The 55,610-nt window shown below is 37.5% G+C and overlaps 1 protein-coding gene and 1 long non-coding RNA gene across 2 annotated transcripts; one reads left to right on the top strand and one right to left on the bottom strand.

Annotated features, from left to right (window-relative positions):
- Nucleotides 1–6,270: 6,270 nt before the first annotated feature.
- On the bottom strand, nucleotides 6,271–8,004 carry LOC136269347 (uncharacterized). The gene is made up of 3 exons (XR_010707294.1): nucleotides 7,626–8,004; nucleotides 6,544–6,612; nucleotides 6,271–6,499 (listed from the first exon to the last, which is right to left on the bottom strand). It is a non-coding gene; the product is annotated as an uncharacterized lncRNA (long non-coding RNA).
- A 26,175-nt stretch (nucleotides 8,005–34,179) lies between these two features.
- Nucleotides 34,180–48,912, top strand: LOC136269339 (uncharacterized). The gene is made up of 4 exons (XM_066064894.1): nucleotides 34,180–34,636; nucleotides 44,114–44,340; nucleotides 44,895–45,020; nucleotides 48,688–48,912. Exons 1-4 carry the CDS (start codon nucleotides 34,609–34,611, stop codon nucleotides 48,799–48,801), a joined length of 495 nt encoding a protein of 164 aa, XP_065920966.1. The 5' UTR covers nucleotides 34,180–34,608; the 3' UTR covers nucleotides 48,802–48,912.
- Nucleotides 48,913–55,610: the final 6,698 nt, after the last annotated feature.

The following is a 55,610-nucleotide window of genomic DNA, read 5'->3' on the forward strand; positions in this document are numbered from 1 at the left end:
GTTGAGATGCCTCAGTTTTACATTTGCTCTAATTACTTGCGCCTGCATTTACAATTGTATTCCCACTGACCTTTAGATGACAGTATTTGATTCAATATTGACATACTGTAGTATGCTTATCTGATAAACCCATTCAAAATTTGAAGAAATCCAGACTCTGATAAGTAGCAATATGATAAATCAATGTATTATAACTTTAAGTGATCAACAAATGATGCTATGATACCTTCTGTAGAAGGTGTGATGATGTTTGAGCTCAAATTCAGGAATTTCAATGCAGAATTTTGTCTAGCAGCTGAAAGTATAATTGAACTTGTATCTGGTCTTAAGCAGTTGTGAAGGTGCAACTGCCTTATTGCATGATTACTATAAATAACATCTCCAATCTTTGTGGTTACCTGTTGTGTGATGCTGTTATTGCCGATTACACTAAAGAATTGATTTTTACCAATGCATCAGCTATTGCTACAACCGCATGATCTTGTAAACTGCAATCATTTAAATTTAAATGTTCCAACATGTTATTGCTGATTACTGAAGCTATTTCACCAGCAGATATAGTGTCTATTGTATTAAAACTCATATCCAAATACTATACAACATTGGAATACCTTGACATATCAAATTGTAGTTTAGAAGAAACTAGACTGTTATCTTTACTTGCTTCAGTTCAAAATACTATTTTCTTGCAACATTTATGTTTAAATTCAACTAAGGTTACTACACAATTGGCAGAGGCAGTAGCAGAAATTCTTTGCAATAGTTATAAATATATGAATTATCTCAGTTTGCAAAAATGTGAATTGTCAGCATCTCAAATAAAAATTATTGCTAAAGCGCTTAAAAAAGTGTCAAGTCTTGCTGAACTCACTACATGGTGATTTGTTTGTAGCTGATCTCTCTACAGGGTGATTTGTTTGTAGCTGAACTCTCTGCTGGATAATTTTCTTGCAACTGAATTCCCTATATTGTGTCTAGGTGATCTCTCTACATGGTGATTTGTTTCTAGCTGATATCTCTACAGGATGGTTTCTTTGTCACTGAACTCTCAACAAGGTGAGTTGTTTCTAGCTGATCTCTCTACAGGGTGATTTGTTTCTAGCTGATCTCTGGTTTCTTTGTCACTGAACTCTCTACAAGGTGACTTGTTTCTAGCTGATCTCTCTACAAGGTGACTTCCTCTAGCTGATCTTTCTACAGGTTGATTTGTTTGTAGCTGAACTCTGTACAGGGTAATTTGTTTGCACTCTACAGGGTGATATAGCTGATCTCTCTACAGGATGGTTTCTTTGTCACTGAACTCTCTACAAGGTGGTTTGTTTCTAGCTGATCTCTCTACAAGGTGACTTCCTCTAGCTGATCTTTCTACAGGTTGATTTGTTTGTAGCTGAACTCTCTACAGGATGATTTGTTTGCAGCTGAACTCTCTACAGGGTGCTAGCTGATCTCTCTACAGGATGGTTTTCTTTGTCACTGAACTCTCTACAAGGTGACTTGTTTCTAGCTGATCTCTCTACAAGGTGACTTCCTCTAGCTGATCTCTCGACAGTGAGGGTGACTTGTATCTAGCTGAACTATCTACAGGATGATCTATTTGTAGCTGAAATCTCTATAGGGTGACTTGTTTCTAGCTGAACTCTCTGCAGAGTGGGTTCTTTGTAGCTGAACTCTCTACAAGGCAGGGGCGGATCTAGTGGGGTTTCTGAGGTTTCCAGAAACTGGTCAAGTGTATTCAGGTAATCAAAATTATAATTTACAGTGGTTTGCAATGGTACAAAAGTTCAGATCGAAATACTCTAATAGAGCAGTCAACCACTCTAATAGAACAGCCACATTTTGTATTTCTGCTAGGTACTTTACTTACCTGTGCCAACACAGTAAAAAAATTGTCCGAAATCTTATAACAGAGTGTTAAAATCTGAAAATCTTTCTAGGGGCATGCCCCAAGAACAACATCCATGTCTGTTGTACTGTTTAACTCTTTAGCCTGCACCTGATACTGCACCAGAAGCAAGCAGCCTACACTGTACCTAACATAATTCTAGTTTAAACTGTTAATATTGCTACCAGATTCAATTTCAAATTACACAATTTTCTGGAAAATCTTGCCCCCATACCCTCTAGATTTAAATTTGTGTAAAGCAAAAGTTTGGAAACTAGTCACCAAAATTCCTGGGGCCGCCCTTGCAAGGTGCATGACTTCTTCTAGCTGATCTCTCTTTAGGGTGACCTGATCTCTCTGTAGGGTGACTTTTATCTAGTTGAACTCTCTACAGAGTGATTTGTTTGTAGCTGAACTCTCTACAGGGTAATTTATTTGCAGCTGTACTCTATGCAGGGTGATTTGTTTGTAGCTGAACTCTCTATAGAATGGTTTCTTTGTAGCTGAACTCTCTACAAGGTGACTTGCTTCTAGCTGATCTCTCTAGACTGTGACTTCTTCTAGCTGATCTCTCTACAGGGTGATTTGTTTGTAGCTGTAATCTCTTGTTTCAAACTGAAGGGTAACTTGTTTGTAGCTGAACTCTCTACAGGATAGTTTCTTTGTAGCTGAACTCTCTACAGAGTGATTTTTTTGTAGCTGAACTCTATATAGGGTGATTTGTTTGTACCTGAACTTTCTACAGGGTGATTTGTATATAGCTGAACATTCTGCAGGGTGATTTGTTTGTAGTTGATCTCTCTACAGGGTTTCTTTGCAGCTGAGATCTCTACAGGGTGACTTCTTCTAACTGAGCTCTCTCTTGTATCTAGCTGATCTCTCTACAGAGTAATTTGTTTGTATAGTTGAACTCTTTACAGGGTGGCTTTGTGGTTGCTGAACTCTCTACACGGTGACTTGTTTGTAGCAAACTTCTCTACAGAGTGACTTGTTTGTAGCTGAATTCTCTTCAGAGTGATTTACTTGTAGCTGAACATTGTATAAACTATAAAGTGACTCGTCTGTAGCCGAACTCTCTACAGGGTTACTTGTTTGCAGCTGATCTCTATAGGGCCACTTGTTTGTATAGATGAACTCTCTACAGGGTAGTTTCTTTGTAGCTGAACTCTCTACACAGTGACTTTTTTATAGCTGAACTCTCTTCAGTGTGACTTGTAATGTTCTGAATCACTACAGCAATATATTTGTAGCTGAGCTCTCTATAAGGTGACTTGCTTCTTGCTGAACTGTCTATAAGATTAACTGTTTGCAGCTGAACTCCCTACAGAATAACTTGCAATGTAATAGAATTCTATAATGGAGTAAATAAATTAGCTGAATGCTCTATTAGGGTGACTGTTCTATTAGAGTATCTCGATCACTTAATAGCTATAAAATCAAAAGTAAAGTTAAACCGTCTAGATTCGCCACTGCATGAAACTGTCAGGACTTGAAAAGCCGCTAGTTAGCTAGCCTAGGCTAGCTAGTTGGTCAACCGGAAGGTTTTAAAATGAATTTTTATCATCTCCAGGCCCATAACCAGGATTTGTCAAAGGGGGGTTCAACTTTGACACGGAAGGCGTTTACAGTAGTGGGGGTCTGGGGGCACAGCCCCCAGCTGCTGACAACACTTTAATATTTGACTTCTCCTAAATGGTCTAAAATTGATAGTACACACTAATGACTCCAAAGAGCAGTTGTAAGTGTATAATTCTGACTAAGATCCCTTCAAATCTGACATATACTGAAGTTAATCTCAACTTTAGTATGTGCAGCAACTGCACATGCTTGGGTTAATTTTAGTAGCTTAACTAGATACATTTCTTCTATACATTGAAATAATCAACACATGAAGTTATCCATTTACTATCTACTTATCAGTGTTTTGCTCAGTATTCCGCTACTCAATCGATAGCTATTATTCCTTTGTGTCAATGATGACACCTCGTGTTGTAGCATACACCATCACTGTGTCATGGATTCCGGCTGTTGGCCTTGCCACTCCCTAAGCTTTTCAATCCTGGTGATTACACAAAAGTATAGCATGCAGAGTACAATATCTGCCAATCATATGGAAGGAAAGACTGCTTGTTTTTACACTACATGTCATCGCTTCTAGCAATGACAATTAAATGTTTATTTGGCCATATATGGCATGCATACAAGTGCATACAAGTGCACGAGCAAAATCATTGAAAAGAAAACCAGCTATAGCTATCAGGAGTCAACACTGATCTTAAACAAGTTACAATCAAGAGACATGACGATAACATAAGTGATAGTTAGTTGTTCTTGGTAGCACACTTACTAGTGTCACTACTGCATTTTCCAGCAAGAGCAACAGAATTAACGGCTACATTCTATAAACAATTCATGGAGCTAGTTTTTTCACAAATAATGGCTACATCGCATGTCTTCCTTATTGATTAATGGATTGCAAACATGTGAACCAGTGATTAAGTTGCTGAAGAATGTTGTTCCCAATTGCAAACTTAATCCAGTAGCTGTGTATTACTGCTGCAAATTAAATTACTATTCAATCTATGCACACACAGAGAACCATCATTATTAACATTGTTGCAGGGGCTGATCCAGAAATAAATGAAAGGGGGTGGCTGGCTTAGTTTCATGCTTTTGCTAGTTTTTTATACAACAAGCACTGCCATATAGCTAATAAGTGGGGATTTATCAAAGTGTTAGTGTTAATAGGTTCAGTGTGCATTGCATGCTCTTGCTAGGGGGGTCTGGGGGCATGCCCTCCCCCCTGGAAAATATTGAAATTTCCCTCCTGAGATTGAATCTGGAAGTGATTTTGACTGAAAATTATAAATGTAAATTAATAAATTAATTTTGTGTTGGCCACTAGTACTGAACCTAAAGAAACACTGGTGACATGCTAGTACCTATTATAACTAAAACTCACTACAATTTTTGAATTGTATCCTTACCTGGCCATGCATGGTTAAGACTTGGGAACAGATTTGTTTACCTGCTGATAATGACAGTGAAATTTATCCTAATAGAAATAACTAGAATTGGGATTCTGAATCTCGAAGTACTGCCAATGGATTAAAGCATATTTTACAAGCTTTGAGCATGTGGTTACATTTTTGCTGTCAAAAGAATTATTAGAGCCAATTAAGCCAATTGCAGCATGCTTACAAGGATGACTATATACAAGAAGTATAGCTATTTTGGTTTTAACATAATTGATGAGGTCAAGGAGCATTACAAGCAACTTCGTGAAAATACAAATGCTGAGCATAATCAAATTTATCATAAAGCTTTAAAGCTGTGCAGAGATATTGGCAGCAATGAAAGAATGCCCCGTGTTATAAGAGGTCGTCAAACTAGACCAAACCCTACAGTAAGTTCACTAACTGATTACTAGAGAGTCACAATTACTATTCCATTGTTAGACTCAATCATCACCTTTTCTTGTATCATTCATGGCTGCTCACCACTATGAATCAATGATGAAAGACTGGGTAACCTCGGAGTGTTGGTAATGCAGGATTTAGTTTCCCACTGAATGTTGAACAAATAATGTAAGGATTTTGTGACTGAACATAACAGAAAAATGTGTACTAGTGTTTTATATGATTAGTATTAGTATGAGTACTTTAGCTATTAATGCTTTGATTTGCATGTGTAAGTAAAATAGTTCAATTCATGGTGGGTGGCTAGCCACCTCATCCACCCCCCTGTATCAGTCCCTATGTTGGGAGTAACGCGTTACGTAATATTGTTAGGCGCAATCTGTGAATTTGTGCAGTTTATAAATTGCGCTGCGCATTTTGTGAATTCATAAAATGCGCAACAATTTATAAATTGTTGCGCAGTTTGTGAACTACCGTAAGAGCTGCGCATTTTATGAACTGGGTACCGCCGTTACGTTCTTGGCCGATTCAAGTACGTATCACAGGGAGGAATGACAGGCTTCTTTTACCCCCTTTTACCCGACTATCTCTCCTCCAAGGTTCCTTTGCGTACTCTGCAGCTGGCCTGGATAGGTGCACTGTCTTTCTCTCTCAGTGTTGCGCTGCGTATACTACAGCATTTGTAGTAGGCTAATCCATTCGTTTTGATCAGCTGATATTGATGGGCACAGTCCAGCCTGCATGTTTTACTTTTCCTAGCAGTTGTCCAGCACATGCAAGCACTGCACATGCTGCACCAGTAATGAAATGAATGTCAGCACATAAGGTTTGGTACATTGTAACTCAAGTCCAACATCATATCTTTAACGTCCAGCCTTAAATGGTAATGTAGTTAGTTTCACTGACTCTCACATTATCCCATGCACCCAGATGTAACACAACACGTGGTTAGCTACATAATGTCACCTCTCCCGGTGTAATACAGTTATTAGTGCAAACATATAGTGTTTGGAATCAGGTATGCTGTGTTACACATATAGCTAAGTATGCTCCAATACATGAGTTACAAAGGTACAGCTCCATTTGATGAGCAGCAAGACCCAGAAAAGTTGTATCCATTTTCATCTTGCCTGGCTATAACCACATGTCTTCCTAAACACCGTTCATGGTACCCACATGAACAACTATTGCACCTGACCTATGGAATCCATACATTAATTTGTATGCATAACTAGACCTCACCATGTCAGTTGTATCATCATCCAAACTAATCATCCCACAAGATTGACAATAGTCATCCATGCAATGATTCTAAATAAACAAACATTATAATGCATGTGACACATCATAACTCATCGGTATATACAACAGATGATGAAAAGAAATTTGCTGGTTCACCAAAAAATCCAACTATTCATCAAGAAGGTTATTTAAGCTAATATAGATACATTTTACCACAACATGAACAAACACGTACATGTTTACTTAATGATACAAATGACACAATGTGATGATGTATATCGAACTGATTGCTGAAGCAATTAATAGGTGCATAATTATAATAATTTTTGAGGGAAGCCATTACATGGTGCTAGCTACCACAAATCTACACCTTCCGCTGTCAGCAAAGATACAAAAAGGAGGACTCAAGTAGGTCCATGGTGTTCTCATTATACGTACTGCAGTATGCCAAATTAAGGTACCAAGCAATGTTGAACAGTGAAGAACTCAAGCCCGTAGCAGGGGGTCTGTTCCAGGTAGTTGTAAAGCTGAGTACCGTGTGCAAATTACACACATGGTCTTACTAGGGGGTCTGGAGGCATGCCCCTACAGATTCCTTTTGAGATCACGTACTGACTGCTCTATTAGAACAAATGACTGTTCTATTAGAGTGTCGTAATCCTTTTGCAAACTAATATATCAGAAAATTGATAGGTGGGCTCCATAAATTGATAGGTCGATGGGGACTTGGTCTCTTGCAAAAATATCAGCTAAAATCCAGCCAGCCTTCACAACTTGGCATTATTACAAACTTGGGAACTGGACTACTTGTTCAGTACAGAATATTGGTATCACCCATCTCCACAACGTATGACTAGTGGCTATAAATTTTTGTGATGCTTGAGAATATGATAGCATACATAATTCACTATACTTCCATATCTCTGCAAGTATTTTCTTGTAGTCTACATGTCCATTTTCAGTTGAATGCACACGCTCTACTATATATGTCATAAAATTTCCGCAACTGTTGCAACTAAATGATGGTCATTCTCATTCTGTAATTACAAAATTTTGTGAAGGGCAGGCACAAAGTTTCTTACCCTTTGTTTGTTCCAACTTCAGCTCTGGGTAGTTTAACAAAACAAACTTCTTGGTTGTAGTAATGAAAGTCAGGGCTAATTAGAGCATCACTTCTTTCCACTCCATTCAAAACGGTCTGATATCAAACATGATCTTCTGCACCTTCTCCTCCGTTACTGTTTTGTTTTGCTTTTTGGAGGTGTGATTGGGACCAAGATATTTTCCTCTACAGAACCTTTCGAATAGCCGGCTCTCTGTGACCCTCTTTTGACGTACCTCACAAACTCATAGTGAAATTCACACCTCGCATACACTGCCACGAGGAAATCTCGTGATCCAACACTTGGAACGACAGTAGGTCAGCAACCGATACAACAGGCTGTATGTGTCCAGGGGCGGATCCAGGCTTTTAAAAAGGGGGGTTCCACTTTGAAATTGCAACTCTGGCCTAGCTGTATAAGTTGAAGACCAAAAAAAAAAAGTCATCACCTGCTGACAATAGCTGCCACCTCACCAACTATATTTCCTTCCTTATTTATAACTAGATATATAGCTTGCTACACTGCTCCTCAAAAGACCACTGTGACTGCTCTATTAGAGTATCTCGATTTGACTGCTCTATTAGAGTATCTCGAGTGAGAAGGCTTTTCAAAAGGGGGGTTCCATGGAACCTTTGGAAATCCCCCCCCCCCTGGATCCGCCCCTGGTGTCGCATCTCGCCTTGCCATATGGCAGCACGGCACCTGCGCAATTTATAAATTGTTGCGCATTTTATGAATAGAGCAGTTTCAAAACCATGGTAACCAAAAATTGCGCAATGGACCACACCCAAATCGCCATGTTTTTGTACCGGACTGCTTGATGTTGCAAGTTAAATTCCTCGCTAAATTCATGTCAAGACTTATTAATACGTAGGTAAAATAGATGCCAGTGATAGAATAAAGTATGTAGGTGAGTTATTAGGTATTAAAAGATACGTACCGCCTCCCAACAGGGCAGTTTCGTAGGAAAGAGAAATGCGTAAAAATCGATTTGGCTAAATTGCGACCTATTCACCGCCCCAAGGTGGTTAAAACTAGGGGAAAATTGAAGTATAGGTCTTTATCAAGCACCACAGCATCGTACAGCCACATCCAGCTACCCCCAAGTTAGCCAGAATCGTTCATGTGCTGGGATTCCCACTTCGTGTGAAAAAGCAGACACCAAAACAAGACCGCTAAACTTTAACTGATGGTTGACTTCGACAATAAAACTTAACTCTAGCAAAATTCACCACTAAGAGTCTTCTTTTGCTGGCGTTTTATCACAGTTTGGCAGTACGCCATCACAGGTCTCGTGCATTTCAGGAGCTCTGGCTAATCCTGGGATAGCTGGATGTGGCTGTACGCTGCTGTGGTGCTGGATAAAGACCTATACTTCAAGTTAGTTTTAACCACCTTGGGGCGGTGAATAGGTCGCAATTTGGCCAAATCCATTTGTACGCATTTCTCTTTCATACGAAACTGCCCTGTTGGGAGGCAGTACGTATCTTTTAATGCCTAACAACCCTCCTACATACTTTATTCTATCACTGGCATCTATTTTACTTACGTATTAATAAGTCTTGACATGAATTTAGCGAGGAATTCAACTTGCAACATCAAGCAGTCTGGTACAAAAACATGGCGACTTGGGTGTGGTCCATTGCGTAATTTTTGGTTACCATGGTTTTGAAACTGCTCTATTCACAAACTGCGCAGCGCAATTTATAAACTGCGCAAATTCACAAATTGCGCCTAACAATATTATTACTTTTGTGGTAACAAAGTAATATAACGAAATACACCATGAAAACAGGTAATATAACGCAAGTTACTTTACTTACAAATGTAACGCGTTACCTAAGTAATATAGTTACTGTAACGAGTCTAATATTACGTAATATTATTACTACAAGTAACGAAGTTACTAATCTCGTTAGTGATCCTCTAAGTAACGCCTAACCACTTTGAGTAATACGGATACCACCAGAGGCCACCACCGTAAACTCTTTAAATTTCGATCTCGGCTGCTAGTGAGGCATAATTTTTTCACCAACAGAGTAGTTAATTTGTGGAATTCTCTTCCAGCAGATGTTATTTCTGCACCAACTGTGGCATTGTTTAAGAAGAATCTTGATGATTTATGGAGAACAACAAGATATGGGCACTCTCAAAGGCCTGCGGCCTAGCTTGACAGTCTTGTACTGCCAAGCAATTTTTGTCCATTAATAATAATAATAATAATAATAATAACCACAACGAAGTAACGAGGCCTACTGAATGAAGCTTATTCACACTTATAACCAAGATTTGCACATTGTCCAACAACGCAATCATGTCACGTGATAAGATGGTAGTTTCACACGTGACAGCTTAAGGCTGTGGACACAAAGTAATATCTATATATTAATTCTCTTCGCCCACGCACGTGTTTTTCGAGCACTGATCCGTCATTCTTGGTCGGATTTCAATCGGATCGGTACCATTAAATTCTAGAATTTGAGACAAATCTTATGATCCAGGAATGGTGGCGATTCGTTGAACTAAATAAAATACCCTTTAAACCACCGTAACTACCCGAGTAAGATACGAATTCGTCCATAACTTTCTTGAGACCCTTATCGTGTTACCAGCCTTCCCCATCCCCCAGCCTACACTAGACTTTTCTCTCCCCTGTGGCCGACAGAACGAGAAACGTTAAAATCGAGGCCATAAAATTTTCAAACACAAACTCCTCCCAGGTTTTTCCCCCGATTAGCTTCAAACTCGCTAAATCAACTACCCGTCCAAAACAATGTGTCATAAGGTGGTTTTCGTGTCTATCATTACGTGCTAACCTTGGTTGCGAGATACTTATCACTTTCAATGGCCATTATAAGTTTACGATACGCGTATGCGGCATCCCGGTATACACGCGTGTATACACGCGTTGCCAATAGAAATCAGATGACGTCACGGTTAAAATTTAATATCAAAAAGCTTACATTGAGATAGGATCAATCACTTTTTCATGATTAACCAATCAAATCAGCGAATTTTATCATGTGATCTGGTGTGTACACTATCATCCGGCAAACACACTCGCCAGTATAAAAGGAGAGTTTTGTAGTGGGTGTGGCCAGTCTACGACTACTTGACAGAGACTACACACGAAAGATTCATAGGGAATACACAATCTGCACCCTGCTGCGCTCAATACAAGGATAGACGTCCTGAGGCCTACACCGCTGTGCGCTAGACGAAGTATAACTACAGCGACATGAAGACAGGCAGGAGTCAGGGAAGCCTAAAATTGAGGATTACCAGCACACCACTGCAATGGAGAAGGAAACAGTCAATAAAGGAGAGTTTCGTAGTGGGTGTGGCAAGTCTAAGAGGGATGATTATTTCTATCGGGCTACTGGACAGAGACTACACAAGGAAGACTCGCCGGAAATACACACTCTGCACCCTGCTGTGCTGTCCACTACAAGATAGACGTCCTGAGGCCTATCCCGCTGTGTGCTAGACGAAGTATAGCTACTGCGACAAGTAGACAAGCAGGTCAGGGACTATAGACAGACCTAAAACGGAGGATTACTAGCAACAACAGTGCAAGGGAAAATGAAACAGTCAATAAAGGATAGTTTCATAGTGTGTGTGGCAAGTTAAAATGGGATGATCACTCCGACCAGGCTGCCTACAATGACACTCTGCACCCTACAGGATGACACCTTTGTGAAAAAGGAAAATTACGTTCAACTACTCTAATAGAACATACATCTACCTTACTAGGCGATGAATCGTGGGGACTATATCATTTAGTTGCTATTGCATTCTTCAATGTGTAGGGAGACACGGACACATTTTCACTCCTTGGTAACTCAACAGGGACAGCTGAAACTTCCAGAAGCTCTACTGAGCAACCACTCTTCGTATGAAGGATTCACCTGGGCTATGCTGATATACAACTCTTCACATATACTGGTGTTGACCTTGCTCAGTGCAGCCAATTAACTTGAATACCGTACTCAATACTGTACTGCATACACACTGTCATGTAATAAGTAAACAACACAACAATACCATGACTAGGATGTAGAAATGAAACTCCAATTCAGTTACTCATATTGACAAAACAATCTATCTGAATAATACCACTATATGTGACAAATGCAACTTGAATTAGAATATAGCTCATAGTGGTAATGCACCAACTATTGGTAAACTGATCCTCATGCCACACTCAAACACTTTATGTTAGTTCATGCAACATCATCCAAATGAAGTATAGAGTACATCCCAATTGTGGTATTTGTCTGCCGCTCAAAACTAATTTTATGTATGTGCATGGTTGTAATGGGACCTGCATGAGTACTACACAGATGCGCAGAAATTCCAGTGCACAAGGCCAACTTGCATTATAAAAACTATAACATCAGTCACTCATTGTTCATGAAGCCACCAACATTATAGCTAGATTTTAGTGCCACACACAATTGAAGAGATTATGCATGCACATAAGTAGCTATGTGTAATGACTTTGTTGGTATGTAATGATGTGATTACTTCTTGATCATTAGTAATGTTCAAACTTTAAGTGTATTCACACAATAGCACACAATTGTCTTAGTATCACGCGCATTTTGCGCGGGTACACCTAGTAATATGTAATATTATTACAGTTACTTTATTTTATGGGTAATATATGTAACTGTAACTAAATAGTTCAGTTGCAAGTAATATATAATATGTAACTAGTTACTTTTACAAAGTAACTTGCCCAACACTGACAGTGTTGGGAGTAACGCGTTACTTATGTAACGAGTTACGTAATATTATCACTTTTGTGGTACCTAAGTAATATAACGAAATACGCTATAAAAACAGGTAATATAACTCAAGTTATTTTTACTTACAAATGTAACGCGTTACCTAAGTAATATAGTTACTGTAATGAGTCTAATATTACGTAATATTATTACCGCAAGTAACGAAGTTATTAATCTCGTTAGTTATCCTCTGAGTAACGCCTAGCCACAACGAAGTAACGAAGCCTACTGAATGAAGCTTATTCACCAGCTTCTTACTAATACCCAAGATTTACACATTGTCCAACAGCGCAATCATGTCACGTGATAAGGGGGTAGTTTCACATGTGACAGCTTGGTAGTTTCACATGTGACAGCTTAGGGCTGCAGACACAAAGTAATATAATATGTAATATTATTATAGTTACTTTATTTTATGGGTAATATGTAACTGTAACTAAATAGTTCAGCTGCAAGTAATATGTAATATGTAACTAGTACTAAGACAATGTAACTAGTTACTTTAAAAAGTAACTTGCCCAACACTGCTGAGTAAGAGATTACCGGACGTTTGTGCTGCTTTGGTGACGTAATCAAATAGTGCAATGCACGAGGATTTACGCGTCAGTGTAGGATGTAACTTAAGAACAACATTGGGAACAGTTGTCACATCTCACCAGTTGTTTAAGTCTACTTCTAGCCGCTTGGTAGCTACCCAACTACACTGAATACCTCTTCTGTACCGGTGTGAAAGAAACCTTCGACATGAGCGCAGGTCAGTCAGTATACCGCAGTACGTTTAAATAATCATTAGTGATCTGACTCTGACATCAATGGCTGGTTTTGTTTTTACTGCCTGGCCGGCTGCTTTACCAGTTAGGCACTGGGGGGTCAGTGAACACTGGAGGCAGAGCCTGTACGAGGCCGGCTACTGCTACGGTGGCGTGTGGTAGTCGGTACAAACGTTAATTTGCACTTCAGAGATGTCCATCGTGCCGCCTACTCATTCGCGCTCTAGTAGAGTATGCTGAGTGACTCAATGCCGCGCACTCTCAATCCGCCGAATAGCTACCGTTATGGCGAGAATCTAGGCGATCGAATAACTACCCGTCTAGTATTTTTATTCAACTAGCGGCTACCCGGCAGTTAGGCGTCGCGGAACTAACATTTTTAGCGTACACTAAGCTCTACTACACACGCCAAGTAGTTAGATAAGATGGCGTTTAACAAAGTCCTCGTTTCAGCCACCAAATTGAATCTCAGAATGTTAAAATTTCAAAATTTCCTTTGGGGGCATGCCTTCAGGCTCCTAATGATTTTATTCTACCAGATACAACATGTTACATTTCCATGAAAATTGCCATGAAATCCCCATTAAAAATCCCTATGATTTTTTCCCTAAATCAAACATTTCACCCCATGAAATCTCTGTAGTGCCATGAAATGCCATGAAATTCTGATGATAACACTTAATTAGGCAATTCACAACCCATAAAAAATCCATGGTAGCTATATCTCCATGAACTGATTTTCATGGTAGCTGCATTCTATGGGTACACCATTTGACATTTCATGGTCAAAGCATTGACATTTCATGGTATACTCTTTCTGGTAGTGTTGAAAATGTAGCTATATGGAGAAACGTTGAAACCGGGTCACTACTGCTGACCCGGATGACCCACTGACCCGGATGTGACCCGGATTAATTAAAGCCGAGACGTGTTTCGGCTAGTCTCGAGTGAGCGAACGAGTCTACATTTTGAGCGTTCGATTCGTGTTGAGTAAATATTGCAACTTCAGCCTAGCTGTAGGTTGAAGACCAAAAAAAAAAAAAAAAAAAGGTCTTCACCTACTGACAATAGCTACCCCTCACCATAGATACCCTCAATTTCATGCTACATACTACACTTACTGACAAATGAGCGTGGCTGAGCGTATGTTAGTAATGCGATAAGTGGGCGTGGCTCACGAAAGAGCTACGCGGTAGCGTTTATAAGTTCCACGTCGTCAAACGAACAATTTCGTTTCTCACGTGATCCAATCCGGGTCAGACCCGGATAAATTGTAAACCGGGTCAGACCCGGATGACCCGGAGAAAATGTGACCCGGATGACCCGACCCGGTTTCAACGCTGATATGGAGCATATACATAGCTATACTGCTATGTCCATGCATATAACATTGTATGGCTGTCTACACATATATGTACTAGTCTACATATGGCACACTACACATACAGTAACAGTATAACTATTTGAGCTTCACACTGAGGATGTATGTAACAGATCTTATATTTTTTCCTTTACATATGCGTAGCCGATCAGCAGAGTTATCAATCAGGGAATCCTCATCAACAGGAAGGTTATTTCCCAGTAGCTCAGTATCCTCTGCAACCACAGCATTCCACAACTGTAGTTGTACAGGAAGCTCCGTCACTGCAGCATACTACCATAATTGAACAACGAAGAAAGGAGGTCAGCCATTGTCTTCACTGCATCATCTCTATCTTCTGTTTTCCATGGATCCTAATTGGTGTTGCTTATGCTGTATCTATGGATGCTAGCTAATCATTTCTAGAAATTTATGCACTGTTCAGAATTACTATAATATACATGGTAAATTATTATACAATGTCCTATATACTTATATAATAAAGATGGTATATTTACTGAAGTTAGACTACGTATATATGTAAAGTACATATGTATGAAGGCTACATATACTGTAGGTGCAAATTTTTAGGACAAAACTTTGCACTTTTATTTCACAAAATTATAAACAACCAAAGGTGATACATGCATACACCAAATCATATATTATTGATACCAAAACCTTGCATCAAATCATAATATTGTAGTAGTAAAAGTCTCATTGGCACAGGAAACAGTCAGATTGTGGAAAGTGTCACTCTATGTACCTATAAGCTATTAAATGACATCCGTACAGTGTAGAATATTGCAATACACTTTTCTATATACTATATCAGTTAGATACTGGAGAGCATAACTTATGAAGAACATATCCAGTACAATTAGTATATACCATGTGCCTGAATTACTGTACAGCAATCAATGCAAATCATAATGCACGGTAGTACATAAGTAGCTAGCTATACAACTGTGTACATTACCAGTTAGGCTTAAGTCATCCCAAAATTTTCACCTATTATGCTCTTCAGCATTTCTATTATGATTGTATTATGCTTCTAGGTTAGCAACAAATATCTTAATCAGTGAATGCTCTATTAGAGTATTTCACTACAAAGTGACTGTTCTATTAGATCTAGAGAGTATTGATCTGAGGAGCTATGTACAATGTATTTGAGTGCTCTAATTCAGTTTGCAGTTTCCACTGACTGCTATATTGATCTATTGGATGGAATTAAGCTCCATAGTTTGAAACATCTGCTAGCATTACACTCCAGCCTATTATGCTTTTTATTATGCTGGCATATTTGACACAGGCCTAATACTAGTACCATACACAAGTATTGAAACCTCCATAACTAAACACTTGCTTAGCTATATACTTGATAGATTTCATTCCAGTGTACCTCATAAACTTACCTTTGTAAATTTATGAGTATTAAATTCCTCCTGGAATTCAGCTATTGTGTATATGGCTTTATGTTGTCATTATAGTATGACTTATTACACACCAGCTCATTGATACAGTTACCTACCTCAATTCCTAGTTGATGTACACAGCTCTCTTACATATTTGGACTCTACACCATCATACTACTTCACTATGAAAGATTTTTATCTATATGTGTACATGCATGTTTACTCTATAAATATTTGCAATAGTTATTCTGCTCTATTCATAGCCTCATGGTGATGTTGCATGAGTCACAGTACAAGTACTGAAGGTCTGTAGGACACCTAGTCCTACAGCCATGTTACATAAAGTGTGTTTAAAAAGGTGGAGAAAGGAGAAAAAATCCATGACTGAACCTGGGTAGCCTCAAACGGCCTGCAGCCACCCGATTAACACTCGAATGCTTACAGTTCCACAAGATCTGGAAGCCACCAAAAGTTAGTACACTCAAGAACATCAACTGCAACCCAACATCATTTTTACTTTAACAGAATCATAAGACTTTATAATCACTTACCAGTTATAGACCTATCATTATCTACCAATACTATCAAGCTTAACTAGCTACTGCTGGACTCACTTACTCACAACTTTAATTCTGACAGAGCCTGTACATTTCACTTCATGTTAGCTACTGCTGTTCTGGAGAACCAATATCCACCAACTTTAATAAACTGTGACTATTTGCAGTAGTGTAGCTAATCATGGCAACCAATTATAAGTAAGTATGTAATTACCGTAATAATTATATGTATGTACATATGTCTTCTCTGGCTGGGTACATGGTGCCTACAGGCCGTTACAAGATTGATTAACCTGCATTAAAAAGCATTTAAAATTAAAAAAATTAAATAAATAATACAATTTAGGCTGCTGCAAACTTATGTCGACTCTTACTGATAAGTATTCATTTTATGTAAGTTTCATTAGACTTTGGAACAGCTCACCAGTGAGCCTTGAAATATTCAAAAGCAAATTGAACATTTAAACTACCTTAATTACTTAATTAGACTATATTTCTTTTTTTTGTACATATACTCAATCTTGAGTTTGTACAGTAACAATTGACTAATTAATTACTTTTCAACTAATAATCGATAAGTAGATTTCGCGTTAGTGGACTAGGAACAAATTCACAAAAAAGTATAAATATAAAAATTCACCTGCTTGAAAGTAGCCAGTGAGATCAGTAGCCTTCAGCTTTAAACTAGTGCGTCCGCCTCTGGGGCAGACAGCGTGAAGTTTCATTGGTTATTTCTAAGCAGGTGATATTGCATTTGTCGGACTGATTTACGTGCCAACCGGAAATCGCCTATTACAAAAACACGTTGAAATCACGTGATTATATTAATTTACTACTGAAGCAGTGTGCACGTGAGATGGTGCGTTGATAGCTTCGATGAATGACGGTGAGCACACTGTATAGGGTGTCACGTATTTTGTGAAAATGTTACTGCATGATTATTTACGCACACCTCCGCCCTTCCAAATGATCCAGCAGTATTTCGTATATATGTGCATGCCCAAAGTTGGGTTTCCACACTAGTCTATTTGAGTTTAGCTAATACATTTGAAGGTAGATTGTTACAAATGATCATTTTTCCATCAACGATTGTTATATCTACCAGGGCCACCCAGAGAAATTAAGGGGCCCAGGGCAAAGAGTTAAAGTGGGGCCCCAGGGGCAAGGAGGTTTCCATCACAGTTTGAATCACAACTTCACCCAAGCTGTAAGTTGAAGACCAAAAAAATAAATAAATAAATAAAAGGTCATTACATGCTGACAATGACAATAGCTACCCCTCACCAACCATATCTCCTTATTTATAAGCTTGCTACACTGCTCCTCTGAAGAATACTGTGACTGCTTTATTAAAGTATTTAGATTTGACTGCTCTATTAGAGTATATCGATCTTTTAAACAGGTATTCATGTGGCCTACTGGGGCCCCTTTCAGGCTGGGGCCCGGAGCAAAATCCCCCCCCGTGGGCAGCCCTGTATCTACCAATATCAGTATAACTGACTCTTATCTATGTGATTTGTAATGTTTTTCCTTATCTGAACATATCAGTTTGTAACTGTGTTTTCAGTAATCATAATCATAATCATAATCAGTAGTTAGGTCAGAATCTTTAAACCTTGCCTCCTATTAATTTGTACGTATTGAATTTCGTCCCTTAACAATATGTAATAATAAGGGCCGGCTATAACTCAATGTAAGACTATAATCTCTTTAAATTTTAAATGGATAGCACTAGTTTATAAAGTACTACATGATTTATTAATTATACCGAACTGTTATCTCCCATTTAAATCTACTGTATTACAGACCCGACACTCACACAACTTTAAACTAGTACCTTACCAACCAAGAATTGATGTATACAAATATTCGTTCCTCCCAAGAACTGTACCAGAATGGAATAGATTAGATGATGAGATTATTGAGACTGACTGTGTTGAAGAATTTAAGCAAAAATTAGCCCCTTCTATGTATATAGTTAAGTAACTTATTGTAATTGTATATATTTTTATAGTTTATTATTGTAATTGTACATATGTATATAATTAAGTAACTTGTCGCAATTGTACATACTTATATAGTTAAGTAACTAATGGAAATTGTACACATGTAATTGCACATCAGCATTATACCCCCTGCATGGAGGGTCCTGCTGATTAACAATAAATAATAAATAGTTATACTGTACATGAGATATGACATATTATGCATAGGCGGCGGAAAGGGGGGGTGGGGGCTAGGGGGCTGAAGCCCCCCCTCAGAATGATATCACACCGAAATTACCTTTCTTGGAGTGGGGCTGAAGACCGTGATAAAGATCGAGATACTCTAATAGAGCAGTCACTCTAATAAAGTAGTCAGTGTGTAGCGAGCTATGTAAGGATTTTTATGTAGTTTATCAGCTAGAAATGGTAGCTGGTGAGATGGAAAGCTCTTGTCAGTTGGTTGTGACCTTTTTTTTTTTTTGTCTCACCTTACCAAACTATAGAAATAAGTCTGGGTCAGCCCAGCCCCCCCCCTCATATCAACTACTTCCTCCGCCGCTGATATTATGTAATTGCTATGCAGAAAAATTATGGCAAGCTTAAAAATGCCATATCTCTGTATTATCTCATGACTTGCACGGGTATCCTTTTAAAGATTACTTTAGATATTCACACCTACGAATTTAGCCTGCTACCATAATATGAAATTTGTCTATTGCATACATGCGTGCAAAAGTGTAATACATGCATACACATAATTATTATCATGCTTTCGTTGTTGCAGATAAGCAATCAGCAGGCTTACTCGTCAATGAAGCTCCTCCTGACTACAAGGAGTTTTATCCTAAAGATGTTATTACTTCAGCTCATTATGTGTCTGGTGGAGCTACACTAACCACCCCTGCTGCTGCACAATCAGTAAGTGAGCTATAGTTCTCTGCTTGCTATATTGACCATTGGACAACACTATGCATGGATAGACATCATAAATGATTAGCTAATGACCTAATGCATACTACAATGATTAAAGCAACAGATGTCATTGCATGCCTCTTGCTACAATAATGATGTCAGTATAATTTAAGGAGTCATATGGTAATTTTCAGCTTTTATGCTAATATTAACTAACTCAATACAAAGTGATGAAAGTGTACAGTATTAATGTTGATGTCAAACTAAGGGACACTTTTTGTTAATGACTGAACTGCAGTGCCACCTGTCACCAGCAATGAAAAATGAACCCGTTCGGTTTCTCTTCAAATTATGGGTGAGCTGTAGCTTTGATTGCTCTATTTAGAGTAGCAGGGGCGGATCCAGGAGCTGACAAGGGGAGGGGCACAAACAGGCTAAGTTGTAAGTGGTTAGAGAGAGCAGATTCTCTTGTTAGTTGCTGTGTTTTTTAAGCAGGAATGATCACTCTTTTAGCAGGTTGGTTTTTGTCATTATGCCGTCTGAAAAGGTTATACCAGTAAAATCTTAAATATCAGCAACACGATAATTATTTTTAGAGGCGCTTAGTACGTACGAAGGTGTTGGATGACAGTTTGACAGCTGTTTTCAGTGGCGTAGCTACACTGGGGCCTGTGCCCCACCGTCAGTAAATGTTGCAAGCCACGTGATTCGACGCGCGATAATTTTTCACAACACTACCATGCAGATTTTATATGAATATCATCGCTGCAGATACAATTTCTTGTTATTTCGCTATTATTAGCATCAGCGGACAAAGAAAATTAAAATTTCTTTAAATGCCCACTATCACGTGATCGCGAGTTCAAATGTGTGAGTTGGAGGGAAGGTGTCAGTAAAATGAGGCTGTACGCATCGTGATTATATCAAGTCAAGGTGATAACATACTACTCTATGATAGGTGTTGAGTGAGGTGTTCTTGAAAGAAGACGTGCAAGAGGTTTAATAAATGAAGTATTCCTTTTAATGCTCACTGCAAAAAGGTTGTGAATAGTGAGCTGATAGTGATTGGAGATTAGACCTATGATACTAAGGAGATTGTCAAGATGATGAGGCACATGCTACTACGCATTCCTTTTAATGCTCGCTGTGGTTAAGCGGATCTCCAACACTGCAGTGCTGATGTGTGACATGTTGCTAGCCAATTAAAATTTGGATCAAGAGTTAATCCGTGAGAGCTATGGAAGAAGAAATTAGGTAAAATTGCATGCTGACCGAGCAATAGCGTAGGTTGTAGGGTCGATTAGCTGCAGAAACAGCAGTGTAGCAGTATATTTAGCTGGCTAGGCACAACCATGCACTTTAATAAGATTTCTATATAGATGTGTAAGAGTACACAGTGAGATGGACTCGTATGTCGTGTATTTATATTGCATGGGAGGACTTGATGCGAAGGTGTGCCCCACCTAGGCCCTACCGTCACTAAGGCCACACCAAGTCAAACCTTAGTTTCTGGTCACCCGCCCGCATGGTAAACCTGGAACCCTAGTTTATGAGGACTATTATTAATATTACAGGTGCTTAAGTGCATGTGACCCAGCAAGACACTTATTTTTTACTGCAAAAGATCGAGATACTCTAATAGAGCAGTCAGGGATTCCAATAGAGCAGTCACACTACTCTTAACTCTAATATTAGGTATATATGCCACACTAATAAAAAATGTTTCTAACTATAGCTAGTTTTGTTCTTGATTATATAGCTGTTCAGATTATAACTGTTACTAATGCTTCTGTAACCAATAGCCCATGCAGATGGGCCATAGCTTTAACTTTATAATTCAAATGTAGTCCTCTAATGATTAGTCTAGTAACTTCAATTCCTTATCACTGAACACTGCAGGGGTATGGAAAGCCAGCAACATTCGGTGAGCTTAAACTTAAACTTTTCCATAACTAAAATTAGATTGGCAAGTAGAAACCCTTATAGTTTAAACATTCCCAGATGATCACTAAAAAACACTAGTCTGGAGCACTCAATGACTCAAAACTTTGACAGTTACTTTTCTCAAGGTTTGCTGAATAGAAGGCTGGAAACACATAGCTAGTGGGCTAAGACTTCACATTTGAATGAAAAGAATTTCTGATGTGAAAATAGAAGTTAAATTTCATTTTGGATCATGATCATTTGAACAACTTAGCTATAAGTCATAGTAATACTTTCCTGACATAGCTAATGTGACATTTATTTCACTTGGAAAGCATAAGTAGCTACATGAGCAAAACATTTCCTATAGTATATTCTAAATAAATAAATAAATATACTTAAATGCTATACATCAGTGCATAGCTAGCCATGATCCATCAACAACTTTCCTAGTGAATTTTTTTGCCGAAGCACAACTACTTATATTGTTGGTTAAGTTTGACTAAAAACAAAATCAACATGAATTTGCTAAATTGAGTAAATAATAATACCATACAGTATATTGTCACAGTAGAGTCTATAGTCCTGAAGTCCTGATCATCCGCCCGCCCGCATCCATTTGTAGGCTTGGGAGTGACCAGAAACTAAGGTATGACTTGGAGTGGCCTAAACGTCTAGCTACTCTCCTGGCTGTTTTTTTTAGATGGGTTTGCAATAAATGGTGGTGATGTGCAGTTTTCATGATTGATTTTAGTCTGACAGGGTGTAGCTATAGTATTCCTATCAAAAGAACTGAGTAGCTATGGCTTTTACCAGCAGGGGGTGCATTTGCCCCAAATGCCCCCATCCTGGATCCGCCATTGAGTATCTCAACTGTTTTATGCAGCAGAAGGTGATTGAATCCAACATTTAAACTGGACCATTGATAGGCTCTATCTAATCTATAGTCAGGAGTGTTGATTTTTCATTGCTAACACTCCTAATATGATGCTGCTGCAGTTGATAACAGTTACTCATTTATCTGATTTTAAACCAAGCATGTGATTAATTAATAGTGCACCCCCAGCCTTCTCTATGTATACTATAGTGCTATAGAGTACCAATCAGTGATTTAGCACACAGTGGTTGGTGTTTCATAGCACAGTGTTCATATTTCATTAGCTATTCGCTTAGCTACTCTTTACTCATTTCAGTATTGGTGGAAAACTTACAGTGTTTTTTGTACACGTAGATTGAAAATAACAGGCTATTGAACCTTACATTGAGACCAGCAATAGTTGACATTTGTATATGCGAATTGCAACAATAACTTTGATACTCTCAAATTATATTACTTTTCAAAGAGCAGTGGTTTCAACTTTCCTTGCCACATGTGTTTGGACATAATGTGCAAGAACCCACATGCTCACTTGAATCAATAGAATACTTACACTCTTGGTAAAACGTGTACCCTGAAGATATGGGTGCATTTGTCTAAGCAAGAGAATCTAGCTATAGTGTCATTACATTACTCTTAAGGAGTCCTTTTTAGGCTTGAACCAATTATGCTTTGAAAATTGCCTATTATGCTTTTGAGTACTGCTCAAAAATCCATGCTCAAAATTATGCTCTCAAAATCAAAATTATTCTCCAGAGTTGACTGTTTTATTAGAATGTATCTGCATTTCCTGACTGCTGTATTAGAGTAAGTGACCGCTCTATTAGAGTATCTCAATTTTATTTCCATAAAATGTTAATAATGAGTCAAGAAATGGTAAAAATAATAACACTGCAAGGCTTTTTGATATGAAATGCAACAATAATGTGCAGTGTGTTTATGTTGTGCAGTATTTTGGCATGCGCATTGCACATTTTAATTAAAATTCTTGAAAATCGTCCTATTATGCTGGCGTTATGCTTGATGCTTTTACTAGCCTATTATGCTCAAAATTATGTCGGCATAATTGGCACAAGCCTAGTCCTTTTTTCATGTACATTTATTTTATTGGTGCTTTCCCACACATTAGCAGCATTATGGTGGTGTATTCTCCACTTAGATAGGATGTCATGTACTAGACATCACGTTTGTGTAACCATGCATGTAACATTACAGTCAAGTTTGATTCTATTAGTTCCTTTGATAAAATAGTGTGCACACTTTTTTTTGTATAAAAATGTTTGATCTTGGGAAAAACTGTGAAATATGGCATGCAGCTGTAATTGTCATGATTGTGTGCAACATAGTTACTTTGAAACTCAACAATCTCATGAAATCACCTATTTGCTATAGCTAGTGTCATTTTATTCCACATCAAAATTTGTAAATTTTGTAAACATCATGAGATGATGTCACTTAATTAGGTTTAGAGCATACACTTTTTTCTAAACTATATTAGGTATCACTAAACAACACAGTGATGTTGATATTTATACAATAGCTGTGTGTTTGTTTATAGAATGAAGCTCACTCTTGAGATGATCTGAAGCATGACACTTGTGGAATTATTCTAATTATCAATTCAGTTATTTCCACAATTATTTGTTGCCCTGTTGGCCTTTAGGCATAGATATGGTCTTGCATTGTAAGTGCATTACTTGTATGTGTACGTATTTGTGTAAACTAGTGTATACTGTGATTTGGTTTTCTAAACTGACCATTTCTACACATAGACAAAACATCAGCACAAAATGGCGACAATATTTGGGTAAACATTTTCATACTAATGTTACTTTACACTCATCAGGTCTTTGTGGAACGTTTGTAGGCATGCAAAAGTGCACACATTGCTCTAGTGAGCCTGAACATGGTGAATGAACTAGCTTAACCTGTGCAGTAAAAGTATGCATACATTAATATTCCATTGCAGAAAAATCTAGGGCTGCTTGGAGCTTGCCATAATAGATTATATCTTTGTTAATTTTGAACCCTAGCTGATACCCATTCCACCACCCTTCACCCATATGTGAGCACCCAACAATACTCATATCTAAATAGTAGGAAGTTTTAGAAGCTGCTTCTTGTACCCCAGATGCTCTGAAAAGCCATAAAGGGCTCCATCTTTAGTTATACTCACATATACAGTTGTAGTAGTTACTCACGGTTATATATATACCCACTTCTAAGGTTGATAAGCTATACTTACAGTATACCATATTATACACAATTTTTCAAGAGACGTAATTTTTGTTGATTTTGCAGTTGCTTAGCTGTCTGCAAAATTACATCAAATATCTCCTAATCTATGTATTTACAAGCATTAAGTCACAATTTTTAGCCAGCAAATTATTTTAATTTGCTCTTGTGATTGTTTCATCTGATTGTGTAGGCATACTCACAACGTAATGATCCACAAATACCATTTGCAAGTTCCTTCAGATATGTAGCAATCAGTTTGAATATTATCAGTTACATTGGTGCCATAATTGTAATAATTAGTGTTGTACTAGAAGTTGTGGTTTAATTTGATTTTATTATTATGTAATAGTAGACATGTACATGTTCTTAATATTTATATGTATGTTATTAGGAAGCTGAAGGATGCTGTGTAAGGGTATAAACTGTGTCACATAATTGTAATGTTAAACACCATAATACCTTACATTTATACATCTCCAGCAGTGTCAACTGCTATTATCACTCATTTCTACCATCTGCTATACAGCTATTAGGATTTGAAACTCTAGTTTACCTGCACTACAATTATAAATGATTTCCAGACTAAATTACACATGCACTTGCACACACTCATAAATGAAAATCATGAAGTTGCATGTACTCATGATAAATCTCTCTTACACACATGCATACATAAAGAATATGCATAATAGTAATATTCAGCTACTGTGACTGACCATATCCATATGTTTGTATGCAGCCATGTAACCAATGAAGTTAAACTTGCTGGTGTACTACAAGTATAGATAGTATAGGGCTCTCTATTATGCATCATCAAAACGTTTACTATTGATGCTAATGGGCCTTAATGTAGGGTTTTACTGAACAAAATTATTGTCCATGACCAGGCTACAGCTGTGCATAACAGCATGCATTCATCACTATTGTTAAGCTACCTATAATGATTTAACAGAGGTTTTTTCAGATTTCTTATACTTGAATCTGTGTGTACACACAATTATAATGCTGATTTTCTGTGGAGCCATGTCCCCTGACTCCCAAAATTATGCTTTATACAATACGAACTGTATCAACCAGTTAACATCATTCTTAAATTAGCCCCCATCAGCGTTGAAACCGGGTCGGGTCAACCGGGTCACATTTTCTCTGGGTCCGACCCGGTTTACAAATTATCCGGGTCTGACCCGGATTGGATCACGTGAGAAGTCAAATTGTTCGTTTGACGACATGGAAACTTATAAACGCTATCGCGTATTTATTTATTATTTTATTTTAACTGCTTTTTAATGCAGGCAAGGCCTGCATTAATGATCTGTGGGCAACTGGTGCCCACAGCCAGAAAAAGTATAAGTACAACTTACATTTACAATTGAATGTATAAAATTACAATGAAATTAAGTTAGCTGGCTAAAGTTATTACATACATTTACATTTGGTATATAGTTGAACTATCCTATAATTTTAAAACTTACATGTGTATTTAATAATAAACTTACTTATATAGCTAAGTACTTATTTTAAGAGAGAGCGAGAAGAAAGAAAAAAAAATTAATTACTGCTGAAGTTTGGTGGGCGAGGAGACTTGGAGCAGGTACTACAAGGGCAAACAAAGTGCATACTGTGAGGATTGTCTGAGTTAAAATTGTTTGTAAAATGCTGCCAGAAGATCTTGAGTAACTGTGATTTAAAGGTGGAAAAAGGTTGATTTAAGTCAAGTACTGGTAGACTGTTGTAGGTTCTTGGTAATCTGTTAAAGTAGAAGTTACTTTGTTTGTTGGATGGTGTAAAATTGTGTTGAAGCTTGTTACTGGTGGAGGATCTGGTAGGATTGCGGCAAAAGTTGACATAGTTACTGATATTGAAATGATTAGATGGATGCTGGATTGATTTTACGAAGAAAAGTGCGTAGCTCTTTCGTGAGCCACGCTCACTTATCGCGTTACCAACATACGCTCAGCCAGCCCATTTATTAGTAAGTGCAGTATGTAGCACGAAACTGAGGGTATCTAAGGTGAGGGGTAGCTATTGGCAGTAAGTGATGACCTTTTTTTTTTTTTTTGGTCTTCAACCTACAGCTAGGCTGAAGTTGCAATATTTACTCAACACGAATCGAACGCTCAAAACGTAATCTCGGAAACATAGCTCTTATCGCACGCCTCGGCATTAATTAATCCGGGTCACATCTGGGTCAGTGGGTCAGCAGTAGTGACCCGGTTTCAACGTTGGTATGTTAATATTGTATTATTAAATTAAGCAGGGCCGCCCAGAGAAATTAAGGGGCCCAGGGCAAAGAGTTAAAGTGGGGCCCTTGACCCAAGTTGTAAGGTGAAGACCAAAAAAAAAAAAAGGTCACAACCTGCTGGCAATGACAATAACTACCCATAACCAACCATATCTCCTTATCTATAAGCTTGCTATACTCCTCCTCTGAAGAATACTGTGACTGCTCTATTAGAGTATTTAGATCTGACTGCTCTATTAGAGTATATCGATCTTTTAAACAGGTATTCAGGGGGCCCTTCATGGGGCCTCTTTCAGGCTGGGGCCCGGGGCAAAATGCCCCAGTTGCCCCCCCCTGTGGGCGGCCCTGAAATTAAGTAAAAGCTATTGCCACACAAACAAATGGGTAGTTGGAAAAGGCGGATACGGTCGGATGCGGACACGGATGCGGACATTTTCAAAAAGCACTTTTACATTTATGTAACAGTTATTTTTCATACCTAATGCTGTTTTTACAGCAGTCTTCGCTTCGAGACCCAGGCGTCGATCCTTTCATAGCGCTTATCCATTTATAAGCGCACGTGCGAAGGACTAGACCAGCACTCCACAGCATGCCAAAGACCATAATGGTGTTGTACACATGTTCTAAAGTCTAATACAGAGTTATATAGTTGTAGAGATTAGCTTGTATGCCCCATGCAACTTAGCTTAGCAGGCCAAATCCACAATCTTACGCCTTTTAGTATAAGGCGCAGGCGCTTATACCGAGTGTTGAGGATTTCAAGGACCTGGCCTACGAGATTAAGTTGGGACATGCTAGATTAATCTCTGTGACTCTGAATTAGATTTCTAGAGCACGTATACAACACTATAATGGTCTTTAGAGTGCTAGTCTATCCTTCGCACGTGCGCTTATAAATGGACAAGCACTATGAAAAGATCGACGCCTGGGTCTGGAGGCGAAGACTGCTGTAAAAACAGCGTTAGGTATGAAAAATAACTGTTATATAAATGTAAAACTCCTTTTTGAAAATGTCCGTGTCCGCGTCCGTGTCCGCGTCCGACCGTACCCGCCTTTTCCAACTACCCCAAAGAAATCACTGTGGCCACATTGTTTGTTTTGCATTCTAAGGCCAATGAAATTTGATTAGCAGTTTCGCGTCATCGCCCGCATGCTTCTGATACACCCGCATGGAATTTCATTATTGGTATTTCAGATTGAAATACTCTAATAGAGCAGTCACTTTTACTCTAATGGAGCAATGAGCTATACTCTAGTGAAAAAATCACTTGTTATATGGATTAGTAACGTATTTTAGCTATTTAATGCAGGAGTACTCAATGTAGACTCACTTTTTTGGCAGAAATCTTCATGTTTGGGATGTGTGTTGTGCCTTTTGGAAAATAATAAATAATGAATAATAACCGCCTGCCTGCATCAAATTTTCAAAAATCTGAGCGAGAAACTGGTAATCAAGTTTCATTGGCCTAATGCCATTTTAGTACTTCGGGTCTGTGTGCATTGCGATCACAGTTTGTTGACTTTATAGTTATATACAATGGCGGATCCAGGATGAGGCATTTGCCCCCCCCCCCCTTCAAGAAATTGCATACAAGATCGAAATACTCTAATAGAGCAGTCAATTACTCTAATAAAGCAGTCACAATGTTCATGAGGCAGTGCAGCTTACTTATGAAGCTATAAATAGAATATTATTTTACATAACATACGTGATATAATATATTTGGTAAAGGATAACTAGCTATTATTGTTGTGACCTTTTTTTTTTTTGCTCTTCAACTTTTTTCAGCAAGGTGCCCCCCCCCTCTTTCCAGACTCTGGATCCGCCCCTGATATACACAACCTCTCTTTATTTTCTCACAAGCTCACAGCATCCTATACTTAATTAGCCAGCATGAAAGTGTATATATTTCACTTATGTACATAACTACCATTAGCTACACAAGGTTTGATTTAGTTTGGCAAAATGGTGAATTTTATAGCTACGTATTTAATTTGCCAATGTCACCAATCTCCTTTTCCTATGCATAGTCTTAGAAGCAACTATTCACCACTTTAACAGCCCACCCATTTGCTTTGTTTACCAGCTTGAAAATAATCATATCCGTGGTAGGTTACATCATGGGTCAGTTTCTGTCAGACCATCATCATCCCATGTACACAGTAAAATAGCCACATACATTAATAAAAGCAATTTGTTCACAATCATGTAGGGTACTCTGTTCCTGTATGCATACAATACCTAGCTGCATAGATATATTGATTGTCCTAGTCATCAAACAATCAATGCTTCAAGGTGCATTTATTTTGAGGAACGGAGTATTCTACTACCATACAAGAAATTATCATGATGGTAATTTTTTCATATTAAAAATTGTTTCATGAGTATACACATTAATATCATTTGTTAAATGCAGCTTTACAGCTATAATAGACACTATACAGTGCATACATAGTTCAAAAATAAACATTATGGTTAGTATGTAATTAGTAGTTATTTATTTTAGTGAAGTACAAACAAGTCATGATGGGCATAGGGAAATGGTATGGAACAATTCTGTGACAGGTTCTTGAAGGTTAATAGTACATAGTTATACAGCACAAAACCATATGCATTTAAAGTGAATAAAGATTCACTTTGATTCCTCAGGGCTCATGGCATGTGAATGCGAACAGACTATAATAGTCTGTACACATATAGAACAGCCAGTCAGTCACTAATTAAATTTGAGGCAATCAGTTCATAAATATTTTACAAACAAGCTATAGTGTGTGTTTGTTATTCCAAACAATTACTATGTTCCAGACATGTGAATTATTATCCTTTCCTGTATATCATCATGCTACTGACATGGCATGCAGGTGATGTAATTTTTATGTATTATTATGTATGTATGTATAGCTATAGTATGTTCACGTTGAGCTGAATCCTGAAAAACAGCTAAAAATTAAAAGTGGATTTTTTCTCAACAGAGTTAACATTTCAGCCAACCAGATGATTATTGGTAACAGCAAAGGTGTCAACAACAGACATGTACGGTTTGGCTCCATTACAAGTTCGGGAAAGGGCTGTAATGGACACTGTACTTATATGGCTTCCCCATAGGAAATGTATTGTGAAAATTTTGATTGGCCGTAAATATTGTCAAACATTTGAACAAAAAGATTTCAAAACATTTTTAGCGGATCAAGCAGTACTACAAATGAGCCAAATTTCAAGATCATGTGTAATTGCATCCATGAGTTATTAAATGTTTTTGAGGATTCAGCTCAACGTGAACGTACTATAGATCATTCCCAAAATTACATTCACCACTTTGCCCTATCCTGTTTTAACAAACATGCAGTCACAATTTCCTTTACATAGCCACAATGTTTATTTTTGAACTATATATGCACTGTATAGATATCATTTCCAGTCTAAATTGCCAAAGTTACAGCTGTACATGTACATTCACCACTTTCCCTATGCTGTTTTGTATGTTTTAACAAAAACAAACAATTTCTTACATAACCATGTTTAATTTTGAACTATGCACTATAATAGAGTATCATTTCCAATCCAGAGTTACATTCACCACTTTTCCCTATGTTGTTTTGTATACTTTACAAAAATAAACAACCACAAAATTTCTTACATATAGCCACAATGTTTATTTTTGAACTATGCACTGTATAGAGAGTGTGTTAGTTTGTTTACATGTAAACTACCAAGCTGTGTTTTGCTCTTGTGTCCTTAATCTAGAATGGCATTGATCATGAGATTACTTTCAGGTAATGTGTATATACATAACTTTAATGTTACATTTTTGAAGTATCAATGCTGCCCACATCTTAAAGATGTCTACAGTTTCACTACTATACTTAAAAGAATTTATTTCATAGTTTACATGTAAGCTTCACAACCATTGACTGTCGTCAAACTATCAGGTCTACAATGTGTCCCTTCAATGTTTCCCTTCTTCAGAAGCATTGCAAAATAAGCACTTCATAAGCCAATATTGTAATTTGGTTTCTAAAAGTCTGACCCTCTTTCTCTGTTATCCTGGTACTGCTATATTAATTGTCAAAATGCCCATGGTTTTTGAGTGTCACTTATACCACCATATAGAGGGAAACTTTGGCGGGGGGAAAATTGTGGCGAATTTGATGATTTGCTACAATTTCACTAAAGTTTAATCTGCCAATTACTCTAGCACCTCAGATTAGCATCTCTATAGCTAAACATTGGAGCTTGAACTTGCCAAAGTTTATTTCACCAAATGAATTTAGCTTGTTATTCGCCAAAGTTTAGCCCCGCCAAAGTTTCCCTCTATACAGCGCTGTAAATGCAGTACAAATGGATGTGATTCTCATAGCTAAATATAATTTTAATGCCATTTCATATCAAAGACATAAATTAAAGTAAACACAACTTAGTATTTTATGCTTGTGTTTGCCACTTGTTTATTTATAGAAAGGCAAGTCTATATATATATATATATATATAAAGTCTATATATAAATGCCTTTGAACATTTGATAACAGCTTTAACTGCATACATACAGTACTGCTAATCAGATGAGGTTGGTCACGCATTATTCATCTAGTGATCTCAGGTGAACATTAGAATTGTGTAATGACAAAATTAATTTAGACATATCTTGATATTTCCTTTCAACTTATCTCAATTATCTAACATACTAAGAAAATTGAAACAAATATGTATTGTAGTTATTTGCCAATAATGTAACCAGTAACTAATAAGGAAAGAATTGATTATTTCTATGATTCAGTGCATACATTAAGGGTAATAATTAATATGGCAGGATGTCTGGCATAATGGTGCATGAGACAACATCACAGTGCACAGCTAGGTCAAGAAGTAGTTAATTTCAGCTCACTTTAAATAAATGCATTTTGATTGTTCTGAGTGAGTGGTTGACTGTTTTATTACATTATTAGCTAAAATTTCCCAACCAGTGACAAAGGCAGCTAAAGCACTCACCCTAAGCCTCCGAAGCTATTACTGCATATAGTTAGAAATAGTGGCATAGCTACACCTGAGCATGAACAGACTTAGGGTGGGTATCAGAAAATGTTCTGGCATGGCAGCCACACATGGAAAAACTAGTACAGTATACTGCTTCTACAATTTAAATCATTGATTACGTTTCTATCCATTGTGGTGCCACAGTCTAACTATATAGTACTGTTGTGAACACTTGCAGCTAATCCTCCATCAAAGCCACATGTTTAATAAGGACTGTGATATTCCTGTCAAAAGGACGACTCATGATTTGTTTTATAGCTAACCAAGCAAGTTATAGTGATGATGTCAGTGTGCAAATGTATACTGATATAAGAAAGTTTGGTATTCGAGAGTAGCTGCAAAGTATGGTGCTAGAGTTTGTTGGTTTACTGTTACCCTGTTGTACATGTGTCACAGTGGATATATATGCTGCCATTATGATACTTTCATAATAATTAAGTGACAAGTCAAGATTATCAGCTGAAGTAGTCTATCATAGTGTGTCAGTTCAGTTGTAATTGAAGCATATCCCTTGGTGTGATTATGTGGTCACATGATGCTAAAATCCCACAATTGATAGCTATAGCCCTGATGCATAGCAGCTAGGAAACTTTTGTGGGCTGCTATCAACTTTTGAGTTATATTCTACATTATGTATACACATATAGTTGCTAGCCATGTCATGCACTTGAAAACAGCAATTTCATGACTGCATGTATGAACCCCTATAGGTTGCAATAGATCACTGGATTAACTGCACCAACTAGGTAAAAGGTATGACGAGCATCAGACTTAGGCAAGATACTCTCCTGGCTAGAAAGTTAGTCTGATGCAATAAGATAGTAAGAGTAATTAAGGGAAGAACTACTCTCCTCTAAAGATCAATGAGAGGTGATCAAAAAATATATTAAAAAATATATTTTATAAGGATGAAATTGAGTTAATATGCATCCTGAGGGTTGAGGGCATACATATCAGTCAAATCCCTCATACTCATGTGGCCATCTTTTGTTTCTTTACTGGAAGTTACTCGGAAACTAGTGTAGACACTGAGCTCATCATTCATTACAAACAATTTGTACTGAGTGAAAGCATATGCCGTATAGCCTAAATATTTCAAGGGGCAAATTTTTCGAGGTTGAGCAATGTTGCTAAAATAAAATTTCACAGATTTGCAAACACTCCCAAAATGTATTAGACTACATGGAGGTCTAAATATTTTTAAGGGTAAATTTTTTGCTGATAACACCCAAAACTGCAAAATCAGCAAACATTTTTCCAGCCACACAAAGTAAGCAGTTCACGAGATAGATTAATGAAAGGCTGCTAACATAACCGAGATTCTTTCTATATTGATTAGGCAGCTTTACGAGTACATCAATTCTAACTACAAGGCTCTTTCACTACCTCCATCTTTTGTTCCTGTAAAGAACATCCTATTGGTGACTACAAGCAGCCTAAATCATATCATATCTTCACAAAAACTCTTTCACGCATTACGGTATCTATGGTAACTCCAAAACAAACATCACAGATATGTAGTAATTACCAACAACATAATCTGATTGGTGTTACCCGTTTTCAGTAACACACTACAAATTTTGAATGCTAGAGTGACCAGACCCTTCCTCTTTATGCGAACGGGCGAGTACTACCAGATTAGCTAGCTATAACAATAAAGCAAGCCGGATTACAATTATATGGATCTGAAAGGCTGAAACACAGGGGTGGATCCAGGAGCTGGCAAGGGGAGGGACACAAACAGAGTAAGTTGTAGGTGGTTGGGGAGAGCCAGATTCTCTAGTTCAGTGCTGCGTTTTTGAAGCAGCAACTAATTACGCATCACTGTTGATTTTGCCATTTTGGCCTTTTCAGAAGGTTGTAAAGTTCTGAACGTCTTAAACAACAACACGATAATTATTTTAGAGGCGTTTGGTATGCACGAAGGTGCTGGGTGAAAATTTTACAGCTAGTTGGTTTGCTTTGGTTTCAGGTGAATTTGTTAGTAAAATGTGCATATTTTCAAGAGTTGATAAAGTGATCTTGGCCTGACATAAAGTTTAGTAGCTATTTTAAACAGAAGTATGGCTGGCTCCTCCACAAGGTGAGGAGGGGGCATTCGCCCGAAATTCCCCATCCTGGATTAGTCTCGTCCTCGCAGACCCATTCTCCGGGGTGGCACTTATCAATTAGAGATTATAAGCACCCCCTCCTTATAAGCGGCCCCTTTCGGAGGGGGCGCTTATAATCTCTAATTGATAAGTGCCCCCCCGGAGAATGGGTCTGCGAGGACGAGACTAATCCAGGATCCGCCTTTGAAACATGTAATTAAATTAAAGTGGCCTCAGTTGAGGAATCAACTGAAACACTTTTCAAAATATTCACGGGGTTCAAATAGGGATGGTTTTGTACACGTCCCTCCTTACAACTGTTACAACCTCTAATAGATAAGCGCCACCTAAAGTGCCTCGATTATGTGTATCCTAACAACTCATCCATGTGTCTAGCTTTGTAGCTACAGAAACTGCGTAGTGACTGAGGACACTGAAGTAATCCTTACCTAGAAACTGACGAAAGTAATACGGCTTCACCAGACAAGTTTTCGTAGTGAGGTCAGCGTCGCCGGTCAGATCAGGTCAGGTCAGGTCAGGTCAGGTCAGGTACACTGAACTCCACACTGGAACTTTACACAAGTTGATATCACACCTTACAATCACGAAGACTAGAAGGAATTGTCAGCAGCGCCGATGGTTTGATACCAGTTTGGATCAATCATAATAATTATACGGTAGCTATTCTATTTCTATGCTAACTACTCCGCGGCTGTGATCACTTCTATTCAGTTAAGTATATTCTTCAAGTTTACACTGACGTTAGACGCTATGAATATGGAAGAGATAAAGGTTGTCGGTAAGCATAATTATGTTGTAAAATCTCGCTTTATTATTGTGTTAAATATTATAGGTAGCTACTGTACTAAAAATCAATGTAAATGTGCCTCGAAATGTGCGTGTATTTATTCCTACCCTTGCTACGTAAAGTTTGTACAGTAAAGGGGTTGGTCAGCCACACCTAATCTGTAGTGTTGTTTAATTACTGGTGACTGTGATTACAACACAAGGCATGAAAGCAAGGTGCACCCACAATAGTTTTGATGTAGCTAGAGTTGCCTACCTAGGTTGATAACAACTGATGGCAAGGTCATCAGAAGTTAAAGGCAAACGTGCACCTTCTTGGCTAGTGGCTAGCAGAATGCAACTCGTTGTCAACAAGTCTTTCATTATGTAGTTTAGCGCTACCTGATGTAAACACTCACAGCCCCTCCCAGACATTCAGTTTGACAATATTACACCCTATACTATAAAACAGAAATATTTTGGGTTAGTGTTTGATAGCCAGTTAATATGGGGATTTGTTGCTTCTTGCAACATTGGAGGGTGAAAATGGTAGAGCATGGTATGACTTCTAACATGTTAACTAGCCACAAACATGCATAGTTCACTCACTGTTTACTGTTACCATTCCTTATATAGACTGCAGAACAACATTCTTTGGTCAATAAGAAGCCATGTGGTGCTCTATGCTTTTTGAATATTTTGACTTCTGACTGTATAAGGTGGTATGACCAATTAAGTAGCAAACATAATTTAAAAGGATGTCATAGTAGTAATACATCTTGGTGAGCTGCAACAACAACAACAAAAAAACTTTTGCAAACATTACAGCACATATCAAATTATCCTTCTTCACACAATTCAAATCACCACCTACAAAATACCAAAACACATCAATATTATACAACTGGCTATACCCATATAAAATCAGTAAATCACACATACAAATCAAACCACCTCAGGCTTACCCCATGATGTTATAAACATCTGTCTAGTTATATCCTTGTCAGAGTTCCATGTCTTGTGACAAGTAGCTAACTCAGTATCATACCATCTGGTGGGTATTCATGATCACTGCATGAAGATACTACAATGACTATGTGCAACAGCTGCTCATTATTGGGAATGTGTGTAATGTACATGTATAGTCTTGTCCACAGCCAAGAGCAGTTACGTAAATACTCAAATAAGTGTCACTGTTTGATAACAACGAAGCTTACACTGAACTTGACAGCCACTTTTGTAAATTGCTATACATATCTACAACAATTATCATTATCAATAAAACAAATCCATTACTGGATTAATAAAAAGTAAACAAACTATATAAATAAAAAATTGAATGAAAATTTTAAAAGGGGAGTAGGGATCGCTGAAAAAAGCCATGAAACAAGAAGGGATAGCTGAGGTGGTAATATAAACCACAAATCCCTATTTTGACTCTCCTCAAAAATCAAATTCCCCTCCCATGGGGCATGATGGGTAGTCGAATTCCCAAGTAGTGTACTTTGGGAAAGTGGGTTATTCTTGCAGGAGGTGCATAGCTTATAAAGTCAAGCAAGTGCTAAAAATTTTAAACAGTCAAATTCCCCACTAATGGGGAATTTGACTCACTTGCTTGACCATGCCCCACAAGTGGGGAATTTGATTTTTGAAAAAGTCAAACCCCCACCCTTGCCAGGGAGGGGGATGGTGGGACATAATATTATAGGTGCATTGTCACTCAATGATAACTAAATTATCACCCTGTGGTCTAACCACTCTGACATCATAGTAACTGCAAATGGTGTTGTTTACTAATTCAATAACCTATGGCTCCACTCTATGGCAACATTGTTGACAGCTTTGTTAGTGGGGGTAATTGTGGTCATTCCAGTGTTTCCATGCATTGTGTTTAAACTTCACACAAAGTGTGACATATATGTTAAAGCATTGCTGCAAGCACTATATGAAAAATAAAGCACGAGGCATGCGGCTGAGATGTTCGCCTTGTGCTTTATTATCGCCTTGTGCTTTATTAGCATCTCGGCTATGCCATGTGCTTTGTTTTTCATACAGCACTTGCGGCAATGCTTAAATGATTTATGGAACTTTCTAGTCATGTTAGCTCCACCATACACTAGGACTCATAATTAACACGCGTTGCATGAATTATTAGCAGTCTGAATGCAGTTTAACAAAGTAACTCACGCGTAGTTCACCATAGTTTGGCATAGTAGATGTTCATTGTGCATTTTGGCAGGTTTTAGTCAAAACCCACAATTGATTCTACTGTGACTCATGATGAAGTATTTCTGTGAAATATTTCCGTGATATCTCCAGGACTTGTCCGTTAACATTAACAAACATAATGGCAACGTTACCTTCTCCCACCCATCATCAAAGCATTTAGGTATGTTTGTAAAAGTAATCCAGTGGTAGAACTCGTATTGGCTGGGGTGATTGACCACTCAGCACGGTGAGGCTATCAGCTTCCACTGGCTTCGGTGATTAGTTGTACTGGCGTGAGCACTGCGGACTATTAGCCTGCACTAAAGCACATGGGCAACTGTGCTTTATTGCCCACAAAGAGAACTTTATTGCACCGCAGAGTGCTTTATTGTATGAATAATATTAAAGCACTCTTTGTGGTGCAATGAAACATTCTTTGTGGTCAATAAAGCACTGTTTGCCCTATAGTGTACTTTATGAAATTTTTAAAATACACTTTCCCTTTGATCTCGCCCACGCAGAGTTCTATAAAAGAAAATAAAGCATACCTCAGAACATCATGGGGCACATTTTTTTCCTTCAAACTTAGATGGTATCATCAGGTATCATACATTATAATGAAATAATGAATGAGCCAATTAATGAATTAACATAGGTGGTGGAAATGGAGGGGGCATGGCCTACATAGAACAGTTAATCACTCTAATGGAACAGTTGCTTTTACATTTAAGTACTTATTTTATTTGTAAAATCAACTAATTACTGTCTCAAGACATGAAAATTTCCTGGGGCTTGCAAGTCCACAGGCAGACCCTCATGAATAACATTTATATTTGTTATATGCCATTCTATAACTTTCACAAGTTACCCCTACTCTTTGGACCACTCCTCTGCTCTGATCGTATGCCAAAACTACAAATCATAAGAAAGCTGTATAAACCAGGATTACTCCTTTCTACAACTTTTCAAACACAGCTAAAGTCTTTGAGCAGGCTGTAGGACCAGGTGTCCTACAGACCTTCAGCACTTGTGTTGTAAAGCATTAATAAAAAAATAAAATAAAACACTTATAGATTTGCTGATGACTGAAAGTGAACGTACTGTGCAATATTCTGTATAGGTGGTTGAAGATGTACCTCATTTATTTTTAATGCCAATCAAACTTGGCACACGTGCTAAGCTTTACTGACTGCACGGACCTTGATATAGATCAGAAACAAGTGCAAAAGAACACGTTAGTGTGTTTCCAAGATGTAGTATAGCTTTTCAGGTGTTCCACAGTTGTTTTCAGATGCCTTATAGTCTTACTTACTAGGTATGTTGTGTGGTGGCTGGTCAGTCTCCATCACTGTGCGAAGAGAATACAATTCCAATTAGTAGCTTCACGCAATGACACATAGCTACAAGTGTGTATATGTGACCGGATTAGCGAAGAGGGGTCTTCCACACACATTCAATTCTATAAACTTGGGAGACCATAACTTAGTGTTCAGCTAACATTAACCTGAAATTTTCTCCATCCATTAAGCTATGTTGGTACCCACAACTGATCAAATTTGCAAGTCATTAGCTTTTCCCTATCTTAAGTTAAAGTTGGTAAATTGAATGTGTGTGGAAGACGCCTTTTCACAAATCCATTCACATATTAGCTAGTCCTGTGTGTGCGTGCGTGCGTGCGTGTGTGTGTGTCCAACTTACAACATTGGGATACTCTAATAGAGCGGCCACTTACCCTATTATAGATTGACATCAACCAGATACAAATCAATAACTTTAATAACCTATTCCTTATAGATTTACATGTATTAATTAATTTTGTATTAGCATTTTACCCCTTTAGGGGCTTCCTAATGGACCACAGGGAGTAACTACTACATGTATTTTTCTTTTGAGCACACAGTATGATGGCTATTCACCGTACATGCATTACCCTGCTGTAAGGTTGTCCTATTGGTACATCTAATTGGTTCCATGTCATGTGGTCCTAGATAATTGTACAACAAAGTACTAAAGATAATATGAAATGCAGTCAAAAGTACGTCACAAATAGTGAATGAATTAATGTATGCTAAAACTACAAATGCACTAACCGGCGATAGAGTCATCATTAAATGAAGGCACAAACATGTAATACTTACTCATTTTTGGGCTGGTGACTAAAAAGCCATGTTATTCCATATAATGCACACTACAAAGCAGTTAATTAAGGTAGCCATGTCTGAAGGAAGTATGCCATGCCAGTTCAAAAGACAAGAAGAGGAAAATTAATAGCAGTATGTTTGTTTTCTTGTATCAAACAGTACTACTTTAGTAGGAATCCCCTGAAATGACACACGCCGCCAAAAATACCGCCTTTTAAAAACTAGCTTAGAAACTTTTTACACGAAGAAAATCACCTTTACGGAATAATATTAGTCCATCTAACATCAAATGTAGCATTAAAAACAAGAAAACATTTACTGGCGGCTGAATATAGAATTTTAAAGAAATCGTCAAACTCGAACTTTCGTCTGACTCACTGACCACATTTGCAAGCCTAGAGTCCAAACGAAGCAGTGCACGGTCACCATTTTACGCCACAACGACAAACTGGTGGGATGTGCCTTTTGGGGTTCCAACAAGTGTACGTCCTATGCGCCTTGTCTTTTATCTTCAATCAGGCTTCTTGTCTTCTTCTTCATCCAAAGAAACCATATCGAGGCATTAATTTTCCATATCAACACTTTCTTTAAGCAGCATAATAGACGCCACAAAATTATTTAAAGCGCTTAGACTATGCTACTGTACTGTACAGAGGTACCAGTACTCCACGATAGGTCACAAGATCACGCTCATTCTTTATTCTACATTATTAATCTATTGATCGAGACCACGATGACCACGCCCCTTTATGCTAGCTGTATTTGTGACCACACACCTTCAAGTTGGTAGGTTGATTCGAGATACTCTGGTTTAATAATCGATCGAAACCACGATGACCACACCTCTTTTTGGGCAGACCACACCTCTTTTTGTACAAAACACATCTCTGCAGGCTGATTCAAGATACTCCAATACAGCAGTTACTCTAATAGAACAGTCACATGTTTATAGCTAGCTGTATGCTATAGCAAAAAAAACTAAACAAACTAGTATATTAATAATTATAAATTTTAAAATGAAGTAGGAATCCAAGCAATAAAAAGTAGTGAAACAAGAGATGAACATGATAGCTATTACAGCATAGCTCAGTGGAAAATCCCTACTTTGGCATGCATGGTATAACAATTATTTTGTGTTCAATGCCAAAGTAGAGATTTCCCACTGAGCTATGCTGTAATAGCTACCATGTTCAGCTCTTGTTTCACTACTTTTTATTGCTTGGATTCCTACTTCATTTTAAAATTTATAATTTTTAATATACTAGTTTATATTATCTTTCCATCTGGCTTACTAAGCTCTGGTTGGCTTGGCTGTTTGTTTATAAATGTATTGTAAACAGCGTGGTATGTATTAATGTTTGCTTGAATTGTGTACATTTTGGCTTACTAGGCTCTGGCTTGCTTGGCTGTCTTTCTTTATCCGGCTCACCTGGCTTGCATACCCTTAACTACTACAGTATTGTGTATCTCCTACAAGTTTATATGTATGCTTGTAGTGTGTACCCATCACTGTGCCATTGCCACATCACTGATGAACCCCATTTAGCTACTGGTGACCTCTAGTTGATGTTGATATTGCGCTGCATATTGGCTACATTGCTGAATAATTTTCATCTTCAGTGATGTTGCCTATAATGTATCACTGCATACAATACTACAATCTATGCATATAAAGCTGAAAATTCAATTATCTACATTCCATTTGGATCACTCAGCTATCTCGCTAACCACTGCATGTATCGAAGCGGTAATTATCTACTTTCCATTTGGATCACTCAGCTATCTCGCTAACCACTGCACGTATCGAAGCGGTTTGTTTGCATCACGGAGCACTCATCATCCAGCTTCACCATGTTTGTTAAAAGACATTTCTAACTGCTGCCGTTTGCTGTCTACAGTGCATTGAATGCAGGGCTGTAAAACAAACTTACTGGAATGTTTGTACAAACCACATGGTGAACTGCAAGTAAACACCTAAGACATTCAACTTATGCACGCCTTTATAACCAGGTTTTACTTACTCCTAATCACTAGTGTGGTTAAATGGGTAGGGCATATTCATAACTATCAGATAGTGAGTTCAAGTCCCAGGTGGAGCAGCTTTTTTTTTGCTTTGACAATCTTTTGCTTTTGGTTACAACTTTTTAATGTATACTTTTTGATCTTCTTTTCCTTCTACAGTGGAACCTCTCTATTACGGACATTTTGGGACCCAGAATTTTTGGCCACGTTTTGCTGTAACATAGAGGTTTTCCACTTTCAGAGGTAAAAATGTATTAACCAGACCTGTTAGGACCAAAATTTTTGTCCTTTCTATGTAGGTTTTTTCTATTGTGTTCTTAATTCGGGGAGTTTGTTAAGAGAGGTTCCACTGTATTCTGAAGCAACATTGTTATGTGTACTTTTTCATGTTACATGTGTAACTATAGCTAAATATACCAAGTGCTTTTATGGTAGCATACAGGTAAAAGATGATGACATTAGAAAATATTATACAGTTATAGGGTGTAGGGAACTGTAAGTATTCCTTTAGTGCATTTAATTTAGCTGATGGTTCAGTGCTGTACACATGCTTTTTAGTATGCTTGCTTAATATACTAAAATAGTGTAACTATATGGGCTGGAAATGCACAGGTGACATTCTATCACCCTACTTGAATGTGTAACGTAGGGCAAATACCACCACTTTTTAGTGTTTTAATTTTCAGCTTGGTACAACCAGTTTTCACTGTGTAGATTTCATGTCACTTTTCCATCTTATTTTACATGACTGACGTTTTTCAGTTTTCAGTGTTTGTAAGCTTTGTGTCACTGTACATATAGCTGTGTTCATTGCATGTGCATACAATATTGATTCATTTTGGATGGTACAAATAGCTACCAAACTTTTCAATACAAAGTCTCATGTTACAAAGCATATAGCTACTGACTAGAGCAATATAGTCATACATGTATAGGATAAGATTGAGTTTCCTTTAATGTCACAGTTCTCTCTTCTGCACTTAACAGCTTCAAATACCAAGTGTTAAAGTGCGAGCAATAAGGATGTTGAATTAACAGGAATGGGATATGGCTATAGTATCAGTACAGGGAACACAAGTGAAGCAGATTATAGAAATGTGATGTAGGATAATAAATCCTTTAATAGTTTCATACACACAACTTAATGCATGTTTTTGTCACTATAAGTTATTAATAGCTGGGACAGGTATTATACTACCGTGTATAAGTTCAATGTATGTGCATGCTCGCATGCATCATTTCAGTGCACTAGCTACTTTAAATAACACATGCATATGCTATACATTATGAAATTAGCATTGCATATTGATAGCTTGGTTCCCATTTTAAAATCTTATTTATTGCAGAGATGGTACTGCACGTAGGGCAGGTACCAATGCTAGTAATGTATAGTTCTTTCCTGTATGTTTGTATGCATATATACTGCATGTGTACACATCACTGTGCCATTGCCACACCAATGATGTACTGGCACTTAGTTACTGGTGGCCTCTAGTTACGACCACTATTGTGTTATATCTGTCACTATTGTGACATATTGAGATCATAATTATTTTGGTTGTGCCTTCACCACCTAGTCGTATGTATAGCCTCACCAGGGGGTTGCCACGTTGGTGTATGTACTTGGTTGTATGTGACCCGGTCCTATAGTGAATATATAAATTAAATGTTTGAGAAAACTGCAAGGCCTAAGGCTTCGCACTCACCGGGAATAGAATCCATGTTGAATGAAAAGACAATCATATAATGGGTAGGTGTTTTCATGGAGGTGATAGTAACAGTATGACAATTCTATTTAACGCCGATCAAAACAGCTAGCACGTGATGCCCATTAATTGACCTGGCAGAGCAATCTAGAGGAGCTACTGATAATTTGTTTTTGAAAGTGTTGCCAGCTGGCATACTAGTCTCAAGTCGCCATGCCAGCTGCCAGTATGTCTGTTTGTATTGTTTCCTTGTATTTTATGTAAATGTATTGTAAACAGCATAGTATGTGTTTTTATATATTTTTTGTATTGTTTAATTACTTGTATTGTATATTTTGCCTTCACCTGGCTTACTAGGCTCTGGGTGGCTTGGCTGTCTTCCTTTATCAGGTTCACCTGGCTAGCATACTCTTAACTATTACAGTATTGTGTATCTCCTGCAAGTTGTGTATGCATATAGTGCGTACCCATCACTGTGCCATTGCCACACCACTAATGAACTGTATTCAGCTACCAGTGACCTCTAGTTGATGTTGATACTGTGCTGTATATTGGTTGCATAGCCGAATATTTTTTTATCTTCGGTGATGTTGCCAATAATGTATTTCTGCATACAATACTGCAATAATGTATAGTTCTCTCTTGTATGTTTTGTATGCATATATATACTGTGTACATATCACTGTGCCATTGCCACACCAATGATGTACCGGCACTTAGCTACTGGTGGCCTCTAGTTAGGATACCTCTATTGTGTTATATCTGCATGTCACTATTGTGACATATTGAGTTGATTTTGGATCATAATTTCAATCATTCCTTCACTACCTATTCATGTGCATAGCCTCACCAGGGGGTTGTCACGTTGGTGTATGCACTTACCAGGAGATTGTCGCATTAGTGTATGCACTTACCAGGGGGTTGTCACGTTGGTGTATGTACCTGGTTGTATGTGACCCGGTCCTAGTAATAATAATAATAAAGAAAATAAGTATATAATAATATGTTTGTACTTTGTATAATATTCTATAATGTACAATTTCATATTCTTTCCTACATAACAAATTGCATCTAAAATACATACATGTGTTCTGGCATTGATAAAACATAAATGCATGGTGTACACATACGGTACTGCCCAAGCGCAACATTGCACTCACTCGCACGCGTAACTTTGCTCAAGATTTCAAAAATCGCTAATGAAGGGGCGTGGCAACTGTTTTACTTGTGATTCCCGTGAGTGAAACATCTACCACGCTGTCTCACAAGCGAAACAGTTGCCATGCCCCTTAATTAGTGACTTAAAATCTTGAGCAAAGTTGCACATGTGAGCAAGTGCGACGTTGCTCTTTGGCAGTACTCTGTGCACTGTACCTACAAGTGTATAATTATTGAGTGTGCTGTACGTTACAGATCAACCACTACCAGCTTATCCAGATGAGAAACCTCCTGCTTATCATGATGTGTATCCCAGTATCCCTACTGCACCTCCATCATATGATGATCATACCAACATCACTTCTCCTGTTACACCATTACCAACGTCATCATGTAACAGTATTAATCCACCTCGAAGCGGAACTATAGTAATCTCACAGCCAATTATCTCTAGGCCTCAGCAAGGTGTCACTCCTAACCAGGTAAAATCTAATTTCTGTTGTACTATGTCAAAGATATACATTGGTATCCTATTAGCTTTATCAGTGGCACTCCATTGTCAAGTTAGACAATTATTGGTAATGTAGCTACGGCTGGGTTATTTTCTAAACATGCTTGTCTTGGTTAGAACTCTTCTTGTCACAGTAATAAGATAACAAGATACAGTTGTATATATAGTGCTGTACAGAAAATTGTGTCCATGTACTGACAGTATCACAACCAGGTGGATAGTGAGAGTGTTACTATGGATAGTAAGAGTGTTACTATCACCATTATAAAAGTGCTCATAGCAGCTGCCTGGGTACCATCTTAGATAGTATTTGTAACTTTATTACCTGGCTAACTCCTACCATTATACTTGTGCATGCACTTGCTATAGAAATTCGTATCATATACATACATGCATGAAGTATTAATCTTTTTTGTACATTGTACATGCATTTTTTGTAAGAATGCTATATAAGCTGTCATAGAACACATGCACACTTGTTTACTATAACATCTATTTACATTGCATTTTTGATGTATCTGTCAGATTCATAATCAAGGTAGTTCAAGTGAACAGAAAGATTATTGTGGAATAATTTTGATTGTGATATCTATTATTGCCATGATCCTTGCTCTACCTATTGGTATCCATGCTGTCATATATTCTTGCAAGGTACGACAATGTTATAAGCATTCATACAGAGTTAGGGTTGTAATTTAAAAGTGTAGCTCGTTACTTATTACTTGTAGACAATGCATAGATGGTGTTGGGGAGGGCTAAGGGCCCCTCTCAGAATGATGTTTTGTTGAAATTATCCTTCTTGGAGTGGAGCCTAAAACCATGAAAAAACCTGATATACTCTAATACACCCTGACCAGTCACTTAATTAAAACATGTTCCTAAAGAAGGTTCAAAAACAAACAAAAAATTGCCTATATGGTGGGAGTTGAACCACTGATCTCTTACTTTACGAGTTGTCTTACCACTGTACCAAGTGTTTCCATGTATCTGTCTAAAGGTTGTGTTGTACTGCTTATAAATGCTGTATATATATTAACCCTGTTGTCAACAGCTTAAAAACGTTGCCTAAAGAGGTTTTTATTGACTGCAAATAACCTAATTTAAATACTTTTGACTAAAAAGTTTGTTTTTTTAGTTGAAATGCTTCAAATTGTACCTATAAATTAATTCTGGTGGACTTCGAGACATTATAAAAGCTAAATGGCTACAGCTTCTGGAGGGCTGTTCCCCCCAAACCCCCTGCTGCCAGAGATTCTGCCTCCCTCACATCAACTACTTCCTCCGCCACTGAGGCAATGTAATGAGCTACAGTTACTCCCAAAAAAGTAACTAATGGGTTACAGATTAAGGTGTCGCTGAACCGATTAAGTCCAGCCGCACAAAACAATTTGTTTCAACCCACGTGCTTAATGAGCTATTTTAGGGTGGCCCAAAACTTTGCTAGTGTACAAGTTAATCTACGCCTTAAAAGCTGTTGTGATAGCCTGTGATACTTTAGTTTAGCATACAAAGTTTCGTGAAATAACACGCCTTCATTTTTTGCCTATAAACTCTTAAGTTTTAACCCGATTTTTTAAATAACTTGGCCAATGAACAACTTAGCGCTAAACCACTTTGGTTCCAACCATTTCTCACCTTGTAGAACAATTCTACGCTCTCCTTTTCACTGATAACAACATGGAAAGTAGTGAAAATGTACACCTGTGGGCTACAACATTGGCTAACAACTTCATCAAACCCGAATCGCGAAAATTCGAAGCGGACCATTGTAGTGTATCACTTACCCAATGCCTATACCAATTTTTGATGGTCTGTGGTGCATAATTTTGAAGTTATTTAGTGAGAAAAGAGACGGTGTGGCTAATCAGGGCGCGGTCGTATAACAGTAATCACGCGATGGCAGCTGGTGCCGTTCGCCAGTGAATTGACCAGAGTTGTGACAAGCTAATAGTTTTAAAGCGTGAATAACATTAGTTGTATCAACAAAAGTAGCTGGGTGGTCTGACAGAGCTTGTTCTGAGGCGCTTCGCTGTGGTCTATGAATTTCCACATTTGTTCACTCATTACCACAAACATGCTGTACAATTAATCGGTTCAGCGCCACCTTAAACAACGGTGTATTACTTAGAAGCTGGCAGCCACATAATGCTTTTATTTATTACAAGCTATAAAGTAAGCCCAATGTGCTATATTCCAGCCTACAACTACAAGTGATATGCATTTCTCTCATCTAATTCAGCTACGAAAACATTGTCTTTGAGCAGGCTGTAGGACCAGGTGTCCTACAGACCTTCAGCACTTGTGCTGTAAAGCATTATTAAATAAATAAACTAGTGTCCATTTGGTTCTACTTGGGGTACTTAGAGATAATGAGTTACTCTCTAGAATTCCTATGGATATAATTACATGAAAATAACAAGGAGAAAACATCCTGACGACCTGGTAGACTCCTGTAAGCGTTCGAGCGTAAATCAGATGGCTGCAGGTTTGGGGCCACCTAGGTCCAGTCATGGATTTTTTCTCCTTTCTCCAACTTTTCAAACACACCTTAAGTAGCTAATGTCTTTGAGCAGGCTGTAGGACCAGGTGTCCTACAGACCTTCAGCACTTGTGCTGTAAAGCATTATTAAAAATAAATAAAAATGCTTTCTCTATAGTAGTGCCTTGGCCTAAGTAGCAATCCAATGCATATGCTGTCACTCATTGTTCATGTTTTCCATGCTGTCTTCAGTATAGACTCAACCTGAAATACAACTAATCATACATGCTGGATACAATGCACATTAAAAAGTAATAAGTACACAAAAAAAATTGGAATTTTCAGCTAGAGTAGGGACCATAGCACATCGATAAAAAAATACTGAAACAAGCTGGAGTAGTGCATGATATTAAATCACAGTAAAACCATAAGAAGTGTTATATCCCTACTGTGTTCAAGATACCATAATGGAAATACACAGTAGGGACATAACACTTCTTATTGTTTAATATCATGCACTATTCCAGCTTGTTTCAGTACTTTTTATCAATGTGGTATGGTCCCTACTCTAGCTGAAAATTCCAAATTTTTTGTGTACTTGTTTGTTAACTTTTTTTTGTAAATATATTATTATGACTGGTGAACCCACACATACTGCGAAAGTAATGGCACCATGCGCCCCAGCTATATCAATTATCGTCTGAAAAGTGAAGTATCCATTATTACGCTTCGTTGTCAGCTATGTTAGACCCATTACACAGCATTATGAATCAAGAACTGTTCGAAAAACACCCCTGCAATCCACGCTTACCGCATCAAAAGAAAGAAACGGGCATGCCACCATTATATCAATTGTCATCTGAAAAGTGAAATATCCATTATACTTTGCTGTCAGCCTGTTACACAGCATTACAAATCAAGAACTGTTCGAAAATCACCTCTGCAATCAAAGTAGCCACTATGAAAAATACGGATGATTTCCGTTACGAAGGAAAGCCATCACGTGGTACTGCCAAATCGACACTTTTCACTGTCAGCAAAGATGAATGGGACACAAAGGAGGACACTAGTAAGTCCATGAAGAATGCACTGTACATACTGTGGTATGCCAAAAGGCACCTCTCGGGCCGAAGCGACGTCGAACAGTGAAAATAATCAAGCCCGTAGCCTTAGCCATTATCGAGTTACACTTGTCTGAAGGCATCAGTCAGTTACTCAGTCTGTCAGTCAATTACTCAGTCAGTAGAAATTTCCATTCAATAATTAAAAAAAAAATTCCTTAGCAACTTGCTGAAAGTGCTTTGGGTTGATCTGAAGACTTGCTTGGGCTTAGTTTTACCTAATCAATACTGCCTCATCATCATCAGGGAAAATTGAGGCTGTTTTTTGGGTGATGTTATTTTACTGTATGATTTTGGAGGTAATATCTTACATTTACTTATTTATTTATTTCCAAAAATGTGCAGCCCCAGTTTGAGGATTAATGCACATGTGTAACATACATACAATATTATTTTGCAATATGCATACTTGTTATAAAAAAATGTATTATATTTCACATTTCTGCAAAAGTAGTACACGTATTATTATTACACATTACCCCCAACTTTGCAGACATTACATGTACATAGTCATTACAGTTGTGTAGCTTTGATTGTCACAAATATAGAGTAAAAATAAGAGTATACACATCATGTCATGATATTTTCAACAATTTAGTGTAATTGTTTTGCTACTGAAATATTCTTGGTGATCGCAGATTATAAACAAATGTTATAGCTATCATCTTAAGTGCAAAGTGTTGTCTGTAGTTATTAATGCTACTTCTTTGTATTACAGGCTTACCACACAAATGATAAAAATAACTACAGACTTGTTGCTGTTATCATTGATGCATCTACTTTTATTGCTATACTCTTAGTAGTTATTGTAGTTTCAGTAACAGTAACTTAATCATGTACATATATAGTAATGATTTTTGTATGCACTATATTTATTGAACATACTCAATACATTTTTAATGTATATATACTGAACGCATTGTACGTATTATTGAATTGAATCAGAGCATTACTGCATGTTATATCATAGCTTTGGCTGGATGATTTTTTTTGTTTACTTTGTGTGGCTATATATTTCTGCTTGCGCACAACAGAGCATGCAACAAAGCACACTTTCCCATGCCATTATGGTGGATACTGTGATAACTCATAGCCAGTATATATCTGTGTATATCAAGCTTAATTGTTTACATGATCTTAATATTCTATAAAGCAAATGCATAAGACCTACTGGAGCATTTGCTAGATGACCCAAGCTGTTTTAAACCTTGATCGTGTAATTCATAATGTAAAACTCAAAAACTGCCTTTTGTTTTTGATACTTTCACAGCTGAAACAGATAATAACTTAGGATACAGTGTACTTGTAGTTCCACCTTACACTGTATTACATGCTTAAATGCTCAGAAGCATTGATGACATAATTGTGCCTTTCCTTCCTTACCTCTTTGGAACATTTGCTAGCATTAATGATCCATAAGAGTAATTAATAACTTGTCACCAGGTATGATAAGTATTCATTAGCAGGCTTGCGCCCATTATGCCGGCACAATTTCGAGCATAATAGGCTAGCAAAAGCATCAAGCATTTTGCCAGTGTAATAGGACGATTGTCAAGAATTTTAATTAAAATGTGCAATGCGCGTGCCAAAAATACTGCACAACATGAACACACTGCACATTATTACTTCATTTCATATCAAAAAAAACCTTGCAGTGTTATTTATTATTATTACTATTTCTTAACTGAATATTCACACTTTATGGAAATAAGATCGAGATACTCTAATAGAACAGTCACTTACTCTAATACAGCAGTCAGGAAATGCAGATACACTCTAAATAAAACAGTCAGCTCTTGAGCGTAATCTTGATTTTGCAATTGAAAACATAACTTTGAGCATAATAGTCTGGATTTTTGAGCACTGCCCAAAAGCATAATAGGCAATTTTCAAAATATAATTGGCTCAAGCCTATACAATAGATTCCACCCCAGCATGCACATCCAACAGTCTTTTTTTCCATACAAAATTTACGGAAGAATTGAAAGCAGTGCAAGCAACAAGCACAGAGTTGACAAACTGTTGAAATTTGCATGCAAAACAACATTAGCATCTACATGGTTACATTATGTGATTTTTCAGCTGCCTGATCAAGTAGCCCAGCTAGACCTGCACAGCAATGCAAACAACCAGTTAAACAGAAAGCAGGACTTATGATATGCCAGATTAAAATTAATTTCCTCACAAATTTGTAGTTGGTTGGACAAACACACACCAATACACTGTATAGACACACCAATGCACTGCCTTTTCCTTTTTTGTGCTGCCAAGTAGCCCATTTTGTCACAAACACAGAATTGCTGCTTTTAGTATGGCAGAGGGTGGATAATGGTATATTTGTGGTTCCTCCCTTGGTTACAAGAATGTAGCATCTTCTATATTGCAACCAAGGCATTGGTTGAATGAATGCATTTTTCAAATCTTATTCAGTTATGCACACCTCAGACAGTAGGCTTCCCCGTACACTTTGAAAGGGACATAATGTCCTGCCAAATCCAAGACAATGAGCAATTTGTCAGGATTTTGTTCATTGTCTGGCCATTATCATAAGCCCTGGATGTTTGTATGGTAATTGTTATTTTGATGTTCTTAAGACTTTGAAATTCAGGAGGCTAGCTATGATGGACATATTTGTTTTAAAACATTTGAATTCATCTTGATGTTTTAAGTGGAATCCCATTTTGGGTCCTCTCTTCCTGTAATGTACATTAATAATCTTTCATTTTGATGAAAAATTAATGAAGTTCTTTTATTTGCTGATGATACAAATATGCATACTGAGCTACTACTATTAGCCCCTCATTCACATAGCGATGAATGCATGTATGCGATGCATGCAATGAATACTATCATTCAGTACGATAGTAACTGTATAGTAGGGACCACAAAGGAGTAGGCGTGGCCAATGAAATAAAATCACCCAAAAACCAGCCTCACTTTTTCCTGACGATGATGAGGCAGTAATTGGTGAGGTAAAACTAAGCCCAAACAAGCTTTCAAATCGACCCGAAACACTTTCAGCAAGTCGCTACGGAATTTTAAAATTTTTTTATTCGACAGAATTTTCTACTGACTGAGTAAGTAAGTAAGTAACTGACTGATGCCTTCAGACAAGTGTAACTCGATAACGGCTAAGGCTACGGGCTTGCTTTTTTCACTGTTCGACGTCGCTTCGGCCCGACAGGTGCCTTTTGGCATACCGCAGTACGTGCAATGCATTTTTCATGGACTTACCAGTGTGTCCCATTCATCTTTGCTGACAGGGAAAGGTGTCGATTTGGCACGAGCACATGATGGCTTCCCTTCTAAATGGAAATTGTCTGTATTTTTCATAGTGGCTACTTTGATTGCAGAGGTGGTTTTTGATTCGTATTGCTGTGTAACGGGTTGAACATAGCCGACAGCGAAGCGTAATGGATACTTCACTTTTCAGATGATAATTAATAAAATTTGGGTGCGGAACCATTTCTTTTGGTATGCGTAGATTGTAGAGGTGCTTCTGGAAAAGTTCTTGATTTGAAATGCTGTGTAACGGGTTGAACATAGCTGACAACCTAGCATAATGGATACTTCACTTTTCAGACGAAAATTTATATAGCTTGGGCACGCGGTGCCATTTCAGATGCGGTATGCGTGGGTTCACCAGTCAAAGTTTACAAACAAGTACATGAAAAAATTTGGAATTTTCAACTAGAGTAGGGACCATAGCACATCAATAAAAGTACTGAAACAAGCTGGAGTAGTCCATGATATTAAATCACGGTAAAACAATAAGAAGTGTTATATCCCTACTGTGCATTTCCGTTATGGTATCTTGAGCACAGTAGGGATATAACACTTCTTATTGTTTTACTGTGATTTAATATCATGGACTACTGCAACTTGTTTCAGTACTTTAAATCGATGTGCTATGGTCCCTACTCTAGTTGAAAATTCCAAATTTTTTCGTGTACTTGTTTAATATGGAAGGGGCTATTTGTTCAGTGTAATAAAAGACTGGTTTCATACTGATACTGTATATAATTTGAAGTGCCCCACAAGCAAGGAGAATTTGTTACTTTAATGAAGACTCACTATATGACTAATAATAGTTTTAATTTGTGTATTATTTAATTGTATTGCTTTGTATTTGTCATGTCTTGCATGTTTTTCAGTTTTGTACTTGTGTATTTGTATGTGTCTCAGTGTACTGTGATGTGGAAGAACGGCTATGCCAAACGTCATGAGTTTAAACAAAAATCAACCTACTAAAAGTCTGGTTCCATATGTAATAAAAGTCTGGTTCCGGTCCATTTGTAATAAAAAAAGGTTGGCAAAAACTTCCAGGGTTTGAACCTGGACTGCTGGTGTGCATGGTCAGTGTGCATGGTACCACTGTTAATTACCTACCCAGTTCCCTACTTTTCTACTTTATAAATGTGATGCAATAAGTAACCTGTAAAAGTAAGAAGACCGTACCAGGTGAATGAGAATCAAAGCTGAACTGCAACGCTAACCTAAAGTTTGCCTGTTAATCGTAATGATGTTCTTCACTGTCTGTATGTTTCTGGCGAGTTTGAGGTGAGCTAGGGTTGGCCAGGCTTTGCCGGGATGCTCGCTTTGCTCGCTCCTTAACCCTAGCCCACCTCAAACTCACCAAAAACTTATCTTTATACAACTATAGTGTGTTTGATACTTGAGTTATGATGGTTGAGTGCAGCCTGTATAAGTCAGCATCTGGAACTGGACGAATAGCCACTACAATTTAATATTATATCTGATATAAACTGTTGCCTTACAGTAGGTCAATTTAATCTGAGTCATCCTTATAAAAAGGAAGATACAGATATTAAAAATATCAAAGAGGAAAAAGATATAGGGGTAATAATGTTATTGTTGCTGGACCGAAGCTTCATGTGCAAAATGTATATGCTTGGTGGAATAGTAATATAAAGGAGGAGTTTCTTGAATAAAATTATAGAGTTGTTTACCAGTTTATATGGCACCGGTAAGACACATTTTGGAATGGGAACCTGATATGTGACCCCAAAGTTCCCAATACAGGACTGATATATATATATATACAGTGTATATATATATTATGCATATGCTAGCGGAATGCGTATAAATAGTTTAATCCTTAAAAAAATAGACTATGTATATAGGAAGATTACAAGTATTTCACCAACCAACAGTGTAACAGTGACAATTTATATACATACAGCATTATAGGACTTTCTGACTTTTTCAAGTAATATTTGCTGCAGCATGCAAGTAATTAGTGTAACGCTAATGGCATCAACTGATTATTTCAAGAAATTGCATTGTACATGTTTGATAAACACTTGCGATTAGTTGCTGTTGACCTGTTGTATTTGTATCTGTTGCTCAGGTACAGGGCCTTATGGTCTTGTGAAGTACCTGTAATAATAAAAATGGACGTAAGCCCTCTATAATATATATATATATATATAATATATATATATATATATAATTATGTGCTTACCATGGCCAATAGTGTCATGTGGCCAAGAACTAGAGCCAGTGTACCACACCATGGATACATTGACAGGTATTTTACTTTGCTTTGGGAGCTTCTTTTTTTTCACACTCGCACACTTTATAATAAAAAGCAAAAGCATATCTCAATCACCCTGAAATTTAGCTTACTTCAAGAACATATAAAGGCTAATTCACATACTAAATATGGTGTAAATCTGATGGATATTAATTTTACAGTTCTGTCAATATTTTGTCTCACCTGTAGGGTAAGCCACCTATGAAAATAACTTGAAAATTGGTCTGTACATAGATTAACCATCATCGGTCAATAGTTAAAAACAAATCGCACTGACAGCTAGAGTCACAAGGAGAAAACCAATCTGGTGTAAATTGCAGGGCTGAAATATTCCAATAAGATTGATAAGGTGTGAAAAATGTCAAAAAGCAATTGCAATTACTTCAGGATTCGAACCAGGGACTTCCATACCTATGCTATCAGCTCACTTAATTTCTATTTTATAAATTTAAATTCTAGCTAGTTTAAATCTATATATTCAATGGAGAATCTATATTGCTATATAGAATGGTCTATGTGTGTTCTATTAGAAGTCTTCACAAAAACGTACACTCTATTAAAGTACTTTAACGTAGGGGTGGGCGGTATCTCGGTTATATCGTAAAACCGCGATATTCTGATGTAACGATACCAGTATCGTCAAAAATTCTTGGAAACGATATCATTGCGATATGCAATGATATCGTGATTACCGCGGTGTTCTCCAATAATATTCGTATTAGCTAACTACTGTAAACATAGTGCTGCTGTTTAACTCCAGGAAAGATCGAGATACTCTAATAGAGCAGTCACCTATATACTCTAATAGAGCAGTCAAGTAACTATAGAATATTCATGCGAATATGAAAGTACTTACTAAAGGGACTTTATTTATTTTGGATTATTATTGAGGAAAGAATATTTCTGCACATTGTGGCATTATAGCTAATAAAATGTGCATGGGTGAATGAGCTTTTGCTGCTATAGTTAGCAGTCTTTTAGTCATGCATGGGAATCTGTAGAGCTCCTGAATTTATATCATGCACTTGGGTGTGTAAGACACATCCTCTCCATGCTTAATTGTAGGTCTAGCTAATGTCTATATATCCATGCATAGTTCAATAAATGGTTAATGCCATATACATGTATTTTTGCACATCCATTCATGTTGCTGCAGGTTATATCACTTGCATATTACGTAGGTGCAGTTTCATAGTAGAGCATCTGTCAAAATATGAAAAATATCGTGATAATTAGTCATATCGTGATATTTTTCTCATGATATATCGTGATAGTAAAATTTCAATACCGCCCAGCCCTACTTTAACGAGTATGATAGTCCCGCAATATGATACTATTGTACCTTCTCTATTTCATAGTCATCACTGTATGATAAGAAATTAGAATCCCAAAGGACCGGCTAATGGTATTTAAACACAAAAAAGTGAAATCCACGCAAAAAGCCAAGCTGTAAAAGGTGTGGCCTTTAAAAGCCTGGGTAAATAAGTTGTGAAATCAAAGGCACTGGCCAAGAAATGGCTGCAATGTGCAATGATGTAAATGCTAATAAATTTTAATGTGTGAAACTTATTAGTATAAATTTACATTATAGCAGCCATTTCTAGGCTGCCAACTTTGATCTTTTGATTTCACAACTATGTTATTTGAAGGTTGTATCCTTCTTTTACAGCTCACATACATTTATTAAATCTCGGAAATTCCTGGAGCGATATTGCTCAAACTTGGTATATGGACTACTGAAGGTGGAGGGAAAAATCGACTCACTTGTAAAGGCAGCACAGAGCTATGTATACATGAAAAAAATGCATTATTTTTCTTCTCATTGTTGTGACATGCTGGGTGATGATAAAGTGTTCTCCATTACTGTTAAAGATGTCATAAAATACCTAGCTAATTAACTGCTGGATGTTTCATGACTGTGCAAAGTACGTACACACGTGTTTCTGTCAAAGCTCCTGTGATCCCTGCTTGCACAAGTACTCAGTAGAAGTGAAACATCTTGATATCAAGGCAATAATTATTATAAAATATTGTTTGAAATACTAATTAAAATATTTTTGGAATATTGGGACTCCTGTACACAA

Source organism: Dysidea avara, chromosome 10 (genome assembly GCF_963678975.1).
Source record: "Dysidea avara chromosome 10, odDysAvar1.4, whole genome shotgun sequence".
Classification (NCBI taxonomy): domain Eukaryota; kingdom Metazoa; phylum Porifera; class Demospongiae; order Dictyoceratida; family Dysideidae; genus Dysidea; species Dysidea avara.

Coding starts and splice junctions, on each gene's coding strand:
- LOC136269339 (XM_066064894.1), top strand. CDS start 34,609: ATGAATATGGAAGAGATAAAGGTTGTCG. Junction 44,341..44,894: donor AAGGTGTCACTCCTAACCAG/GTAAAATCTAAT, acceptor TGTATCTGTCAG/ATTCATAATCAAGGTAGTTC. Junction 45,021..48,687: donor CTGTCATATATTCTTGCAAG/GTACGACAATGT, acceptor TTTGTATTACAG/GCTTACCACACAAATGATAA.